Here is a 67,745-nt window from a genome sequence, read left to right on the forward strand (position 1 = left end):
CAAAACTGACAAAATTTTATAAGCTCCCACTCCATATTGCTGCTTCTTGTGACTATTCTTAGAATGAAGGGGTTTTATGGGTGCTAATTAATACCATTAAAATGTCAACTATTTGTGTCTTCTCTATAGAAAAATGCTGTAATCCACACAAACTCACTAACATCTCTTTGGATCCCAGCGATGTGTTGGTGGGTAGGTGAGACCCACAGTGAGTGCACGCGTGCAAATCTATCTAAATTAAGGAGAGCTGACTAAAGAAAAGAGGATGTAAGAAGCATGGCACCCTCTCTCCTCCTTCCCCTGCCTGGCCAGGCTCAGTGTCAGCATAGGGACCAAGGGGACCAGTCGTTTGCTGTGATGGAAAGATTAGAGGTCTCTTATTGTGCTACAGAGCATGGGTACATGCTAGGGTCACAATCTGAATGGAGAGACTGGGTTTTGCTCTTTCCTCTGTCCTGGATTAAATTATACAAGCAAATTTATTGTTCTTTGCACCACCTCTAAAATCAGGTGCAAAATAGCATCCCAGAATCATCAGAAAGGTAGGATGTGATTCCAGTTCTTAGGATTGTCTAAAGCCCATGACATTTGGTGTCTTGAACCTAAATGTTGTTAGGTCCTGAATTAGAGTCAACTTCCGTGTAGTCGCATGCTCTTCAGTCTCTAACTTAAGCTTGATTGTTGAAAATTAAAGATTTTTCTGCAGACCTGCCAAGTCAAATGGGTCATGAAACAATGCTAGACAGATACCTTAGTGTGGGCCTATGAGGTGTTTCAGATATTTTGGCAGGCTTAGGAATGAAGCCGTGATTTATAAACCTGTTTGTGACACAGATATCCTCTTCAGTTCCTGGGTATTCTGTTTCTTATGTAGCTCTCCTATTCTTACTGTATTTGCAGATGGTATCCCTTATTTGTGTAGATGGAAACACACGTGAACAAATGCTACGTATCGCTGTAATGAGGCTATTCGGAAAGAAGTTACCAGCTTCACAAGCCTGGAAGATGATTTGAATTGAGAGGATGGACGCAGATGAATGTGAGTTCCATCTTTTAAAACACAGGGAAGAATGTGCACGGTCTCAGGAGCAAAGAGCCTGAAAGGTAAGCTCGTCATTTAGTGACTACTGAGAGGCTACGGGGCTCAGCGAGGAGGCAGGGAACAGCAAGTTAATGAAGGTATCTGTGTCTCTTGAGAATGTTTGTGCTTTCTTCTGTTGCAATGACACACAAGCTTGATTTCTTGAAAGCATGAAGTATGAAAAAGAACAACTTGTTCTGTTAGATATGTTCACATGTTGCATATTCTTAACGACCTGCCCTCTCTTCCCACCTCAGACCTAGAGCAAACAGCAAGTCACTGAGTGGTTTGGAGAGGCATGGAGGGGGACTTTTGCTGTGCAAAACTGGGAGTCAGGCTGCCCAGCAGCCAGCCTACCCTCCCAGACCTGGCGCTGTTTTACATCTAGCCTTCTTTGTGGTTCCTGCTGCACTTTCTGTTGCTGCAATGGCACACAGCGTCTTGTGTCACAAGCACAGAGCAAAGCATCTGCTATGAGAGAAACATCGAGAAAGAACAGCATTTTGAAACTCTGTGTTGTTAAAAACTGTTCAACTGCTATGTAGAAAGGTGCAAAGGAACCCTGCTCTTAAGGATGAAAAACAGGCACAAGGGCAGCATGGAGAGAAGAAATATTGTCTTTCATTGACGTTTCTGGGTGAGTCATTCCCCCTCGGTCTGACTCAGCACTGAGCGCTGCCGCACTCCCCAGAACATCTCCCAGCTGACACCAGCCGCTACCCGAGACAAAACACGCTCGGTCTGCAGGGCACCCTGATGCCTCGGTACGGTGACTTTAGCCAAGCGGCTGTGCTGGGGAGCTGTGGGCCTGACCCTGACATCCTTCTGCATCTGAGCACCTGGCAAAGTCTCACTGACACCTGGCTGAAGCACGTGTGTAAGTACCCTGGTGTCTCATGGCCTGCTTTCCTAAGAAAGAGTGGAAACACATTTCTGAAACCTCCTAATACAGAATCAAAGCTTAAATCAAACCATTACCTGGGTTTTCTAGAATTTGCTTGAAAAGCTGAACAGCAAAATGCCTAAATGAGACAGGAAAATCTTTTTGTGATGCATAAACACGTTGCTGCTTGTTCCAAGTAGCAATCTAGATCTTTCCCATTTGCCGAGAGAGGCTGTCTGCATCGTGGTGCAAACCGCTGCCCAGGGAGGCTGCACTGGCTGCCCAGCTCCTGTACAGCAGGCGCTGCTCTTGCGCTTCAGCACTGCTGTTGCTATGGCTTTGCCCCGGTGTAAATGAGATCAGAAACTGGCTCCCTGCCATTGTATATGGTGTTTGCGAGAACTGAACCGAATTATGCTTGTCATTGTTTGCTGGGGTTTTTTTTCCCTAGCAAGGTTAACAATAGCACTGCTCACAGATTCCTCACCTTGAGAAAGATGCAATGTTGATGTTTCCTTTAAAAGGGAAAACTAAAGGAGCTAAAATAAATCAGAGAACCAAACAGTCCCTAAATTTGGACAGTGTGTCTCAGGGTGTGTTTTCAGTGCTTTCATCTTCAGTGGCATGTTTAATAACTTCCGTTATTACTTGGTTAAGCAGAGGGCTGGGAGGCAGATCCAAGATCGACACTCCAAGAGCTGCTGCAGAGGTTCTGGGTAGATGGGGGTAAATGGCTTAATCTTTTCATGCTATTGCTCCCTTTCCAAAAAAAAGAAGTAACTGTATGTAACTTCTGTATTTTGGCTCTTTAGATGGCATGGATGAGGCCTTGGTGTCGCTCTGCAGCAGCCCTCTGTGAGGAGTATGTGGGGAAAAATCTGATTGATTTTTAAATTGGTAAGTGTATGAGTGGAGATGGGTGTTGTAGATGTAGCAAGGAGACAGACTTGATGCACAAAGAAGTTTTTCCTATCCCCTTCTCTTATGTGGCTGGGAATATTTTTTGTAACAGGGCTTTTCCTTTCGATTCTGCTGTGTAGAGCACTTGTATACTGAATGCGGCTACATATTATATGTGCACAACACTTAAAAATTGTGTGCTATGATATAAATAATTGGGCTGTCTGAACAAAAGCTTCTCCTTTTAGAATGTTGCAATGTTTTCTGAAAAAGTTAAAATTAAAACACATTCATAAACATTGTGCCTCTAGCATTCTTTATGTGAGGATGTGTCTTCCAGTAAAAGACTTATTTTTTTATTTTCACTATCCTTTTATGGAGGTTTAAATTATATTGAGTTATTCAATAAAACCCACAAAATTGCTCATTATGCAATTATTCAGAGAGAGTGTTCCATTGTGTGACAGTCACACAACCACATAATATCCCTTTCATCTATAACTTTCAGTTACTTTTGCCTACTAAGTGTCTGAGAAGGTAAGGCAAGCTTACAGTATTCCAATAGACTCATGCTGGCCTGGGTGCTGCTGATGCTGAGGGAGAAAGGTGGTTTCCCCATTGTCCAAAGAGACTTGTTAGGGTAAATATGGATGTGCCCCATTACCCTAAATGGGATTCTCCCACTTGACTTGTTTTCATAATTTCAGAGCATCTGATTTCTATCCTGAGTATTGACCTTCTGATAGGTGATTTTTCCAGCACTCTGGTATGCAGAAGGTATGATGATGGCACCAAGCATTTGAGACAAACTTTTGGGTAAGGACTTGGTGGGTTTTCAAGAACACTTAAAGGTGGGTGTCATTTTTGGAACCTAGTCCTTATGGGTCCTATATTCCTTGATGGGACAGACTCTTTAGTCTCTCTATCCCTCAGTTTTCAGCCTATAAAAGGAAGAAACCAGCATTTCTCCATCCCAGTGGGGTACTGTGAGCATAAATATGTTCAAAAATCATGAAGCACTCCAATACTATGGTAATGGAGGCTATATAATAAGGATGGGCAGATAGCCAAGAAAGCTTTTTACGCGTTTCAATTTAGTTTTTAGAATCTAATGAAATTGAGCCAAATCCTTGATGGTATAAATCAAGAGTTTCACTGATTCATTGAGAATCAGGCTAGAGTTGAAAATTTAGCAGAAGTTTCTAGGATTAGAGCTTCCTCGACTTACAGATGTGTGAGAAGAAGACTTTCCCATGTGCCTTGTGCACGGTGCTCCAGCAGTAGATTTTTCAGAGCCAGTTTTCTCGTCCTAGACTCCAGCTAGATGCTCCAATGTATGCACCTACTGTGCTTGGTCAATAGGAGCTCATAGATTTATTAAGTCTTGAAAAGCCCACAGGAAGGAAAAAAGGTTGAATATGTAACAGCCTCTGAAAATATAGTATTTTAAGGTATATCAAAGCTTCCTTTAAGAAAGACAGATTACACTTTTATTTTTTATGTCTGCAGGCTGAACTCTTCTCAGCCTAAGATCCATTAAAGGGCTTATTGTGCAGAGCTGGCTGAATGAATGGTTTCATGATAAACAGTCAAACACAGCACAAAAACATGAAGAGCTGCAGGTGCAGGTCCCCCAGCAGGGCTCTTTGAAGTCAGACTTAACTTTGAAGTGCTCTTTAGGTTTCACTTTTACCTTCCAGCAAGCCTCCTGGCTAGCAAGGAAAATTTTCTATCTCAGAGCTGTCTGTAGCCTGGTTAAGGTGAATGGTGAGGGGATCCACTCTTCCTTAGCGCTGCAGAAGAGCTGTTCTGGCTTCTCAGCCCTTTAGAGATGCTCCAGAACAGTTTGGAGTAGCGTGGCTGTTGAAGTTTTTCCTGTCTTTAATACAGCTTCTAAAAAAAAAAATAATTAAGAGATAAAAATTGGTTCTCCCCAATGTACTTAATCTATTAACTTCATTTTAGGGGAGTTTTGGGGTTTGTTTGAAGTTTCCAAAGCAAACTGCTCTGTTTAATTGCCTGATTAAGCACTGGTTACAATACAGAGGCTCATGGCTACATCTACCACCCCTCTCCCTGCAAATCTGTGGTTTTTTAGCACATTCAGCAAAGTCCATCAGCTTCTGCAGTGTGCTGAACAACAGCGGACTGATTTGAGATGTTATGGAGCAAGTAATTCTTGCTGAGAGGACAGACCTCTTTCCTGGCCCTTCCACTGATGCCATCACCATGGCACGTGGGCCCTGGCTGCATTGCTGCTCTGCTTCATGCAGGTGCAACAACAACTGTAGCTCTCTGAATAAAATGGTACCTGAGAAAGTGAGTGATGGATAGATATGCAGAGGACAGTAAGAAGTCAGGCAGACATCAGTCTAAATTTTTTGTTTAGTACATGCAAATACATAGTGTGATTGTCTAGTTATCAAAATCTCCAAGGAGTGAGATTTCCCATTTAGCATGAAGTTTAATGCATACAGGGGACACTGTGAGCACCATCCAGTATGACATGTGCTCTAGTCATCGTGTCGCCCCATCAGTGCTGCCATGAATCGAGCTGTGATTTCCATCTCTCCTTTCCAAAGGGTCAGAATTGAGAGATAAATAGGGATCTACTACTACTGTTAAGTTGCATCCATGAACCTCATTTTCTTTTTACTTTCTTTCTGCTACTCAGGTTTCCACTGGAATCCTATTTAAATTGTTCATTTGGAACTCAGCCCGTGGAGAAACTGTGAGCCACGTGCATGGAAGCTGTAGGTTGCTGTGAATTTTCCCAACCCTCCTATTGGAAATCAGTGCTTGAACCCAGTTATGACACCTAATTTGGTGGCAGAAAATAATATGTTAAGAGAGCCAAGGTCATCTTACTTTGTGAATAAGAAGTGTGAGATCTGAAGAGGCAGTGGGGGATCTCTCCTGTCTTGCGTGGAGACTTTCAGCCATCTGCTTGCGAGAGCTTGTCCTCTGCAGAACTTCAACAGGGTGCCTGCAAGATTAATGGGAATGGAGGAAAACGCACCTTGTTCCCATTCTCCCGTGAAGATACAGCTCTTTCCAGCTGGCATACCGAAAGAGAAAATGCCATTGCCAATATCTTGGGTGCCTGTAAGCTCAAGGAACTTAATAGTGATGGAGAAGGAAAAAAATAAGAAGATAAAAGGAAAAGCTATAACTCATAGAGGGAGAGATGATTTTGTCCTGCCAATTTATGTACAAACCAGGAGTTATTCCTTTCTTGAGCCAAAAACATAAGGAATAAAGTATTAATGTGGCTTTCTTTTATCAGAATTTAAATGGTAGAAATTACTTCCAAATACACTCATAGTGTGTGACACTTTTTTTTTTTAAATGTTTCTTGGGGAAAAAAAGAAAACAAAACATTGTCAGGAGGCTGTGATCATAATAAAGCACTAAGGACTGGCATTATGTTGGAACACATTTTCAGTTTTTTTCATTCTGTACATAAAACAGGTCTTTGGAGTTTGCCTGCCTGCAGAAAACAAAGCCCTCAGCTGCCTCTGCCTTGTGTTGTCTTTTCCTGGCTCCCTGCAAGAGCAAACGCTGGCTTTGACACACATGGCTCTGCAGAAACAAAGCTCTGCTAGGGTCACCTGCTGTGCACGTGGAGACCCAGGGGATAAACCAGATTGGAAGGTAGTTCCATTTTCTTGAATTACTTGCACCTGAATGGAGCTAATTGGGCATATGCCAGTAACAGATTCCTGGGAATTAGGCACTGCCCAGTCTTGTGCATTGTATCCTTATTGCTTAGGTGGTGGCCTGTTTCTTAGAAACAAATACTCACTTTTGGCTTTATGTCAAGAACATTCTAAGTCTTGAAACTTTCTCTCTCTGGTGAACGATACATTGCAGTTAACCTTTAGCATGTTTGATTTTTCCATTAACTTTTTATGCGTAATTACTCATAGCTCCGTGTGAGAATACTTGTATATGTAATAAAAGCTGTTGGATTCCTTTATTTAATTCAGTAAGCATTCATCTAAAAATTTAGATTTGTGTCTTTACATTAGGAGAAAACTGACTTCATAAATTGCAGCCTTTGATATAATCAAGTTTCCAAATGTCTTTGAGATCAAACATCCAATAAATCATTTAGTCAAGCCTGTTGATATTCAATTGGGTGTTGAATGAATGTGCTTTAATCTAAAACTTCTCAGAGCCAGAGTTTTGGTCAGAGGCATAAACAAATGCTTCCTCATCTTAGAGGAGAATTTTTTGTCACTGGATAAAAGTTAGAAAACATCAAAATGTGAAACCAAACTAGCAAACAAAAAAGATCAGAAAAGTGTTTTCCTGCCTGATTGTGATTTTATAATAAAATTCTACAGATTCTGTGACCCATAACAATAAAAGTATTTGCTCCCCCTGACCAGGGTAAGCAGGATGAGTTGGTCGTTCCCTATTCCCTACAAGCCAGGTTTGTGAATTCAGGTCAGGTGCTGGCAGTTAATTACATCCTGGGGCTGACAGGTAAGCAGAGGAGAGGTGTTTGGAGATGCAGCCACTGCAGCTCTTCCTCCAGATGATTATCCCACAGGCAGCAGAGGAGATAATGAAGAACCTGGCAGGGAGGAATGGAAGTGAGAGCAGTGCAGGTTTACCAGTGAGTCATGGTGTAATGCTGGAAGCAGCACAGTGCTTGCGTGGTGTGTTTGTGACAGGATGAGTCAGAGAATGGAAAGATAAAGTTACAGGTTCCTCAAGCTGGCAGTGGTGGTTAGTGCCCGTATGTGCATGTCCTTGTGCTGGTTCTTCAGAGAGAATGCAGCCGAGGAGGCTTCTTGTCAGGACACTTGGCCTCCAAGGTGTCTGGACATAAGCAGGGTCCACAAGGGAAGTGGGCTATCACTGGCTTTAGCTTGGCTCTGGGCCCGGGCTGACCACCCCTGGTGAGATGTTTCCACTTCAGACCTGCTTTGCAGCACAGGCAGAGCCAACTTGCCCCTGCTGCAGAGCAGCAGTCAGCTATTTCCCTGAAAGAAGTGGGAAATTCAGAGCAACACACATCCTGCTTTATCTCCCTGGCGAAATAAAGCTATTGGGAACAGAAAGGCACAGACCTGGGGGAGGATGATACAGAAGTCATAACGATGCTGTCCCTGATCCTTCGCCACTTCTTTTACAGCCTGGACACTACTTGGTTAGGAATTTGAAGTGCCAGCTTTTCTTGCCTGCATTTCTGCGTACCATCTACCAGTGGTGGTTCAGGGATGAGGGATTGCTCCTTTACTCACGCAGCACATCAGAAATGCTACTGATTTTCTCTTTACAGCCTCCCTCCCATCAGAGAGGCAAATACTGATTTTCTAACCAGTAAAAGAAGTAGCAGTTGAGATATAGCAGAAATCGGTGGTAGGAATAAAGCTGGGGCATCTGAGCATCACTGTGACAGCGGTACTGCTCCTGGGCTTAGATACACCAGAGCCCATTGCCCACTGGCCAGCAAGTATCACCAATGATGCCGCAGGACGGGGCTGTGGTCAGGGTACTCTTTCCCCACGAAGCTCACAGGGCTGTTTTCAGTGTCCTGAGCCGTTCTACTTGTTTCTCTCTCGCCTAGGCAGAGTGGCTTCTGAGCCCATGTTGAGATGCTCCAGATCTCATCCCCTCCCCACTTTCCTCTTGGCTCCTCTTGTCACCCCCTGTGCCCGTGGCCACAAGCATCAGAAGTCATCCTTGGCATGTCAGGGCTATACAGATGCAAGAAATTCCCTCAGGTGAGCTGGGTCGTAAACCGGGCCACGAGCACTTAACCAAAGGGTGATTCTGAAGTGGTTCCAGACGGTTTTCCAACGCAGCTGTTTCCCTCCTGCCCCACACCCTGGTTCTGCTGGAAATGCTCCCCTATGAGATACATCCTGCTGGAAAAGGTAAGCTGGGGAGGCAGGGCACGAGGTGATGTGCCACGCAGAGGGACTTGGGGCTGCCTCATTAATGCCTCTGGCTGGATTCGCTGCTGCTCTGCCTCCCTGTTGCTAAGGAAGGTTTCTATGGCAAAGGCCCACCAAGAAAGTGAGAATTAGAGTTAATGTTCAAAACAGATGAGCTTGACATTGCTGGCAGCTGGCTTCTTCAGGGGAAATAAGCTGCTGGAAAGGAAGACTGGCTATCTCAGAAGCTGTGCAGAGTGGGAGGTGCAGCTGGCGTGTTTGCCGGTTTGTGTCATTTTATTGTTGGCAGTTTGTGGTAAATGTAACCTATTAAATTAAATGTTGGTTGAGAGATATTCTCTTAGGTGTGTTCTTGTAGGTTGATGAGCTGCAAACTTCAGTCACACAGGTAGGGATTCAGCCGCTCCCCAAAAACTCTTGCTGTCCTGTAGGCATCTCCCCATCAGCTGGAGCAGAGAGTGGGGAGGCAAATGTGACTGGAATCCCTTGAGAAAAAATACACTGGTCAAACTGGGACTCTGACTACACACACAAGACATCCAAAAATCCTGGCATCCCTGAAAACTACCAATCCCTATACCTCTGGAGCACCTTCCTTGGCAGCCTGGAATGGTCCCGCAGTGGTGATGGTCTGTTTTCTGTGTGTGCTGCAGAAACCCAGAGGTACTTGCATCTCATCCCCAGTGCGCTGAGGTACCGGTGGTACCATCAGTGATGCCTTTGGGCATGCCAGTCTGGTGTTTGGAGCACTGCACAGGAGACTGACTCCCACACCTGCACAGGGTTGAACACGCAGGACCTCTTCTCAAGAAAGCATTTCACTCTTGTTCCAGATCCAGGTAATCTGGGAGGCACAGAGCTCCTGCACATGGGGCCACGCGCTGTCAGCAGCGGCGGGTCCCTGGGAAAAGGTAACAGAGAACGAAAAGACACTTGGCGCTCTAGATTGTGGGCATGACGTTCACCTGGGGTTTGGTCCCACTTTGGAGGAGTGTTGTGGTCCATCTGAGGATGGACCTGTCTACTGCATTTGCAATTCACTGCAAGGACCTGGTGGTTATTGGTTTGATGAATGTTGGGTCATACAAAGCAGCTGCCTGGGACAGCAGGGGACCAGGCTCGGTGCAGGAAGGATCCTCCAATGCTGCAGCCAGTGTTGCGTGAGACCTCAGGCCCCAGCACACGTGGTGCGCCCAGCCAGTGTCAGCGTGCTGGATCGAGGTTCAGCAGAATGTCTGTTTATCAGAAAAGGAAAATGGGCAGATCTGGGCACAGCTTTACAAACAGGCTTTCATGCAGCCGGGCAGCCCTTGCAGCAGGAGCTAACCCCGTATAAATGGGACTATCGCTTTCAGCTTCTCACTGGAGTCATGTCTCAGATCAAGGAGAGCTCGACAGAGAGTATGCGAAATCTTGTGCTACTGCTACCAGTTTCGCTTCTTCCTTCATTTCTCAGCGCTGTTGGCCTCCCACCTTTAATGAGCTTTACATTTGCCAGGGGGAGAAAAATGCATTAGAAAATGGTATCTGCCAGTTTCTGTGCTCTGCTTGCCTGCAGCTTGTCTGCAGCCTGCCTGCTCTTTCAGAAAGCTTGGGCTAAGCTGCCAGAAGTTCCTGGTCTTCATGTGGTGCAGCTCTGGTGATTTTTCTTTCCTTGCACAAGCCTATGGATGGTGCTGCTAACTCACTTATGGCCTTAAACCAGCCAGAGGTTGTCCCACTCCTCCCTCATGGAGGCAGAGTCAGAAGATGAAACTTTTGAGGTTAAGTAAGTGATCTGGCAGTTCTGTTTGGCATTTCTGTCTTGCTCTGTGGTGCACGGATGGTGGTTGGCCTTTATCAGCCTTTAGCTGATTAGAAGAAAAGTGGTTAGAGAAAAAATCTGCATTAAGGCCAGCTGCTATTTTTGGTCTGTGTGATGAGAGAAATACTGGCCCCGCACGGCCTGCCCTCCAGCCCGCCCCGGCCCCGGGATGGAGGGAGGCAGGGGCAAGCACAGCCACAGTGCTTTTCCACCCACCACCGGAGCCTGCAAGTCCCACGCGCTCTCTGCAAGAAGAAATACCCCTGCGGTCGAGCCCTTGGTCCTGCCCCACTATTGCGTGATTGCACGTTTGGGTTTAGAAGCCTGAATCCCTCCAAATGTCTCACCCCAGTTCACAACCGTGTTGTGGACCCGGCTCAGCCCTTGCCCACTTCGGTGCTTTGCTCGAGAAGCCTCTCCAGCCAGCCCGCCTTCAGCTCGCTCTCTCCTGCGCTGTTTGCACAGGCGGTGGGTGAGCGGCTGGAAGGAGCCTGCCTCTGCCCGGAGCCTCCGTGATTCCTGGCCCCTGGGGAGAGGTGCTGGACCGAGGGCTTCCTCCTGGTTATAGGGACGGAAAAGAGATGGCACAGTCATCTCACTTTGTCTGAAAGTAAGTTACCTTGCTACAAGATAAGCAAATCTTTGCCTAGAGGAAATATTTTTCTCAAAGTGAGAAAGGAGTTCCTTAAAATGCACATCCTACTCATTTCTCATGCTCTCAGATGCTCAGCTATAGCCTTGGAAGGGACTTAACTTCCAAAGTGGAAGGAACGTTGGTGGGAAGCACTTTGCAGCATGTTGGTTTTAAGAGGTGCAATAAACTGTTATAATGGGTGTGCCGATCCCACAAACTGCTCACGGGATGAGGACAGATACTGCGTTCACGATCTGGGCTCTAATCATTCTGACAGCGTCTCACCCAGCCATGCTTACCACGACTACGAGTTATGATTTTTTAATAGACATTATTCATAATTTAAAGATGTAGCTTGAAGACATTACAGACTGCTGCCAGAGTTGCGATGTACTATCTGCAGAGGTTTACTCCCCTTTAGATATTACTGTAGAAATGACTTAAATCTCCTCCCTGAGTTAAACAATACTCTAAATGTCATTACTGTTTACACTATTAGCAGAGCACTCAGTAGCGATGATCTGACAGTCTGTGAGCCTCTACAAGCAGCCGGCAGATTTACACTTTGTTGAAAACTGGCTCATTATCTCTAGCAGCAAATTCCTCTCATAAATAGTCTTGTGTGCTCAAGCTGCAAATGGCGTTTGCATATACTGTAATGAAATCTATTTCCTAAATACTCTCCTAGGTGTTTTAACAGCCCCGATTTGTTCTCTTTCCCAAAGGATGGTTGCACCCCGGCACGGGTGGCAGGCGGAGGCCCTGGGGTGCGGCGCAGGCAGGTGAGCTGCCGAGTGGGACGGGTTCGTGGCCGCTGTTGTGCTGGTCTGGATGCACCGTAGGTGTACTGAGAACATAACGGGGAAAAGGGCAGCGTGTTGCTACAGCGCAGCAAGCCCACCGTGTGTCGAGTCAAATGGGTCTTCAGCAAACAGGGAGCTCCAAGCACCTCGCAGGCAGGCCTGGGAGCCTTGCTTTTAGCTGTTATGGCTAGGCTGCATTTCTGGGAGAGGGTTTCAATCCTGACGGGCTTAAACTGGGGAACGTGCCATGTTACATCATTTCCACACGCACAAGATCATTAACTATTAAAACCCTGTTATTCTTGTTATACAGATAATTATCAAATATCAAATATCTCTGTGTCCTCGCCCTGGATGTCCATCCACAGCACTGCGTTCCTTGGTGTAATTACATGTTCCTTGAAACATGCTTCCTTACGCCAGCTCCATGTCTGCTGCTGTGAATGTCATTGATTGCTCGTGCGCTCTGGGACAGGAAGGGCAGGAGCTCCTGATCTGCCTTCTCTCTGCTCTTCCTGACCCGCAGCGCTTTGGTTTTGTGCTTTCTTTGCTGTTGTTTTGTTTGCCTTTTTTTTTTTTTTCTTTCCCTGGCTGGAAACAGAAGCAGGCAGCAGAAAATGCTAGGGGGGAAGATCACAGCTGTTTCTAAAAAGATCTAAACCCTGTCTAGCATCAACCGCGCAGTAGCGCTTTCCAGTGCAGCCAAGGTAAACACGATTCAGCCGGGAGGATTTTTTTCCTGTGAGATCCATAGCTCCTGGTTAGGTCTTGCCTCTTCCAGTCCCCAAACACCGAAACACCCCCCCCATCCCCTTCTCCTGTCGCTGAGCTTGGGGATCTGCTGCCATTCCTCCTCCTGCCAGGACAAGAAAGCGCTGTGGCAGCGTGGCTGGCCGGGCACGGCAGGAGCAGCCCGTGAGACAGGCTGGAGAGGCGGGGATGTGTGGGGCAGCACGGGTGTGACAAGCCCTTCTCCCCACCCTTGTTCCACAGCACTGCTGGACACCCCCCTCCCTCCACCCAGTCCGCGCTGATGCTCCTCGACTCTGGCGTCAGGGCGAATGCTCGGTTCCCGTTAGGGTACTCAGTGCTCCTGCTAATGGGTTTGTGGGTGGACGAGAAGGCACAGGTCACAGCCATTGTGCATGGTCGAGTGCCACAGGCAGTCCCGAGAGCCCCGGGGTGGGAAACCCATTGCCTGAGCAATTCAGAGGGGGGCTGAGAGTAGCAAGGCACTCCTGGACACCAGCTTTAAAAGTCTCAGGGGAAGGAAGCTAGAAATACCTCTGGCTTTCCATTACCACCATGGAACAGTCTCTGGCGGTTTGCACAGTTTCGGTGCATTAAAAATGAAGTTCCCCTTTGTCTGGTGTGCTGTGCCGCTGAGAGCGGTCACCCCGAGCCCGCCTTCCAGAAACAAAGCAGCGCTGCACTGCACGTGATTGAAATTTCTTGCTTGCCACAAAAGTCCGTTTTTCTCTGTGCATGTGAACGTATGGGAACAGAACCTTGCCGAAGCTGCTGTCCATTTACCAGCAGATAGCTGCTGATAGGGCCAGAACAGACGGAGCAATGTCTGCTTCCAGAGGAGGGTCAGCCCTCGGCTCTGTTGTTTGTAGCGCAATTCTTTGCACTCAGCAGGGAAGGCACAAACCAGTTGTAGTTAAACCAATCTTACTAATCTTCTTTTAAAGAACCTGTTTCATCATTTCATTTCCACTTGCACGATCAGCCCGAGAAAGGCAGATAGTCCCGCAGAGAGAAATCATCCCAGCAGAAAAATCGCTCTTGAGATCAGGCCTGAGAGACGTGAGACAAGCAAGCAAACCAGATGAACGATGATAACAAAATTGGAAACTGAAGAACGGTTTACGCTGCTGTCTGTCCTAAGTTCGCCGAGTCGTTCTTGCGTGTGCCTGCGTGAATGACTGACGGCGCAGAGGCAGCTGCTGCTGCGACAGGAGCCCGTATCTCCTCAGGGCTGGTGCGGCACCGCCTGCCTCCTTCACGTGCAGGCAGGCATCGTGAGGTGGAAATGGTTGCCTGGAGTCTCTGGAGGTGGCCATGTACGCTGGGTGCTTTCAGTTCTGTCGCTTGCTAAGGATCCTGCTCTGGCCGTACCTCCCTGCCCACACGCAGAGAGCTTCCCAGGAGCCAGGCCTGGCACTCTGCCTCCTGGTAGCTGTAAATGTCCCTGTTACGGCTACGGGGTTTTTCACCCAATATCGTGAGCAATTTTTCTATTTTAAATGTAGGGAGATAATGAAATCTTTTCTAGATCTGTGGAAAGGGTTTGGAACTTAATGCCTAGTTAAAGCGGATTTTAACACAAGATTTAAAAGCTTAGAAGCAGGATTAGAAACAGGAGGGAGCTTTAGAGCTTTGCCTTAGGGCAATTCACAGACATGGTCTCTAAAGACCAGGACAAAGACTGGGAGATACTGACGGTGGTGGTGGACTCCCACCGAGCTCAGTGCAATCAGATTTTCACCATAAATTTCTCTGTAGGTATTGATTCGCAGAGCACTGCTAAGCAAGTGGTAATGGACTCTGCTACAGTTCTGCAAATGATGAAACCAGAATGTAATAAAATCAAACTATTTTCCTAATAACAGCAAATACTCTGGATGCCATCCAGAAAAGGACTTGTGAGTTGTCTTATGGACTTGTGAAGTTGCTTTAGATATCACAGAAACATTTGGTAACTAATTGGCCAGAGTACTTGCGGGTACTTTTAGTATTTCCACTCCTAGAAAGTGAACTGGAAAAGCCACCTCTGATGCAGTTACAATCCTGTTTTTGCATTTATTGTGTTATCTGTCTTCAGCCAAGAGGTGACCAGCCTATGTCTGCACATTGCATAGCATCATCTCTTGTTCAGTCTGTGGTCTCTTAGCCATCTTCTGAGGTCAGCGTGGGCTACAAGCTGACCAGCAATGAACCTGTGTCCCCCCTGGACTGCTGTGCATTCTTTGCAGTAGCCTACAGACTCCTAGATGCCATTTGCTAATTGCCAGCGGGGCCAGATGGGGTGGTGGTGTGGCTAGTGCAGGTGGGATGTGCGGGAAGCCCATGCACAAAGTGGGGAGCAGCGCTTGGGGGTGCCACGTTGCAGGTGAGAAGAGCTTGCGTTCCTGGAGGACACAGGGGAGCATGGCTGGGAAAGCTCATGTGGTGGTGCAGGAAGCCGACACCGCGGGTTTGGTTTCAGCTGAGGCATTGCAAAGAAAACAACAGAGCAAAAACCTCCAGATTTTTCTGGAAAACCTCCAGCCATCTGTCTTTAAAGACAACGCAGCCTGTTTCCTCTTCACTGGCTCGTGTTTGCTAAATTACAGACTTGGCTTTCTAAAGGCAGGCGAGGAACGTAGGGACCAGTAACTAGGCCAGTCTGGTAGAGCAGGACCAGGTGGATAAGCCCCCCAGATCAGGGTCCCTCTGGTAGTGTTGGTACACTTGGCATTTGCCCCACCAAACTCCTGTGTTTCCAGCCCCAGTGAGATGGGATTCACCTCGGGGCTTGGAAGAGCTGCTAAAGTGCCCGCGAAGGGGTGAACTCACCGAAAGGCACCTTGGGCACTCGCCAGGAGGGGTGGAGAAGGGGAGGGATGTGGACTGTGAGCAGGGGCTGTGCCTCCTGCCAGCACGCAGGAGATGCTTCACCAAAAAGTCCCTTGGGACTTGCTTTATCTGACAGATACGTGCGCACACACATAGATCTCCTGCAAGTGCTGCAGCATCAGGTTAGACTCAAGAACATAATATTCCTTGCAGACGCAGTAATCTGGCTCTGTGATTCATTTATCTCATGACTCGGTGCTAGCATCAGAGCTACAGCAATTTCAGGTCTCAGGAAGAGCCACCCTATAAATAAAAGAATAATTTGCATCAAAGTAGCTAATTAGCATCTCAAGGCTTTAATATATCCACTTACAGTCACATTTTGTGCTAGAGCGATTGTGTGGGGTCGCTAATGCCGCCGTCTGCCTTCCTCTTCTCTTTGTGCTTTCTGAAATGGGCAGAAAAACATACTGCAATCAGAGGGACGGTCCCTGCAAATTACTTGCTAAATTGAACTATATTCTTGAAATTAACTTTCAAAGTCAGCTGAACTGCTCTCCCAGCATTGCAAAATTGAAAATTATATCAAATTTCAAATCCCAGGTGAAGAAAGCAAACTGGCCTGTTCTGGGGACCAGAACTACGGCTGCTGTACGGTGCAGTCGTTACTGATCCCTGTCAGACTTTTCTGGAATCACAGTACTTTCCTGGAGGTGAGGATACTTTATTTTTGATGTAGAGTATTTTGCACTGGGCTGTAGTGCTGTCTCAACACGTGTGTATGATATTTAATTCTTCAGTAATTCTCTTGCGAGAAGTAACACAGAAAGCTTGTTCCAGATGCTGTCAGCCACAGAAACACGTGGAAAGAGGACCCTATTTTCTGCTTCCTATGTTAAAAGAGGTGGATGATCTTTTCTTTTCTTGAACAAGAAACAAGATACTATTTTTCCTGAAAAATAAAAGTCCCCTTTGAGTAAAGCAGTCTGCAGATTCCCAAAAAGGAAAAAACCCTCAGAACTTAAACAGAAAGGGAATTTTCAGAAGAGAATATAGTTCATTTCATCTTGAGATGGTTCTTATCTTCAGCTTGTACTTCATTTTTATAGAAAAGCTTTAAAAACAGCTTCAAGATCTGTATAAAGATTTGTGTTGTGCAAAATGAAGGGTTCGGGGTTTTTTCAGTTGGAGATACTTTGCCTATGTTTTGATTCGTGTAAGCACTGGAGAAAGTGTAACATAGATGGGCTATACGCAAATCTGTCCTTAAGCGGCCCCAGCCTCTGCTTTCTGTTTTCCCCAGGCTCGGGTAATCACGAAGCCAACGAGGCTGATGAAGGACGAACACGCTCGGAGCCAGCCCAAGGCAGTGCCGGTGGCAGGGAAGGGTGGGGGGAGCTTTGCCCACTGCACCTGGGAGCACCCCCTGCCTGCTCCACACCCAAGGGGGAGAGGTTCCCGAACCAGGAGCCCAGGCTCGTCCTGAGGTAGCCCAGCTCCCGTGGGCTTCAGCGGGGATGGCGCGGGGCCCACGGGAGAGTTGGGCCCTACCTGTTTACACAAGGTGTATAAACACTTAGTGGAGTACGTTAGCGGGTTTCAAGGAGGCACGCGAGGCACAGCAACTTTGGAAGGCGAGCTGTTGTAATGTGGATGCCCAGTTTCAGGCAGCCAAATTATTTTGCAATTCCAAAGGTCGTAATATTTTTAGGGGAACAGCATCCCTGGCTATAGTTTCTTTTACCAGAAACCTGCGTAAGTAGTGGAAGCACCGATGAGCCAGGGCTGGTGCCTTTCTTGTGAGAAAGTCAAGCTGAAGAGCCATCTCCTGCTGCCCAGGTCAGATCTGGTGGCAGAACAGGTTCCCCCACGCCTCATTCCTAACCTATGAATGTCAAGGAGGGCCCTGCTTGCTCACTTCCCATCTTTTTTTTTTTCCTTTCTGTAGCCACAGCTTAACTAAGGCACTTGCTGTTCCATATATCCCAATAGTCTTTGTTCTAAGGGGGGTGAGCGTGTGTGTATATATATATATACGCACACCCCCACACTACAAGTCCTGTGCTCACCCATCAAGAGTTGATAAAGCAATGCACTCCCTGTTCCTTGGCTTTTGAAAGATGTAAAGTAAAAGAGCAAGCTATAAATCCAACTTTGCACTCATAGGATATGTAGGAGGACAAATAATCATATCTTGTCAGGCAAATGACTATTTAAATTACTTTTCCATCGCAAGACATAGGAAGCTACAGCTACTGAAATGTACAGCTTAATAGGTAAAATAAGCATCTAGCCTAGAAATACAGTACATCTATTTTCACGTGCCACAAAACACATGTTCATCAAGAAGACTATTAAAAAATTCATTTCCTAAGGACATCAGCATTAGACTATTGAGGAGATCGAGTCCTGGATAGATAATGAATTGCACTGGCAGAAAAGCGTGCGCTATAAAAGGTGAGCTACAAGGCAAAGTAATTTCCTTAGGAAAAAGGCAAATGTCCCAACAGTCTTGGTGTAGGATAACTAAATTCTACTCTATCTTTGCAGTTTGATATGTAAAGTATGTATTTTTAAAAGGTCACATCCTTTATATATTTGTAAAATAGTCTGCTGCTGCTGCTTTGGAAAGGTGCTGTAGGACAGCAGCTAATTTTAAAAAATACCCCCATTCTGAAGGTGAAGTCCCACTTTTTTTTTTTACCTTCTGGATATTTTATCTGTAGGAGCTGGTCAGCAAGAACTTTATCAGCAATGAAATAGACTCAGAATTTATAATGAAGATGATTAAGCCAGGCTTACTGAGTCATGCACTGAGCTGGGCCAGGAGGATGGTAAATGGAAGACAAGGAAATTACACAACCTGATTAACAAATGAGTTAGCCAAGAAAGTAACCACCGAGGTGTCAGCTCAAAGACAGAAGGCTCCCCAAAGCCTAGGGCTGCCCAGGGGACCCTCGGCACTCCTGATGATCTGCCGGCAGTCCCCGCTCCAGTTCCCCCAGCCAAGTCCACCAGCCCGCGGCACGGCCAGGCTGCCACGTACCGTCTGTCTTCCCTGCGGCAGGTGGTGGAAGCCGAGTGGTCGGGATGGGAGGCCTCCCAGCCTCATTCATCACCTGGCTTTGGAGAGCACTTCGCTGAGCATCCAGTATTAAGTTAAAAATGTAAATGTTGCCTTTAGCAGGTGTTAATGAAATAAAGCTAATCTGATTTTCTGGCAGTCTCCTTGTAGGTCGGATGGATGGGCTGAGGTGTTTGAGCATAGTATTGATTATATTGATTGCACTGTAGAATTTTCCTGGAAAGTTGTTGTCAAAATATTGTTCCTCAGGGACTCGATCGCCCTGCCGCAATTTATCTTAGCATATTTTTAATGTCCAAACTACTTACCGTCTCCTCCGTTCTCATCTCTGTGCTTGACCAGAGTTTGGTATTTGTTGGTACTTCAGCCTGTTTGGAGGGCAGGCAGGGAGGGCCAAGGGGTGTCTATAAATAGCATCTTAGTTTGGAGCCAGGAGATTTGGAGTCTGACGTGGCCATCTACGCGTGAAGCAGCGATCAGCTCCACAGAGGATGTCTTGCGCTAACCTTAAAGGAACCTCATGGCCAAAGCAACGCTGGAGAAAATCAGACTTACTCTGTGGCTCTGCATGCAAAGTGGTTTTTTTAACTACATATTAAACTATATGTTTTAACTACACGTTTGTTGGTGTGTCTCCAAGTATTTACACTGGTGTCCCTGATTTTCCCCACGCTCTGGGGCTGCAAAGGCGGCATTGAACGTTGGTCTGTCCGTGGTGGAGGCTGGGTTTCCGACTCCTGCCCCGCATCTCCTCTGGGCTGGGGATGAATTTCAGCTTAAATATGGCCTCGTTGTGTGGGATATCACAAAAGTTACTGGCATGGAAACAAATAGCGCTCCACAGTACAGAATTACGTGAAGTTGTTAGATGCACCTGCATTGTGTCAGATATAAATAAGACTGATGTAATAGGTGTTGCCAAATTGGGAAGCGGCCAGTAGCTTTCAACTCTTGCGTAGGATCAGCAAAGCGCAATGTGCTGACTCTAAAAGGGACGGAGGAGAAACAGCATAAAACTAAAACCCAGCATTTTTGTAACAAGTGAGAAAGACATTATAAAGTTTGAGGATTCAATAAATTTCCTTTTGATTTTTTTTAATTGTTCATAGCTGTGCCATTTTCAACAGTAATTTTTTTCTAGAATAAAAATATCCATGAGCTCTTCCCAGCAGTTAAGGATCCTCTGGATGAAACAACTCCTGTGTTGCGAGGGGGAGGCTCAGGAGCGCAGAAGACGGAACCTCGTGGCATTACCGCGGCCACTGTGCCCCCGCTGTCCCCGAGGGTTTGTGTGACTGGGGCGGCACCAGCTGCAGACCATGCACTCCGGTGAGGAGAGGGCCGGGGGGCTGGCGGGTTTTAAAGAGAACTTAAAAAGCCAAAAATACGTGCAAACAAAGTTCAACCTGACTATCGCTTCTAGAAAGCAATGTCTAGGGCTGCAGGTGAGACTAACGGACTTGTGAGTTTGTACAGCAGCAACATCGTCTGCTGGAATGTGATGGTCGTTGCAGACTTACACAATAAAATTTTCAGATTTTTTTTTCGTAGTCTCCTTCAGTGTGCTAGTCACTAGCGCAAAGTTTCTACCTTGTTGCACTCGTGTTTGTAAGACGAAAAATCAATTGATCGTATGTTGGATCTGAGTAAATTTAACCTTGCGGAAAACAGTTTTCCTGTCCGATTACATTTGCATCCCAAAACTTGCTTGCAGGGATTTAACACGTCTCCCCTTGTTATGCTGCATGAATGACAAGCAAGGGACGTCGGGTTTATGCCCTTTAATGATTTATCTTTATTTTTATCTTTTCTGTGTCTGTACATAGTGTTCCTGGCCTGGCTCTTACATACTTAATATGGGAGTACAAGTACCGGTGGTGTCCAAGTGGTTTGTTGCTCTGCTGTGACCTTTATTAGCAGGTGGCAAAACACATAGCCATGATAGAAAATGGGTTCCTTGCAGGAATTGTACATTGCATCTCATCCAAACAGTCTGACACCTTCTCCTAGGTCAGAGAGGAGAGAGAAAAGTGGGGATGGGGGGGTTTCTTTTTGCATGTACAACGTGAGTCTAAATGGAATCTAAAATTTAAGCTGGAAAAAAGATCCACTTAAAGGCAGTCAGGTTTTGGAAAGAGTTTTAATAGACAATAAAGAATGACCATGTGTTCACCTGGAGATCTCAACAGACAGACGCAGCGTGCCTCCTCTTCCGTGTGTTGGCATGAGCTTAGGGCAAGAGGAAAATAACCCAGAAAGGGTTTAACAAGGTGACCCTGAGGAAAGTTCTGGCACTATCTCCAGCGGATGAGATGCCCCCGTGGTGGGGACAGCAGTAAGCAGAGTAGTAGGAGAACTGCCCTGATGTGGGGCACCCACTTGAAAAATACAGGCTCAGATTTGCGTAAATGCTTAGTTCTCATTTAAGCACTTAAACGGAGTGGTACAAAATTCACCCCACAGCTACACCGGAAGAGATTTACTCTAACTTAAGGATGAAGCCAAACAAATCCGGTGGGCTCAGATTTAGGGACATAATCAGGGAGCCACAAAGGTGGTATAAAGCTCGTTATTTCTTTTAAAGCCTGTCCTGGACCCTGCTCATCCGACCCGGAGGACTGGGCAGTTTGCGGCACTGCCACCGAGTTGCCCCGCGAGAGCCTGGCCTCTCTGCCGGGATACACCCGGCGGCTCTATTTTTAGGCAGGCGCCAGGGAGGTTTTTGGGAGGCATATCACGGAGCAGCAGTTGTAGGAGCTGGGCAGCTGCCAACCAACCATTTTCTAACTCTCCTCCCCCCAGCGCGTAGGACCTGGGTGGCTCGTTGTCGGGTTTTTGTCTGGGCGGAGGAAGGCAGAGCGCTCTGCGTTGGGCTGCTAGTCAACATGTAGCAGGTCTGCTGAATGGCTGTGGGGAGTTTAAAATAATTGTACTGTAGGTATTCACCAGCGTACGTTGCACTTGGAATCAGAGGTCGCTTTTCTTTCTTTACAAGGGGAAAACATTGTAAGTGAACCTGTAATTCTGAGTACGCTAATTCCAAGACATTTGCAGATATTGAGTGGTTTCCTGGAATAACAGCCTCTCTCAAGAGAAACGCCAAATGCGTTTCATCAGCCACATTTAGAGCTTTGCAACATCTGCAAATGAATTATTAACGATCTCAAATGTTTTCAAATGATCCAAAACTCGGGAATAACGTGGCTCTTCAGCTAATCAGCCCTGATTCGGGGCTTCTCCTTTCCACTTTATGCACTAGAGGCTCTGCACCTGCCCGCTGCCGCTAACTGGAGTTCCTTGCAGCTCAGATAAACCTCTCCGGAGGCGCCTGGGTAGCTGAACAAATGCAAAGTACAGCTGGCACGCAGCTGCGTCTGCATGGATTTAGGCACCATGTAATAAATAGCCACTGATCGGCGCTGTGCATCGTGGGGGGAGGTAAGGGGCGCTCCAGGGAACGCAGTTCCCACGTGGCAGTCATCGCTGCGCGTCAATGTTGTCCACAGAAGTCCTCCGCTGCCACGATGCGACGTTTGACCTGAAGTAATGGAAGATTGGTCTGGGTAAGGTTTGCCTGGAGAAGCAGTCATGAGTCTTTTCATTAGCTAGCCACAGCAAAAATGGCAGGATAAAGCTGCGAAGCAAAGCACGGCTCAGGACGCGCAGGTTCCAGCCTTGGCTTGCCCTTTGCCGCGTTAAGAAAATCGTAGACGGCTTCTGTCGCTTCACCTGCAAAACAGGGGATCTTGTAAAGTGCTTTGAGAACTACTGATGACTGTCGTATTACATGTGACTCGAGCCCCTTCCACTGCAATGTGGAAATACCCTTTTAGAAAAAAATATAATTGCAACAATCTAATTTCTTCAGATGAGGTAATGTGGCTACATTAATTTTTGAATCTACAAATGTCCTCATTTAAGAGCCCCAGCTGACAAAATAATGGAGCCATCAAGATGCAGATGTAAACAAAACACTTGCTGTAGCATGCCAATTAAAGAAAAAAATCAGGAAAAGATATTAACTCTTATGGATACCAATACAATGAATTCTGGTAGATGTACAAAGAAGAACTCCCTCGGGTCTTGAGGAAAGTATTCAGCAGCTTATTATATTCAGACCAAATGCAGAATTTCTGTTTAATCTGCTTGTTGGGGAGGAATTCAAATATGAGGACGTGATGAAGCTTACTGCAGGTTTTAAGAGGAAGATGTGAGCAGAAAGATTTTTCTTTTCTGGACAAAAGCCACTGATAAACAGAGAGTACAAACCAGCTGCGTCTGCGATGCTGTCAAATCATAGCACAAAAGAGGAATTAAAAATCTGCTCCTTACTTTGCTTGAGTAAAAATTGCAGCGTGGTCACCTTTTTTTTTGTATATAATTATAATAATAAGCTTGATAGTGTATCTGTTATGGATTATGCATTCTGTGTGCATTATTAACAATACGACTGTTTGTCCCACTGCACTCCTGAGGAAAACATAAACCACAGACAAATGAAAGCAGAAGCGGCTGTGGCCATTAAGAACAATTAAGCACTACACAGCCTCGCTGCGGGGGGGCCGCTCTGGCGTGGTTTAATGGAGCAGATCTGGTGTTATGATGTAGGGTTTGATAATGCTCTCTCACATATTCAGGTACAACTGTCCGCTCTTCTGCAGGAGCTGAGGTTACATACTGAGAGGCAGATATAGCTACCGAAAGGGTGCTGCCTGTTTAGTATTTGCTCTTTTCATTTCAAGATGGAGTTGGAGATTTGTTTTTTAGAAATAAAGTACTTCACAGGGAGATCAGCTGCCTACTTTCCGTGGCTAGAGGAGCAAAGTGTATTGATGTCAATTTTAGCTTGAAATCAGCTTGAAACTTCCACGTACTCCTGTTATACCATGTGCAATTCTGTTACTTCGAGCTCAACGTCCCTTTTCTTGTTTATGAAGATGAACCACAAACAACAAAGTCCCCAATGGCTTGCACACCCGCTAAGTGAGACGGTCTTCCAAAAAGTGATGTAGTTATTAATGCCGAGGTTTGGATTTTCCAAAGCTTATTTTCTCTTCTACGCAGTCTCTGAAAGAATCTTTCTTACGCATAGGTTTGTACCTATGGTTCCTTAGATCCAAAATCATTCTGTTATCCAAAATTTTCATTGAGCTCTCCTTGAATAAGAGCCTGGAGGCAGCATTTATGCCAAACAGCTCGCCGAGGCTTTGGTCAGCTCGAGAGCCTGCGTAGCCCAGGGGAAGGCAGTGCTATGGGCTGTAGCAGGAGAGGAATGAAACTAAAAGGAGCTTAAAACTACTGCCAGTCATGCTTGACCATGTTTCTTTTGCACAGCATCTCTTGTAGGTCCCCCCCACACTTTGTAAATTAGATATATTATTGCCTGGTAGATGTGCAAGGAATAGTGGCTGAAACAGGGACCTGTGAACCTCTGTCCCATCTCTGGAATCATTCTTTTGAGAAGAATGAGATCAACGAAAGAGGTAGAAATAATAGTAGCACGCTGCGTTAACATACCTGCTGTAAAACATCATTGTTTTGACGCAGTCAACCTTTTACATTGACCTTGAAAAGCCCCAAACCCTTTAACCCATAAAGCCCGCTGCCTGATGGTTTTGTTTTCCACTAGCAGAGAATATTGAATACTCTCAGAGCCGAGTCCCTCAGGAAGGCCCTCAGGGCTGGGGACCTTCGGTGGCATTAGGGGAACTGCCCAAGTATCGGCTCAAGGGACAGAGGCTCATCACCGCGCGGTGCAAAGCCCACGGCAGGGCTGGGTGGGTCGTGGCAGAGGCCATCCGAGCACGATTTTAGGACAAAGCAGAAACAAAGGTCGGCATTTCAAGGCATTTTCATCTTTGTTTCCTTGGCGCTGGGATGCGCTGCTGGGAGGTGGTACGGCTGCCTCCCGGCTGCCATAGCAACGTGTCGCTCAGCCCTGCATCCCAGGGACAAGGGTGATGCTCTTCTGAGCCTGCGGCTCGGCAGCTGCTGGGGGGGGGGGGGGAAGAAAAAAAACCTCCTTTTTAAAGCCCCATTATATGTTGCCATTGAAAGAAAGGAGGGCAGCAAAAGGGAAAAAAAATGCAGGTTTAGTTTTCACTGTGAAAAAAATAGGTAACCACATATCTATTTTAGCGTGAGGATAAAACCAGCAACATGCACTGTGCCATGGCTGCGTGGTAGCACAAGTGGTGCAAGGGGTTAGCTTTGGTGTGAGCCCTTATTATGTGCCCAGAGCTGGGGGGCAGAGGGCACACGTACACACACGTGCTTTAAGGCTACGGATAAATCACAAGGAAGCACAAGAAAACCCCTTCAGCGCCACCTTGATATCCTGCTCATGGTTTGAGCGCTGGAGAAATGTGCAGGTTCAGGGTCTGTGCAAGAGTCAGGGACGTTACTGCTGTCTTCAGTGAGCTTTTGCCCAAGCCCTGCTATTTTTAATTATTTAGTCTGGGTCGCGACGGTGTTTGTTCAGTGTGTTGAAGGGCGTGTGTGCCGCTGCTGTATGCTTCCTCCGAAGCTGGGAGAGCCCAGGGCCCCGCGCGAGCTCCCGCTGCTCTGCAGTGCAGCACGCAGGTTGCAGCCGAGTCCAGGAGAGGAGATCCCCGTGCCTGGGAGGCTGCAGGAGCACGAGTCCTGCTCTGTCGTCATCACGGACACGTCGGTCCTGCCCTGAGCTCAGCCACGGGACAGCAGGCTGCTCCCGAGAGGCCGTTGTCCCTGGACGGCAGCAGAGCCACAAGTTAATTCTTGTCTCCCATAAGAAGAAAAAAAAAAAGCATTTAACTACAGCCCTGGAAAAAACCAAAGAAGTGGCTAGCAAAATCAGCTGTGTGCGCGCGTGTGTGTGTGAGACAGAGAGAGAGAGAGACTAATGGCAGCAAATACAGTGTCCTGTTAAAATATGACCTTGGAAGGCAAAATTGTTAAACTTGCTCACTGAAAACAGCAAACATTCCTTTAATTCTCAATGGTCTTGTCTGCATGATGCTCTTAGTCATATGGGTTAATTTTAGGTAGTCCTGTGCAGGAGCAGGACTTGATGAGCCTTATGGGTCCCTTCCAACTTGAGATATTCTATGAATCCATGTTTTTGTGACTCTTCCTCAGTTTCACATATTACATATTTAAGTATTAAATGTTACTGATTTGACCAAAAGAAAATTTTCTGGACTGTGAGGATTGCAAGAGCAGTATTAGGATCAAGGAGAACAACAGTATTAGGAGTCAAGGTGATGATATTTTTTTTTTTATTTTTTTTAATGTATAATTTTGTTTTGAATAAAATAGTGATTCCAAGTTACCAGTGTCACAAGCAAGTGCATATCAAATGGCAACAGGTTTGTCCTTCTTTACAAAAGTGAATTTAGCTCTTGTATTTTTTTTTTCTCAATATTGTGTTTAATGTTCCAACTCATCCAAGTACAGGAAACAAGGATTTTGCTGTGGGTGAAAGCAAGAGCTCTGACTGAACTCCTCTCATCTGCAATTGCTCAGGGTGATGGTGACACTGAAGATGAAGTCCTATTTCTGCAGCCTTTGTACTTTGCCTCATTAGCCATTGCCTTGCCAAAAATCATCCCCACCCCGCTTAGCAGAGCTGAGTTGCTGAAGCATACCACAGGGAAAACCGCTTTTAAACGCTAATCCTGGAAGTGCTTATGCCTGAGCCGGCCCAGTGAAAACCGCGTCGGACTCACGGAGTTACACAAGCACATCTTGTGCTGTGGAGGAGCCGTAGCTTTTCCAGAACATCCGCTGTGGGTCCTAACGGGCGCTCAAGAGGCATTTCAAGTGTCCAGGTAACGTAGTGAAAAGTAAAGGCGCTGCGTATACTTATGTATAGAGGTAACGGCCATGTCGTGAAATGGGAAATAATATTTTTATTAGACAAAAAAGCGATGTTATCTACAGAGTGAGTTCTCTGCTTGCCTTGCCTTGGAGCCTGTCTCTTTCTCCGTGGTAGCCATCGTGACAGATGGTGAGGAACCCCTCTGCTTCCCATCCACCTCGTCAGAGCTTCCCAGAGCTGCCGCTACTCACATGCAAAGGTTCAATGCTCTATTTTTTTTAGTGCTTCACCACAAAGTCTGCCTTAGCTGGACAGATCATTTATCTTCCTCCCACTGCCAAGAGACACATAATCATTAATTACGGGGGGGGTGCCAAATTGTCAAAAAAGGGAATGCAGTTCCTGCCCTGGTTGACTTCAGCAAGCTCTTCAGGTACGCGCTGCCCTGAAGGATGATGCCAGTCAGTGTTCCTGCAGCCCACTAAAACCAGAAGTGTAAGCTACCAACTTATTCTACAGTAACATAACAGACTTCAGAAGAATTGTCTGTAGAAGTAAAACATATATGCTTCCATTTCAAATTACTATGCCTTTATCAACTGCCACAAAGAAACACAGTCTCTTGTCCAGAAATAATTTATTCATCAACAATAAAACACTGAATAGAAAAAGCCTTGTAAATAAAACTATATATATAATGCTTTATTTTTTTATTCGATACTCCACAAAAAACACTACAGACAGTAACAAAATAATCCAATTAATCTTAAAAATTTCAAATTATAATTGTCACTCTTCCTTTGTCATGTTTTATTAACAATGCAAAGGTCATTAGTTTACATATTATAGTTTTACTTGATCTCATTAAATTGTTTCTTAAAACACTCGAAGCAATTTGTTGTTTGCCCCATAATTTATAACATATATAAGTATATCAATAAACAATATAACAGCTCTGAGAAAGATATGCAGACTGTTCAACGGTAAGTAGTCTACCATAGGCTGTTCAGTGGCAGAGCGGGAAGAAATCACAACTGAATTGGGATAGAAGTCAACACATTGAAGAGAAACAATATTTGGGGAACAATCACATATTTTCCATTGCCCGTTTAGTAAGGTGATCTCTTTCAAGCTCTGACTTCTCCTGTTTTAGATACTCTAGCACCTTTGCTAGCATATCCTCATCCAGATACTGCCTGTTTTGCGTGTCGTCGCTTTCCCCGGGCATGGAAAGCCTTTTGCTGAGCGAGGCCAACTTCGCGGCCTCCTGTGGTCCCAGCTGGCTCAGGTGCTCCCTGATAGCCTGCTCCAGCCGGTCGTCTTCCTGCAAGTCGCTTTCAGAAGCTGGAACTGGGACCCGTTTCATCTGGTTCGTATTGATAACTTCAGGATATTTTGCCAACACCTTTGCCAAGTAATCGGCCAGCTCTTCATCCTTCTCGTTCAGTTTCTCATACTCCATTTGTTGCCTTTCCAAATCGTTCATCCAGGCAGCTTTAGGAAACGGGTGTCCTTTCAATCTTCTGGGAATGTAAGACAGTCTTGGCAGATCATTTTCCTGATTAAGACGATTTAGTAAGTAGGAGGGGTTCTGATTAGCTAAATTGTCAGTTCCCAGAAGACTGACAATATCTTCAATATTGAGGTCTTCAGGTAGATTTTCTGGAATAACATTAAGAGGCTGCTTCAGGTACCCGTTTTTAGAGTTTACATTGTTTTTAAATATATCGCTCTGTCCTAGATTAGTTTCGGTGATCTCGTCGAGGTCTTCTGGGAATTCTGCTTCCTGCTCAGCTTCCAACCTTTCATTCTGGAGCTGCTTTTTTTCTCCAGCTTTCAACATGTCTATTAAATCCTCAGGAGGAATTTGTAAATTCCTTGAGACTTCTATCAGCTGAGCTATAGACTGAGGATCGAGTTGCTTATCAAAAAATGTGGGTGCTCTTTTTTCCTCAAGTTCTCCTCCAGTCCTTAATTTCCTATTTGCAGCACCGCCCATCAGCCTCTTCAGGTAAAAATTCATTAGCTTTGAAATGCCCTCTGACATTTGATCCTTATTGTCTCTTCTTATTTCATCCTCAAGGAAGCCGAGTTTCCCTGATCTTTTCATTTCGTCATCAATCTCCTCTTCATGTTTATCAATTTCCTCTTTGCTATCTTTTATCTCTTCCTGGGTTTGACTTTCCACTTTTTCCTCTATGGGATTCCAATCTTCTCCTCCAACCACATCTTCATAGGCAATGTTATTCACTTTATATACATCATCTTCATCATCTGTATACAATTTCTGGTCCTCATCCAGCCTTTCTTTCTTGTGGTTACTAGGTCCTGCCATCTTCCCCAGCTCCTGAAACACAGACTCCAAGGTAGCAAGGCTTTGGGGTGTGTATTGCTCTTCCACTATTTCATTAGTACGCTTGAAAGGACTGTCTCTTGAACTGTCTTCATAGTGCCCGAGAGGCATTTTGAGATATTTTTGCCACCTCTCGGGCCACTTGTAAGCCTCATAATCATCAGTTACTCCAGCTGGAAAGCTGTTATCTGAACTCAGACCATAAGGTTTAGTCTCCTTCAGGCCAACTTTTGACTCTTTCTCAGCTTGCCGCAAGGCTTCCAACATTACCTTAACCCACTGGGACTCGTCTTCAGTCAAAGAATCTCTTATGTTATCTGGTAGGTGAACCTGATTTTTGCTTTCTTTCTGTTGCAGGAGATACGGGACGCTTTGATAAGAGTTGTAATCGGGGCTGCTTTCTCCCTTGTTAGCTTGCTTGCGAAGATCTTCTATGTATTCCAAAGCTTTGATCATATCGGGATTTGGGAACCTTTGTAAGTTTTTCATTACATAGTCTGGATCTTTCTGAAGCAGCTGATGCTGCTGGAAGGAAGCTGCATCAACCCAACAGATTACGACAAAGAGAAAGGTGAGAGCACAGGCTGCTTCAAGCTGGAAGGTTTTAGTCTCTGCCATATTTAAAATATTTCCTTGAAATAAAGAAGAAGAAGAAAAAAGAAGCAGTTAACATATGGAGACAGACCTAGCAAACTGAGAAGCAAAACAGAGATTGTTATTTTAAACTGGAACTTATGAAGAATACCACCAATACTACACAAGTGTTTATTAATTATGGAAACCTAATATAACTTATATATGGAAGCCATATATTTTGGTGGAAATTTGAGATTTTTCTGAATCTTTCCTCTGATTCCTCAGTTTACTGGAAACTACTGATTTCCTATGCTAGAAATTTCTTATCTCTATGTTCAATGTACTTCAGGTACATCAGTTTTCCAATGGCAACTCTCAACTATAAAATACAAATCCTATATAGCTCATAAAATGCCCATAGAGGAATCTAGATGTCATTTTGATTATGAAAATGAAGGCTTCTATTGGTAAAATCAGTATATTCATATATTTAAATGCCACTCAAAATACTAATATTAAAATTGCATACAGAATTAATTTGTGAGATTGCTCCGTAGGGCCTCTAATTTCATGTCAGGGTACTACCACTGAATGGTGCTAGACTGCAATAAAATTAATGTAATAAACTGGAGAACATGGCCTATAAAATGACTTGCAAGTTTATTTATGTCATTATTGTTAGTGTTTTACTTCCTTTTTTGTTATTTCATTTTAAAAATGTATGTTATTTGTATTAGAGGTGAATTTTATTTTAGTGGTTGCATGAGTGAACCATTTTCCTATAAGCACTGATCCCCACTATATGAAGGACAAACTATAATTTATCCTAAAGGTACAATATAATTTTACTGACTCCTTTAAAAGCCATCTCGGAAATGAGCTTGAGCAGGTAGGGTCTGAGTGGTGATTTCATTCATCCATTCATTCGCTTCAGCAGAAATTGAATCCGGTCCCAGGACAGGGAGGAACATGACCATTGGCAAAAGCGAGCTAAATTCAGTTAGAATAGATTGGTAGAAGCCCACGTCCAGTCAGTCTGCCCAGCTTACGCCAGCCAGCAATAAACTCTGGAACAGAAGAGGGAAAAACATGCCTCCAACTGAATTAAGAAGATTACAGCACCGCTGCGTATGAGGTGCAGCTGCACAAGCCCCGTCCTGCGGGGAGCTGAGCACCCTCGGCCCAGCGAAGGGGAAAATTGCCATCAATTGTTTCCTAGGAGATGCTCAGGCACTGCTACGCTGGGGCCGTGAGACAGATTAGATTCTTTTCTGATCCAGTTACATTAATGAATAAAGTACAATAATGAGAAAGAAATGATAAAGATAGAAACCTCTTTGATTAAGTAAGTGACCTATTTTGGCTCCTTTAGTTTTTTTGGCTTGGTATAAGCATCCTGTCGAGATGTTGGTGATTCATGACAGACTGAAAGAGCTACGTATACCACTGTTTACCCACTGCTGTAAGTAGAGAGCTGAGCATGAATATGCTCATTTCAGCTCACTTGTAGCTTTTTCCACTCAGTTTTTGTTCCTAACATAATGTGACTTAACTAAATAATTAAAGCGGTATCGGTTCAGAGAGCCGCTTTCCCCCCTCGGTATGCCTGGGCAAGCTAACAGCCCTAATAGCAAACGGTGTCCCCAAACACTTCTGCCTGCTCCAGCCTGGGTACGTTTGAGCATTGATTTCACAAAGGATTAGTTCAGAACAGCTGATTAGAAGGTCCCACCCTCCAGATCTGAGTTTGCCCTGAAACAAAGCCAAGCCATCGCTTCATTTTCTGTCACAGGAAAGACACTACTCCTATACATAAATGTATATCTCCATGAAAAAAAAAAAAAAGGCACTTTTTGTTACTTATTGTAATAAATAAATGAAATTAAGACTTTCTTTTCCAGCAGAGAGACTGGCTATGAATAGAGTTAGTTTGATCAGTGCATGAGAAACTCTGTCCTTTCCGGGGGGTGGGGGAAGGGAGAGTTGTTCCATCATTATCTGCCAGGCACCTCCCACTCGCAGAGACCAGGAACTCAGCCTCCTTCACTGCACACAATTCTGTACTGTTACCGTCTTTGTGAGAGTCGTCAGCATCCCATTAAAATCAAAATACGCGTAGCCAGGCAAAGTTTTGTTTAGCGTTCCACAACAATGATGCTCAACCGAGTATTTCCTTTGCAGGAATAACAGGTCGTTGGCTGCTGTCTAGATATTTTGGCTGTATTTGTCTCTAGGTCAATTTTCACTTCTAATTTATTGGTACATGATACTTGAAAGCCTTGTCAAATGGATTTGGGAATGATTTCTTTTAAAAGCTTTGAGTTCAGGTTATAAAATCTTGCCATTAAATATACTGCATTATCTAGGGTAAGAGGACTCCTCCCCACTCTTTCAGACTTTAATTCCATATTTTTTGAGAAAAAACATTTTAGACTGTCTTTAGGTTCTACATTAACATATTCTCTACTGTGCCTCTCAAAGGACAATATGCTAAAATGGCTGTTTTGTCTACAGATGGATAATTGTGAAGCTGTCCTCGATGGGGAGCGTATTTTCTCCTCTCTTAGCACCTAACAAACAGGAAAAAAAAAAAAATCATCTTTTGGCCAACAAATGTAGAAGTTCCTATTTACAAAATGAGGTGATCGAGTTCACAATTTAACACCTACAAAGGCAACGCAGACTGACCGAAGTTCCCCAGAAAACAGACAAAACAATAAATCTCCTTTCTGGGATGTTTCCATGGTAGCAGTAATTTTCTCTCTCCATCTCTCTCAGCAGTTGTCTCTGATGTGAATGTAATGTTTCCAGTGAAAATTTGCAATGAAAACTCATAAGCTTTCCTATAGATGAGTCCCTGCCCTGGGAGTCTGAGGGAGAATCCAACGGCAGTTTTCCATAAGGAAAATAAAGAAATATATCGTGCACTCTTCCTGCCATTTACTTTTGCAATAAATAACACGACTGCAGTAAACTTGCTTTTTCTTTCTTTTTTTTTTTTTAAAGCTATATATCTAACCCTTTATCCTGTGCAAGGGACCCAAAACATGAGGAAAATAACAATGGGGTGAGGAGAAGGGAAAAACCCCAAACCCCGAGCAGTTCTGAAGGAATATAGCGACTGTTTGTGCAGGTATACATCTGGGGAGTTAGTCAGAGTGTGTTTGCACCCAAGGTAACCTCTCATCCTGTATCTTGACGCGGCTGAAGTGCCATGTCAGCGAGCCGGCACGACTGAACGCAATCGCAAACGGAAACGCTACACTTCCCGGCCTCAGCCACGAACGACGCTGATAATTCATAGATACAAAAATGCGTCTATAGTTATAGGTCTACACTGTATAGCCTGTGTTTCATTGCAAACATCAGCTACGGCCACCATCAACTTTCTGCCGTCACTCCCCGCCTAGCCTAAGCTCTGGTTTTGGCGTGGGTTCCTACCCGGGCGCAGCCGAGCCCCGCCAGGCAGCCGAGGGAAGAGGGCACCAGGCTCCCCGGCCCCCCGCCCGCCCCGCCGCAGCCCCTACCTGCCAGCGCCGCTCCCGCTCCCGCTCCCGCTCCCGCCGCCGCCGCCGCCGCCGTCAGCACCCGGACAGCGCCCGCTTATACCGCCCTCGCCGCGCATGACGTCAGCCGCGCTGCCCCGCCCCGCCCGGGCGGCGGAGCCTCCGGCCGGCAGCGCCGGCGGAAAACGGGTCCGGTGGCAGCCGGGACCCTGCCCGGGTGCAGGCTGGGGGGGGGCACACGATCCCCCTCACCCCCCCCCCCCCGCGAAGGGGTGGGTATGCAAAAGGGCAAGTAAAAAAGGGGGGGCGAGGGGGGTACGTGATAAAAAGCGGGGGGGGGGGCGGGAGGAAAAGGGAGAAAAGGAAAAAAGAAAACAGACAAAAAGAAAAGGGGGGGGGAATAGAAGAAGGAGGTAAAGAAATAAAGGGGGGGGAGGAAAAAAAAGGGATAAAAAGACAGCAGGCAGACAGGGAACAGCCTCGGCTCCCACAGCCCGGGGGCGAGGAGCAGAGGGGGGGACTTTGTCAGGCTGACCGACCTCTCCGGTTTGTGGGTGACGGCCAAGCCAGCAGCGGGGGCACACACCCACCCCCACACCCACACCCCCCCGGCGTGCGGGACAGGAGCGCAGCTGGGGGCACGCAGGGACCGGAGGTGAGCGTGAGCCAAACTGCGAGGAAGACCATGTGCCGAGGCAGCGCGGCACAAAGATCGGTGTGTGCGTGTACGTGTGCGCACGTGTGTGTACCCAACTGTGCCCGTGCCTTTCGCAGGAGCTGGCCTTTCAACAGCTGCAGTCTGCGTGGATTTTTTTTTTTCTTTTTCCTGTATAATCCATTGAATGAGCCACTGTGGCACCGTTGTGGCTTTGTGACAGGGTAGGGACAATTCACAGCATCCCTGGCCTCTTCGTCAGGCATGGGAGGCCCAGGAGCTCCAGACCAACTAGAGCAAGCCCCCCCCCCGGCCCCGCAGGGCTCCGCCTCAGCCGGTGGCTGCGGCGTGGGACCAGGGCCAGGCTGCCGCATTCCCGGCTTCAACCCCGCATCCCCTGGATGCAGCCACAGAGGGACTACCCACCTACGGCACCACTGTCAGGCGCTGCTGGCGATGCCTCTGCACTTTTAACTCCATTCTCGGCACTCTGCGTGCAGAAAGGCCAGCGCTTGCACACCTAGATCACTAGGGTGAGTAAATACCACTGTGCCGTAAATCAGAAAGCATGAAATGTAACACGTTGCTTCAGCCGCTGCTCTGGGGTTTAGCTCGCTCCTTCTGCTTCCTTTCTATTCCAGAAAGGTTATTTTACTTTGGCTTTTAAATAAGGCCTCCCTTTCCCCAAAAATAAATCTTTTCTGACAATTTTGACCTTTTACAGCACAAAATGCAAAAAACTAGGATGAATGTACCTTCCAAACCAATGAATGTTACAAAATTAAATTGTCATAGGAACAGCAAGGTAGAAATAATTGCAGGCATGAACACAGACAAAAGGACTATCCTTGCTGTGTTTGCTGTAGTTGAAATGGCGAGCTGGAAGCCTCTAGTTTCACCTCACGTAAAGTCATGAGTAAAATATAGGCCCAGTTTTTGTGCTGAAACTCTTCAGCAGCAGCTTTATTCAAGCCCCAGATACCATCCAAAATGCTCGCTGTCATCACTGGACCCAGGAAGAAAAGAGCCAAAAGAGGACATTACATTAGGACCCATGACAGCATCCCTGAAGAAGGGAAACAGAAAGGCATCTGCTGCAGTAAGCAGAAAGCAAGGTCCAGGTTCCCCCGAGCAGCTGGGAACTGTGCTGCTCAACATCACATCCCCTTCAGCAAGGCTCTGAACGCCCCCAAAACAGAGAGTTGCAGGCATTGTTATCACTAATACACCTTAGTCCATGGAGAAAATAGACGTCGTGATGAAAAGCAAAGCGAAGCGAAGCAAAGTGAAGCGAAGCAAAGCAAAGCAAAGCGTGCTCAATTCACATTTTCAGGAATTTTCTTGTGTCTCTGCGGGTATTTCCAACAGACTCTTGTTTTGTGCATTCTGCCACCAAATGCCTAACATTTATCTAGCAAATTCTTTCCCATGAAATCATCCTGCTTCGCCCCATCCATTTATCCCTGATCTCCAGCATCAGTGCGTGTTGCAGCCAGCCCGGATTAATTGGCACAGCAGCACGATTCCTTCCTCTGCTCCTTAACCGCTCACTCGAGATTTACAGCGGGTGAAGTCAGGCAGACACTTGGCTTAGGTCTCTGCCGTGGCTATTTTGGGTTCAGTGGATAAAATTTACCAAAGGGTATCCACAATTCAGCTGTCAATTTTAGTCCACATCAAAAAGTGTTGGCTGGACTTTGTGCTTATGATTGATTGCGTCTGCACAGTGCTATAAGGAGGGCCTTAGCGAATGTACTTTTTTTTTTTTTTTTTTGTCATATTGAGTGTGTGGCATTCTTTTCCTCAGAATGAGTCACGCAATAGAAAATTTGATCTGTTCTGTCATTAGAAGTTCCATGGCATTTTATACAAGAGTAAGATCACATCACAGCATCTCTGAATTTTAGGAAATTGCATTAGAACTAGCTCAATATCAACTGTTTAACCAGAGGAGCTTGGTAATCTTGTTTTTCTGAGCGCATTTTGACCGTGCTGCATCCTTTTGTGGCTTCTGGGAACAGAGCAGCACTAAACACAATGGTTTCTCTGAACGGCTTGCCCTGTCACATACTCTACCTTACATAGTTATGCATCATGAGAAGCTAAAAGTTAACCAATCAATGCTGCATCTTGCATGCTAACTTAAAAGTAAATCTTCAAAGAGATTTTATTTCATTTTGTATAAGAAAGAGGGCATGGGGCGGGTGGGGGAACATCACGGCAGCAAACAGAGGCAAGAGGACTCCAGCCCACCGTGTGGTGTCACGCCCAGCTAGAAGATCATCATCCCTAAAGTCAATGGAGAAAGAAAAGTCAGACAACTGGACTTCAGGCGGTAGCAAGGTCCAACATGGGGCTCGGTGTCGTTGCCTTGTGCCCCGTCCCCAGCGCCAGCACTGGCGGGGTGACGGTGGCAAGCACCACCACCGTTCCTGGCGAGACCCGCCTCCCGCCACACGTGCCCAGCTCGCATCGGAGGATGACCCGATGAACGCTGTGGCATGACCATCGCAGCAGTAATGCGCAGCAGCAGGCAGCACATCGGTCTGGCTGCTGTGGCTCTTTTCTAAACAGCAAAACAGTTTGCAGTTTGTGCAGTTTGCTTCGGTTCTAGCTCTCTCCTCCTCTGTCTGGTGTCACCAGAGATCAGTACTGCTTAAAAATAAAGTGGGGTTGTGTCAATATTGATTAGTTTTCCCCCCCTTCCCCTGTTTCCAGTGGCAACTAAAAATAACTTACAATTCATTACAGACATGACATTTCTTGCAGAATAAGTGCTATTGTCACATTTAAAATTCAGTCCATATCTGACTTGAATATCTGCATTCATTCCGTATGTAACGAGAAGGGGGAGGTTTTCTTTCCTCAGAAAAAGTTCATCTGCCATCATGGATATAGATTCTTTTAAATTATTTTAATTTTAAAATCCTTGAACTCTGCTTGGGTCCAACATCAGACTTGTTATTTTCTGCTCATTTTGCATGCTTGGAAGATCAAACATATTTGTATGCAAATATTCTTGGCCTCCCTAAATTTAGTACATAATAAATGGCTCAAATTTCATTACCAAACTTGTAAGGGGAGAGAAAAATACAACATTGTGAGGAAAAACAAGGGCTTTGCAGTTTGTAACCACGGTCCTTTCAAAGCAGGGTGTCAGGGCAAGCGCCTGGTGGCTGGGGATCACCGGGCTTTACCCCACACCGCAAGGGCAGTAAGTGGGTTCAGCGCCGGCCTGGCCGGCACGCCTCCCTCACGGTGTGCTGCTCGCTCCGTAGGGATGCTTCAGGAACGGAGTTTGCTAAAGGAAAAGAAAAAAAAAAACCAAAACAAACAAAAACCCAAACCAATCCTGACTTTCACCCAACATTGACACGTTCAGGATTTCATGCTGCCTGCACTTAAAAAAAAAAAATAGAAAGAGGAGCCTTAGGGCAAGATTTGAGCGCTCCCTCTGAGACATGGGTGCCTCCATCTTTGCAACGCGGACACACCAACAACCTTGCGAGTGTCGCTACTTCAGCACGAGCCTCTCGTGCCGCGGGGGTTCCCTTACCCCCCTCACACCGCCTGAGCGCCGGGCACTCCCCACGCGTGAAGCTTCCTTGGCGCCGGGGGGGCGAGCGGCCCCCACGCAGGAGCCTCCACGGGCACCCGGCCCGAGGGGGCGGCCGAGCCGGCGCGGCAGCGTCGCTGAGGGCACCGGGCAGGCTGTCCCGCCATGCACGCCCGCCTGCGGGAGCCCCCCTGGCCCGGCCACGCTGCACAACCACAAACTGAAACTGGTTTGTAATGGCAAACGCTGCTCTGGGCTCGGCCTTCCTGTGCCATGCTGGGGTCACCTGAGGCTTGGTTCTGAGCCCTGCCCCAGGGCTCTGTCCCCTCTAGGAGTGCCTTTTGTTTTCGGCAGTGAGTGCTGGAGGAGCCCGGCCCTGCTGCCCCTGCTCCTCCCTGCCCAATGACCGACCCTCGAGCCTGGCGCAGCTGGGGTCCACCGCGGCACAGACCCTCTGCTCCCGGCAGGTGGATGGGACCCGCCGGCTCAGCCAGCGCTGGAGGAGGACAGAAGCCTCTGCGGGAAGGAGCGTGTAAAAGCAGCAGGAGCATGGACGGGGACAGAGTTTCCCGTTTTACTTGTTCCAGCGCAGCCTCCGGTTTGAGTACGATCAACAGGAATAGCAAAACACCACCAGATTACGGAATATATGTCTTCTCATATAACCACCACATTATTTTTGTCTCTGGGCCTCCCCCACATACATACTCACATATTTTCTCCCGTGGAGTTTCAAGGCTCTTCACAAGTGTGTGACATCTGCTTACCAACATTTGGTGTAAAAATATCAATATCTGCTCCGCATAGCTATTCTGAGCGCTACATTTACCAGCCAGTAAAGATCAAGAGCCTCCTGGGAACTGGCTGGATCAAACTGTCATGATTTCAGCACTGCTTTGCGTCAGACGGCAGGATTTAAAGTCAAAACACAGATAGTTTCGGGAGGAAGACAATGCGAAGCCCTGAGTCATACCCTGCTGAGGGTGAGGAGAACAGATTAATAGACAGCAAACATGAATGAAATCGAACGGCTCATTTTAGTCATGCGGCTGCTTCTGAAATCCAAAATAGGATTTATTTTTAGTCGTTGAACATGAAAAAAGGATTTCTTTGCACCTTGCCAAGGAGAAGTTGAGAAAAGAGTTTTAATTAGCATGGGGCAGGCTCCCCTTTCCTTGACACCTGGAGGAGCTCAGCAGCGGGGCTCGCTGCGCTCGGGGAAGTTTTGCTGCTCACAAGCTGCTTTAATGATGCGTCACCCACGAGACTTTGCACGACCTGGCAGCTTTTAGCATCTTTCAGATACAGAAGATGCAGCCCGTACTCCAGCCCCAGCCAACTTGCCTTTGCCAAAGTTGAGTCAAATAAAAAAAATTAAAAAAAAAAAGAGATGATTGCTTATAGCCAGGTTGTATCTTTTTGAGGAGCTGCACCGTTCCCCACCGCTGGCTCACGGGGGAAGGAGACAAAGCAACCATGGCTTGGCAGTAGGAGAAACTGCACAAGCTCACCCAAAAGCATTGGAGAGTACTTAACCGAAACCTCCGAGTCCTTCAGAGCAGCTGTGGCAACAACGGTTTGCCCCCGCTTTTAAGGCTGACCACATCAAGCTCCTTGGTTGGGATGAGGGTCAGACTGATGTATTCAGGGAGCAAAGGAGAAGCTGGTCAGACCTCTTAAATTGTACCTAACTTGTGGGTTTAATTCATAGATTTCTAGATAGGACACAACCCTCTTAGGCAAAGCCAGCCTGGAAAGAGGGGGTGGGAGTAGAAAGCGGGCAGGGGCCAGCACATTTAAGGTGGGAGATGGAAAGAAAGGCTGACGGGGGGTCATGGCCACGGCAGGCGAGTGCCTGAGCTGGCAGCCTGGAGAGCGGAGCGGGTCCCAGAACCAGGGGATCCCCCAGTCCAGGGGGTAAAACAGCTTCAGTTCATGACACGGTGCTTTCATGATGGGAACATGATGTTTCTACAGTGTGGGTCTGCCAAAATTGACCTGCAGTGATGTTTTCATGAGAGAAAAGGTCTTACATGGGAGTGATAAAATTTGGCACAGCACAGATATGTACACACATTTATGTGATTTGTCATTTTAAATAAACAGATAGAAGTGATTTCACAGCTGTGCATAAGGTTAGTTACATTATTTAGTCCTCTGCTAAATCATTTCAGCAATTCTGCTCCACAGAAATTTCATGATCTTGGGGCTAAGCCATTTCTATCCCTTCCTTACATTAAAGCCTCATGAATTGTCACATTAATCACTCACAAACATGGAAAAGCTCAGTGATTTTGGATCTCCCTGTCTCTGGCAGAAAACCTCTGCTTTGTTTGCTGCTGCTTGGTCTGACAACACAGGATAGGACTCAGAGTAGCAAAATTGCCACTCCAAAATTAACACTCCTGCTCTTATTCATTGTTTTTGAGAATGCAGCGATCCTCAAAGCATGAACTAGCACGCTTGTGTTACTTCATGTGGGCAAACGTTCTTCCATCCCCAAGCCATTAGGGCAACGGGTGCTTTAGCAATGCAGCGTGCGAGAATCCATCTGCTAAATCTAGGAGGGCAAGAAACCATGCTCTGTTTCCTTCTTATAAAACATTATCATGATTTTCTCTTGCACTGTCTTTGCTAGTGTCACTAATTTCACAAGTGCCGTTACAGCATTTTTTGCAGCCATAGGTTTGTCCTTCTTTGCTTCGTAAGTATGTACCTACATAGATTCCAACCCTATTGCTACAGTAATTTGTATAGATCTGGGTCAAAACCAGATTTAGCATTTTGCCATGAATGTGATAAAAACAGAAAAAAGAGACTCTGTACAACGCACAGCACAGAGACAACATTATAGAATTTCTTCCTGGAGACAACTTCTACCTAGAAGAGGGCAAACAATTTGATTTGGTAGCTTGTGTGGACAAGGCAGAACCGCTTCATATCATGTCCTTTTTAAAAAAATGTATACTAAATTAAAAGTTCAACATAAACATGAGTGATTGCACCAAAATGAGAGCACAAATTCATATTATCCCAAATTATTCATATTATGAGGTGGTTACAGCTATTAACATTTGCTACATAGGCATTAAAGCAGAGAGCTTGTATTTTTAGGGTTGAACCGTATTGACTCTGAATTTCAGGATATACAGCCAGGGAGAGCTGGCTGGCTTCAACAGCAGCTTCGCTAGTGTAGCGATCGCAGGAACAAGGCAAGTCCGGAACCTCGGTGCAAAGAGCAGAAGAGAGACAGGGTTAATCATTTGCCCCCCAGCCCTGCACCAGCCAGGCTGCGGTCCGGCGTGCCCCGCGGCTCGTACCGCTGCGCAGAACTTCAGTACAGACCGTCTGTCAACAGGCAGGGACGCTCCCTGGATGGGGAGGATTTAAATGCCATCGCCCAGATGTGCAGGAGGCGCATTCTGAACAGCAAGAGACAGAGAAATCAAGCAACGTGGTCTGGGAGCAGGGAGCTGACGTCCTGCGTAGGTGCACATGGACAAGCCACCGCGCTCCATCCAACGTGGGATGGGGTGGGAGCCAGAGGGTGCGTACAGCTGGGGACACGGCACAACACGTCCATCCACTGAAAAGATTAAGAGCTCTGTTAACATGTATAATCTGCTCTTTCCTATCACTCAATCCTGAAAAGCTGTCTTGGGCTAGGGAAAAAGGTCTAGGCAGGCTGCTCCCTTCTCTAGCAAAAGTCAAAATGTAAGCCGGGACACCGTTTCCCCAAACAGGCTGCAATGTATGTGACAACTAGGAACACCTCTGCAAGCTGGGATGAACATTTGCTTGGACCTCCAAACTGTTTTAGATAGCAGTCTTGCATCTCAGCTATCAGAGCCTTGACTGGCAAGTAAAAGCCATATAACCAGGAGAAAATGCAGCGATTTTCCCCTAAGGCAAATACTTTCTGTCTGATACACCTTGCTGGTAAGTGCCTGAGAAGAGCTGAGTGCCCTTCCCAGCCCCAAGGCTCCCGTTTGGCTCTTCTCCCAAACCCTGGGCCAATCCGCCCAGCCACCCACCAGCTGGGTTGTACGGAAACCCGCTCCAGGATGAGACACCACCGCTCAGTAAAGGCAGACGTGCCAATCCACTGACCTGATTTTCCAAACAGGAGCAAAGCCGAAGAGGAGGAGATGTCTCGTGGTCTTCCACTAGCAGTGTCCAGGTCTCTCGCTCCGTCTCTCCTGCAGCCTGTGTCGGGACGTCCCCTTTGGGGCTGGAAAGTTATAATTCAGGCAGGAAAATGGTACCACAACAAGCAAGTTGGAGAAGGGACAAATACCCAATGAGAAAGTAGCCCATCAACTATCTTGTCTGAATCTTCGTCCAAACAGCTTATGGCTACAGGCATCTTGCTGAGCACTCCTAGCTTAAGCACAAGATAGGGCTGTGTGATGCAGGATCATTTTTTTCTGCCTCAGAATGAAAGAATTGAGCGAAAAATTGGATACATGTTGAAGGGTAGATGGAGAGCATAGATTCTGTACCAGCAAAGATAAAATACACAGCCTCTTTTATAAAATATTAAACATAAGCTATTTTTCCAATCAAATGAAATGTACTCAAAACAAACCATTTGTATCCAGGGATCCCTGCAGGCGACAGAAGGCTTGTCATGAAAATAGCTGCTTGAGTGCTGGGCTAATAATTCAGATTCAATAGGATTCGAATCTGAAAGTAAACAGACACATTATTGCATCTCACCCCAAAGCTGCAGCATCCTTACTCTGGCAATTCTCTCCCGGATACGTTTAAAACCCAAGCGTGAGCTCTACAGACACTGCTTGCTCCTGTCTCGTCAGCCAGAATCTGGAACAGGGCTGTGGCTGGGGGAATGCACCTCTCCAGCAGGATGAGACCCAGTTGTTGGCTTCCCTCTGCAAGCGCTCGCCCTGAAAAAGCCCTTTTACTTTCACGCAGGGCTTTTCAGCTCAGGGGGGAAAACCGACTTCTGTTGCCACGCACATCATGTGAGCATCGTGGCACCTGAGATGATAGCATTATTTTGTGTCTTTGCCTGGTGGCAGCAACATGGATTTATATGATGTTGGCAGTAGCTTCCCCAGTGCTATCCTCATTCCACATCTCACGGCTTCAAGACTGAGCAGACTTCCCAGGCGCAGGGACACCACGTAGGGCCAGACCCAGGGCTGCTCATGAGGCTCAGGTCTGTCCATTTTTACCATTAATGCTGTAATTTTTCTGCCTCTTCTCCTTCACCACCTTAGGGTACGGCCTAATTCCCTTGTCCCTAAACCCAACCCAATTTTCAATTATGATCTCCTATGTACAAGTCAATGTGGTGGGAAAAGGTCTGGATCAGCATGATATATTTTCCACCAGACTTGTAGCTCTTTATTTTGAAGTGCTCCTGCTGCTGCACTGCCGCTGTGCTGCAAACCACCACCCCGGGCCCATGCCGCCAGCAGCAGGTCTGCACGCACAGAAAAGCACAGCCCGGGAGCGGCTCACGAACGCAAGCTGCATCCCCCAAGGACTCAGTGGCCATCTTCCAAAAAATGATGGGTATCCTGTCATCTGTATCTACTGCATTCAGCAGGATGCTGGATCCCGTAGAAGTGTTCTGGTTCACCCAAAATAAATAGTTTGAAATTCAAGGCAAAAGCAATTCATTGCAGCTGTTCAAAATCAGGTTGCAAAGCACTGCAGTGAATTACTGTCAGCCTTACCTAGAGCATGGCTTGTGTATGCTCCTGCGTAGACGTGGGGTCAACAGGGAGTTGTTTGGCTGGCTGTGGTTTTCAACTGGTGTATCTCAACGCTGAATCAAAAGGCCAGATACTACATCTGGCACTGGAGATCTTGTCTGAAGAACTAAATGGATTATTTGTCCATGCAGGGAGGTTTTCGCCATCTGTTGCAGATGTAATATTGATGAGGTTCTCAATTTTACACAACTGTTTCATAGTATTATTATATGGAAAAAAAACCCCAAACACAACCCTTCTGCTTGCTTTTAATCAGGCAGTCGTGACCATATATGTTTGCTGAAGTGATATCTTCTCAGCGTCTCCCGACATGCAGTTGCCTGTTGCAGTGGACGTACGTCGTGCTCTGCACAGCATCACGCTGCTGCTTGGCTTCCCTCTCAGACTGCGGCTGCAGACACCGTCCCAGCTCACCGGCTGTTTGCACAAGCCTCCGCCGGCTGGGTGTCACCTTTTCTCGTTCCTCAACCTCTCTTCTGCGAGGAGCCGGCAGCGGCGGGTGGGTACAGACTTGGTGCTGTGTAGAAGCAGTCCTCCCTGAGCTCCTGTGGAAGGATTTCCTTTCTCACTCCTAGGCACTGTGATAACTATCAGTTCTTGTATTGCTGTATTTTTGTAGAATGGAGGTGTTCTCTACAGAGCAGGAAGAAACGGGAAGGAAGAGCTGTAACATGTGAGGAGACAAAGCAGCAATCGGGAAGAGAAAGAAACAGCGCCGTTGTCCGTGATGCAGCTGCGGTACGTGAGCCAGCGCAGCCGAGAAGACGTACGCTCCTCTGGAGACCTCAGCCAGAGGCTCTCAACGGGAAAGACCAGATGGTGCAGGAGCTGAGGCAGGAATATGGAGTCTCTCTTTCAGGGTCTGTGCCAAAGAGGTGGGACCAAAGGGTAATTAGGCTGATGAACAGTGATATTAAATGCATGAAATGAGGCTTACAATATAAGAGAAAACCTAGGAAAAATATGTTGAAGTGAGAGGCATAACAGAGCAAATCCCAGCACAATTAACCTGCCGGGAAGCAGGAAGACAGAACCTGCTCCCAGAAGTAAATCCATACATACAACTGCAGTTACGTTCCCTGATTTTTACCCACCAAGTACATATATGAATTACAGCCATTTATTTGCTTTAAAAAAGCAGTAAAACGATAGAATTGAAAGTACACGCTTCAGTCGTAATAAGACCAAATATTCAGAATATGCAGAAAATTAAAAACACGCCTAAGGGCTTTAAGCAGCAGTCAGTGTTTGCTGAATGAGAGCCCTTAACCATGATTTTTAATTACTATTGACAATTCTTAATTCTAAGTTTATGCTGTTACTTCTCACAGCTGCTTAGACAGCCAGGGCTCGGAGACCAGCTATCAACAGTCAGCAGCACCGAGACAGTGTTAACGTGGAAACCAAAAAGAACTGCAGAGGCTTTTCTGTGCCAGTGGCATCAGACAAGACAAAACCAAACCTCCCTTTTATAACCATTACAACCACATCCAACCGCTCCTTTTACCAAACACTTTAAGAGAAAAGTTCCTAACAAACAAACAGATCATAAAACAAGCCTGCAAATTTGATTGCTACATTGATCACCGAAAGCAACATCACTCACACATGAAGTATCTTCCCATGGCTGTAGTGCCTATTATCTGAAGACTACTCTGGCCCACGAAGTAGCTGTTGAATTCATACTTTGCCTTGTGCTGATGTAAGTCCTAAATTCATAAAGCAACATGAATTTTAATAATGCTGAGCAAGTCTTGCCTGACGTATCAGCTGCATTAGCTTAAAAAAGATGGATCATCAAATAGCATAGTATATACCCACACATGCAGAAAATTATACACACCTCAAAGGGGTTGTTTTATCAATGAGGTCTCAAAGTACTTGTAGTGTTGTAAATCATTCCTCTCCAAAACTTATTTTCAAGTGTCTTGTGAATGTAGAGCTGTCCTGTAAAGTAGTTGCCATTCCTACGCATTCCTTTCTGCTTTACTTAGAGGCTGCTAACAGTCCTTAAAAATCTAGAACAGCTGTGATATAAAAACAAATCCAACTCTAAAATAGCATCCTAGAAAGTACGAAGGGTCCTTGTTTTGCTTGGTTATAGTAAGTATATCCATTCCCTTGTATAGATAGAGTGGGTAGACGTGACTGTAATCAAGAACAAGTGCAACCCTTGTGGGGCGCAGGGTGTGTTAAATTAACATTTCACAGACCACCTTAATGCTGAGACTTCCTAACATCTGTTTTCTCGGCTATCTTGACTCTCCTTCATCACATTTTTGTAGTATTCTCTACTGTGTCTAACAGAATGAAACCCTGGTTGGGACCAGCAGAATCTGCTGTGAATTATTTATAGTCCAGTATTGCTGTTTGCACAAGGATTAAGCCATTATACTAGTCTGTAGGAACATACATCATTGTTTGGTCTCATTTTCTTCTAGTCTGACTTATTTCAGATTGAAGAATAGAACCTATGTGCCTGTCCCACTGTTTCTTTCATTCTGATTTGCAGCACTTAAAAGCATCCTACTACCATATGGCATAAGTCTTCCTACAGAACAACTTGCAGAGAAGAAAGGAGAAGAGTGGCTTCCATTGCACCTTCCTTACCAACCCTTCCACGACCTTCCTGTAGACCTTCTTGTGAGGAGTCCAGGACAAAGTCTTGGTGGCCTAGCTGCCCATTAACAGCGTTAGGTAACTCTGGGACCATCCTATTAATATTATAAGAACAAAAGTTCTGTAAGACATTTGCCAACATATTTTACCTTGAGGGTCGATTTAGATGAGATGTTAGAAAGAAATCCTTTACTGTGAGAGTGGTGAGGCACTGGAACGGGTTGCCCAGAGAGGTTGTGGACGCCCCATCCCTGGAAGTGTTTAAGACCAGGTTGGATGAGGCTTTGGGCAACGTGGTCTAGTGGAGGGTGTCCCTGCCCACAGCAGGGGGGTTGGAACTAGATGATCTTTGAGGTCCCTTCCAACCCAAACCATTCTGTGATTCTATGAATAGCTACCTTCACAGAAAAGTCATATTACAGATAGAAGAACAAATCCTTGACCGATTGTTTGCTATTCTCTAGTGCAATCCTGAACTATTTTAAGGAGGTTTGCTTACGATGCAAGAAAGGGAAAAATAAATAAATAAAAGGAACAAATCAAAGATTTTGCAATTGATGCAGTCGGCTGATGTTCATGACCTCTTGTACTATTTTAAAACCTAGATTAAAGGTGCACAAGACAAAGGCAGAAAGACAGCTCACTTGCAAGACTGATGAATTAAACAAGTTTCTAAAACTTAAGTGTTCCCTTTTGTACTGATGTACCGGCAGCAGAGCATTAGTCAGACAGCCAGAGAGTTTTCATCTAATATAGGTATATTAGCATGCAGTGCCTGACTACGTTTTGATTTGAAGCTAAGCAAGGCAGGCTCATTCTCTCCAGCAAGCCAGACTGATGTATTCTCCCAAGAATCATGCCTTACAGAAAAATAATCATGAAATATTAATCATTTCCTATTTAGGGCTACAACTGTCACAAACGATGCAGCGCTCTCATGTACAATCTCTCGCTGAAAAACTGCGTAAGGAACGCAGGAAATGTTGGACGCTTCCTGGGCAGAGACAAAGCCTGGGCTGTGGGAGTGTGGCAGCCCGGCCGTGCCGGTGGCTGCCCGCAGGAGCAGGGGCAGTGCCCGAGCCCCACCAGCACCGGTCAGCTCAACCCGCCTGTCGTGGCACCGGCAAACCCATACCGAGTCATCCATTAACCACTACCACACTGCTGGTACGTTCAACCCTGTCTTCCCGCGCTAATGAGTCCCCTACTTGCAATCGAGAAAATGCTGCCAAAAAGCACTCGCAAAGCTGTGTCTGAAGACAAGCAGTTGATTGCCCTGCAGACTGGGCAACCCTCCCATTCCTTAATGGCAACAAACAAATGTCGACAAGAGCACAGTACAGGGGAGGAAAGCACGGCAAGCGTGTTCTCAGGAGGGTTTATGCTCAGAGCATGCATGCGGCCCCGTTGAAAGGCCGTCCTGAAAGCTCCATGTGAGTCTGGAAGCTATTCATTCAGGGATCAGACTCAACGCCCCGTGACTTGCAAAGCCTGTCATTCAGCTGAAATACCAAATAATGAGAAATAATTTCTCTGAATAGCTGATAGGCAATCCGGAGCATGAAACCTATTTGCATAAAACAGTCATTGTCATTTCACACACGCAGATCTCCGGCAGTCAAAACCTCACAGTAGATCATTCGGGGACTGAGGGAAAGAAATTAAATCAGTTGTTTGCTACAGATAACCCCTCCGGTCGTATCTGACATGGCACCGCCTTGTCACTGGATACTATCAATGCTCCGAGCTGTGACCTATAGCCAGCATCCCGGGACACAAAATCCTGTGCAACATCTTGAGATACACCCTTTGCTATCACATGCTGCTGCAAACGGGCCAGGAAAAATCAAATTGTCCACATGGGACAGAGGGGAAAAAGCATTCCCAAACGAAAGGTAACGTTCGTCAGACTGAATTAGGTGATCCCGATCCCAAGTACAGTGACTGTCTGTAACTGGGAGACTTAACGGTTTTGTTGACCATTTTTGCCTACTATCAAATAGGAAATACTGTTCTCAGTAAGAATTATATCTTTTACCCGCAAACAGAGCTCCCTGCTTACAATTTAGCATTTGTTACATAGGTACTTTCCTGGAACTATGTGATTCCATAGTATTTTCTCCCTCTCGATACTACAGAAATTAGTTTTTAGACAGAATCAAAACATTCAACTATTACATCTGTTACCATCGCCAGAAATTTCTTGGAGCCAGAGGAGGAAACCTTTTTAACGGGGCTACCTTCAGCATCCGTAAAAAGGTAGCTACCTTTCAGTTTGAGTAACGGTTCCAAAACACTATCTTCAGCCATTGCATTGCAGTACCGTCCGAGTTTATTGGGCTGGAAAACCTTGGAATGCTTGCTAGGACAACTAGCAGTTGCTCTCTGGCGTTTTAAGGCAAAGCATAGAGTTGTTCTCCATCAACACTCCCCCCCATCCTGGCCAGGGGATTCAGATTGGATGGAGACTGTGAAGAACCTAGGCGTGATTATAACCGCCCTGCCTGTATGCAGCGTCTGTGAGCGTAAGGTCCAACAGACAGTCCTGAACACCTACAGCCATCCTTCCACAGCTATCTACATCCCAGTGGAAAGAAACACTGCTAAGAGCTGCTTTTACTAGGTCTCTGCTAACACTTGGCAGCCTACAAGAGGCAGAGCCTAGACAGAAAGCAGGTTCTCCTTTGTCACACAAAACACAGCAATACGTTTACCCCGACGCTGAGAATAAATCAGACGGTGAAGATTTCCAGACACAATGCCCGCTTCCTATTTCCAAAGTGAGATTATGACGGGGCTCCAAGTTCTGCTCCATTTTTTGGTGGCTGGGAGCGCGCAGCAGCGACCTGTCACGTTACCACGCTGGCTGCAGAGGCTGACGGGCACCCACAGGCAGCTCCGGGTGGAGAGGAGGGCACCCTGTCCCTGTTGCACTGTATCTGATGGCACATCCACCCACAGTTGTGGGGCTTCTCTTTCCAGAATTCGCTGCATTTTGCTTAGGCACGGGGCTTGTTCCTTCTAACCCAGAGCCTTCCTTTCAGCGTAAGGGATGCTTAACACACAAGTCCAAGTAGCAAGGCTGAGAGCAAGGCTGGCCACGTGGGTTAGCAGGGCAACCAAGAGATCTTCCCCGATCTGCCGTGGATTTCCTGCAGGGACTTCAGCAGATCACTTTTACGGTGTCTTTCTCTGCAGGACAGACAGGTTTCCCTGCCCGTCACAGCATGAAGTGTTCAAGACTGGGAGGCCCCTTTAGTATAGAAAAATGGCATAAAATTTTCATTAGGTTTTGAGGGGGGTAGGAGGGGAAATAACTCACAGGATAGATAACTGCTCAAAATAAATCACAAAAAAGATAAATGTGACAGAATAGCCCCCCGTACTGTGCCTGAAAACAGTTTTCTCTGATTTCGTACAGAAGTTACCTGCAAAAATTTCTGTGTTCTATAGCATTGTGGCATTAATTAAGGTTCATCCTGGCTCTGAAGCACGATGAATTTAAAGCCATTTAAAATATGGCAGTTTACAGTCTAACTGAAAAACTTCTGATCGTCTCGTACCACGGGCTTTACGTTTTAAGCTATACCGTCGAACTCAAACGGTGAGAGCAAAAAGGCCAGGTTCAGAGCAGTGACTCTTTTTCCTCCTGATGTGCCGTACAGTTACAGGCATCCACACTAACGAATATGAAGAAATCCGTCACGAGCTGTCAGCCGGTTTGAAAGAACAAACTCCCCAGGGCTCGCTGCTGACAGCACTGAAAGAAACAGCCTCACCTGGCATCACCCACTAACTCGTCCCAGCGACCGCTTCAGTGTGCAGCCCTTCCACTTCAGATACGGTCGGCAGGCGACTTTCTGCACTAATTAAAGGACGTTAAAATGAGATCAGCCACTCCTTATTGCCTCTCCCACATTTTGTGTTTGCAACTGTGTGCAAGCACAGCTAAGGATGGCTTAAATATTATCCAAGAAAAAGTAAAAAACCATATAAATAAATTAATGAATAATTTCCAGGTTAGTTGCCTTTTATTTCCCCATTCTAGTGACTAGAATTTCATGTCCCATTTTTTTATTCATAATTCACATGGCTGAAGCAACTCTGGACCTAATGAATATCTGCATGTCCACATTTTTTTCACCATAAATTGAAGAATTTACAGGAATTTGAGAATTTGATCCCTGTGGGCAGGTACGCTGTGTATTTGCCAAGCAGCAGATCCAGCACAGCGCTAACACAGCTCTGCGGATGCTGGACCAGAGCTGACTCAGGTCCACCTGACCCGGGGCACACAGAGACGGGTAGGGGCAGGTCCCAGCATCCTCCCCCTCACTCACCACCAGGGTATCTGAGCCTTCTCTCCTCCACAGCACTCCCTCCCTGGTGCAGGAGAGGAGAGGACGTTACTTTACAAATAGCCGTGGCTTCACAGAGCATCTAAGCCCAAGGTACCTGATGTGCTCGCCCAGGATGGCTGCAGGGGACCCAGAACTGATCCCAGGCTGTCCGAGCCCACAGAAGAATCTTAGCTGCTGGACCGCCCTTCACCCCGAAGCCCACATACCCCCCAGGATGCACAAAAACCCTGGCTTTAGTTTGTTTCTCTTGAAAGCATGTTATTAAGTTCCAGCATCTCAGCTCTGTGAAAACTCTCCCTAGAACCAGACGTGAGAGAACGCAGCAATTCAGACTCCAGCCGAGGAAGAGCACACGGTGTGAACACTTGCTGCCCGCTGGCGTGCCTGTCAGCACCGAGCGATGCCGGTGATCCGGTTTCCAACCCCAGCGAGCGGGCACGGGGAAAGCAGCGGAGGGGCAGACATTGCCCTCTCACCGCAGCTCTGCAGAGAGCACGGGGCTCTGGTGCTGCAGCCCCGTCCTCCCAGCCCCGGAGCAGCACTGTGCTTCTCGTTTCTCCGCGGGAGCACACAGTGGGCTGCTGGGCTGGTGTGTAGGTGGGCACTCAGGTTACGGTTTCCTGGGGCTGCCTCTGCCCAGAAACCGAACTGGAAGCACCAGCACAGGGTTACTTGCTCAGAACCAAACCACCACAAGCTCCAGATCACTTGCTCAGAACCAAACCACCACGACTCGCGTGATTAACGCGTGCCAGGAGCGGTACAAAGCTGGGCCAATAATACACACTGTCCCCACGGCGTGCCACGCTGGCTAGCACAACGGAAGATAAATGGGTATTTCCTCTGACAGGCACCAACAGAAATCGCGTCTCAGACAAGTGGAATCCATCCATTCTAGTGAAACGCCAAAACATGCCAGTCTGCAAGCTCCGTCTCCTTGCTAACAGCAGCGAAAGAAAACAGCTCAGATATCGGTGGCACGAGTTTCTTTTGCTGCTGGTGAGTTAAGAAAGCAGTAAATAACCTGCCTAACAATTCAGAACTATCTGCATTGGTTTGTGCCTCTGTTACAGTATTACTCTCCCTTGAGATCTGCCGGTGGCATGGAGACTCATGGAAAGCAGTAGTGCAAAACACCACGTGGCACGCAGTCAGCTTGTTTATCACACGGGCTGCTCTCTGGAGCCGAGTCTTAAACGCATCAGGAGAAGACATCTGGGAAACAAGATCTGCAGCAGTTTCTGTATTTGCCTGGTAGGAGCACACATACTATTACTGAGTAAGGACAAATTAAGACACACGGGGACTGCATTCGGGTATGTCACAGGAAAGGTTGTATTCATGGCAAGTTGTCATCTGGGGTGATTCTAACGCCTTACGAGTCTCTGTTAAGGTCGCAGAGTTAACCCACCTGCGAACGAGAGGAGAACACAATCTCAACACTACCAAATACAAAATATTTCTAGCTCAGGTAGTTTTCTCTATGGATGACAGCAGAGACACACAGATGCCTGGGATGCTGCTGCACACAGATTCAGGCGTGTGCAGCAGCTGGGCTCGGCAGCTCGGCAGCCCCAACCTACTCTCCAGCTACCAGAGCTGAGGGCCAATAGCTACAGAAACTAATTGCTGCTGCTGGAGCACGGCGAGGGGGCGAGGTAAAACCCAGCGTTTCTTGCTCCAGGGGACTTCTTGCCTTTATTACCAGGTAATTTCACAAAGAGAGGCCATCGCAGTTTAAAATCCTCTATCTATGCCTTAACCTCTGTTCCCACGTGAGGTTTTTTCCACTGCTGCAACTGAAACCCGTGTTGCTCTGTCACTGTTATTAAGCAGCGTACCGAGCGCTGGAAAGCCATCCTTGTGGCCGTAACGCTACACAAGACACCACTGAAAGCAGAGGGCTGAGCTCACCTTGCCTAACACCCGCCGCAGGCTGGACCGCAGTGGGCTTTCCGGGCTGCTCTCAAAGGACGGCGAACCCAGGCAGTTCAGGCCACCCAAAGCAGTGTTTAAAAGGGATGTAATGAACGACCCATCAGAATTGCTCCTCTCGCTCTGAACGCAGATGGCTAGACTGACTCCACATCCAATTTTAGGACAGCTCAAGCTGGATGAGGCGAACACCATCCAAAGTAATTACATTTGAAAAATGTGTCAATCCAAGTGCTGGAACACGTTAGTAATGCCGTATGGAAAGTTTCTGCACCGTAGTATCTGCACAAGGGTGCCACCAGGTAAACCCAAGCATGCCCACCATGTTCCTGCTTGTCAACTCTTCCTGAATTTCAGGTACCTCTCAAGGAAGAAAATTGAAATTTTGCAGCCCGCCAACTTCAGAGATTAATTCCATTTTTAATTAAAAGGATTTTTAATTGCAGCCTGAAATGGCCTTTATAATTTCCCTGTTGCACTGGAAGGAGATGAGGGGTGAGGAACTTCCCTAACTACTGTTGCTACCAAACTCCACTTTAAGGCACCCTGTGCAAGAGCAACATCAATACAGGGACTCAGTCTTTAAACCTAGCAGAAGTTGTAGAAATACTTGAGTTCATACGAAGAAATATTGGCAGTAGTGTTAACCACCATCACCCCCAAATTATTTTTACTCATTTCTTACTCCATCTTTACTGTAATTGCATGATCCTTCCTTTGCAATAATTGCATGTCATGCTATGGAAGAATGACTTTTTATTAAGCGATCTCCTTCAGTAACTAATGATAAGATTAAGATGGTCCTTCATTTGACATCAATGAGGAATAAATCAATACATCTACTAGCTAGAGATATTAGAGTAGTTTCTTCATCTTCAATTACTGTCCACAAAGATGCCTCAGGAGGGCTTCTGCACAAATATTGGGCAGCGCTGGGAAAGGGTTAATCATCTTTCACGAGTCGCTAAGCAACAGGACTCTGCTCTTATGGCATGTTTTGCCAGCCAGAGCTGTGGCAATGATGCAACCTTTCTGCATCTTACCCAGAGGGTTTTCCAAAAACTTGTCTGCGAGAACAACAAACCCCTCGGCTGCTTGCAGCCTTAAATTTAGCTCCTGGTAGCTATTAGTTTCCAAATTGCTTTGGTACACTTAATTTTCTGTTCCAAAACATACATTGTATTTTAACATGATTTAAATGATGGAAAAGAGGGCTAACTAAAATCCAGCTATAGAACTAAAACGAAATGAAGAAGCCCCGATATTCAGCGATATTCAACGCCCTCCTAGTAAGTCGCTTCATGGGGTGTTTCAAAGACAACCAGTAAAAGCAAACGTAAAAGAGTGCAGAAATTCAGAAGCCAGGTTCAGACTCCAGGGGTGGTCCCTCTCCTTCCCAGAGCTGCAAGGAGGGTACAGCCAGCTCCAAGCAGCTGCACTGGAGATGCAACCCAAACCTCACCAATGCTGCGTCAGTCATCAGTGGTTACTGAGGTCCGGTAACTCATAAATCAATCTCTGTTATTTGTGCTTATCTGACTATACATATCCTATAAACATCTTCATCGGGAGAGGAGGATGCAGCCTATAATGAGCGAAGCCAAACAGCAGGGATCTGAATATCCACGAGCTCTGAGGAAATATATTTCCAGTCTTTGAAAGTCAGTTTTCAGGGACTTGCTTCTGCAAAGACTTTGGGAACATTTAAACTCGCACATGAACATCAAGATCATTTTGGACAGAGCAGATGTAAATCAAGCACAATCAATCACATCAATCCTTGCTCAGCTTCAGTCAGTCTCAGCCAGCCTCTATGAAACAACACAAATAAAATCCTTGTGTTGCCAGAATTTTCTAGCAAAAGCTACTAATCAGATTTTATGGAGCCAGGTTTTGCTTTGTTTTTCCCTAATTTCTTAGCTGTCTCACATAACATGCCTACTTCTGGTAATATTCTGGTTTGCGTGTTTATTACTGGGGGGGGGGCATGTATCACCTTACCGGGGTGAACGAAGGTCTCAGCCCAAGCGCCTGGTCGCTGCCCCTACCAGCCGCAGCTGGGCAGTGGGTTAGACACGAGCACCAGGAGGACAGGACTAGGAAGGCAGCGGCTCTACAGCCGGTCTGACTCTTTTGGCCGCTGTGAGTGTTCGCTAGATCTTAACAAAGTCAAAAGAAATTATTCTGGACTAACCGTTAGGCTGATGAATGCTGCCAAGTATACGGAGGGGGTCAACAACTCTGATGACGAGGGTCGCTCTTACTTGGGAGCAGAAAGAGCATCTACGTAAAAAGCAGGTCTCTCTCCAATGCGTTTGCCTTCCGGCAGGTTGCTCTAAGCAGGCTGGGAGGTCTCCTCCAGAACTACTGGAACTAAATACAAGGTCTGAGTGAAGGAATGCTACATCATATCACATCACTACGTGATGATTACATTAGATAACCAAATCACAAGATAAAGGATGAAAACATATGAATTTGGGGGGGTTGGCTACCCTGAATTTATTGAAAAATACCTGACGCACCTAGTTTCCCTTCAGTCTGTTAATGCTTATGCTGGTATTTGTTCCCTGGGATTTATGAAGAGGTTTAAACAAGTGAGCTGTTTCTATCAGCATACTGGGACTGATTGTGTTAAATTAGTTTCCATCTCAAAAAAGAAAAAAAATCTAAATTTCTTAAAACAGGATAACTTTAATGCTGATAAAGACCCAAAACTTTGAGTGAAGAAAGAAAGAAAATTCCTTAAAATAAACAGAAGTGTTCGTTTCAGAAAATTCTCTACTTTGTAATAAATTTGGTTTGCTTTTAAAGCACCTTGGATCCCTTGCCTGGAGTGGATGGGTTTATGTGGGCCAGGAGGAGAGGCTGAGCAGGCTCAGTCCTAAGGCCACGTCAGCTTCTGGGCTTGCAGCTGGCCCAGGGAGACTTGCGAGGTGCGGTCAATGCGACTGCTACGAAACCCCACCGAAGAGGCACGCTTGTGGGGCACGGGCAGCGTTTCTGGAAGCAGAACCAGCCATTGCAAAGACGAACACAAAGGTATAGTCAGAAGGAAACCTGGGCAGAGGAAAGCTGACGTGCTGCCAAACTGGCGGGGTGGAGGTGTTCCCGGTGGATGCTCCTCCTGCCCGGATGCACGAGCACAAAGGCATGCGAACTACAGCTAGGCACAGCTGGGAGATCTAGGACAAGTTCCTTGCTTGTCTGTACACTTGAACTTGGTACTTGACTTACAAGACTGACGGTATTTAAAATCCAGATCCGAGTTCTGGTCTGCTCTGGAAACAAGCCCACCCTACGGAAAGGAATTTCAGCTCTATGAGGTCCTTGTATTTGTGGTTCAGTCCTTTTCTAGCGACGACCTATCGGCCAAAGCAAACCTGTACATTTTTAAGCCAGGCTTTCGAACACACTTGCTAAATCTCTATTTCAACACAGTTTGTGGTGTTTTGGAGGAGGCAGCAAACCCCTGTGTCTTTAAGCACTTCCTTCTACATCTGAAGTTAGTTAAAACACCAAGTGCCCAGGAATCCAGTCAAACTTTTTCAGGTAGTTTTTAGCAATAAGAAAGGACAGTGATTCAGTGGCTGAGAAGAGGAAATGAGTCACGAAGCAGCATCTCTTGTTACTGAGCTGGAGTGTCCTACGCTGAGCCAGGGCCTCTGAATGCCAGAGTGATTGGATTATATTTCTGGTGGATTCTCTGAAAAGAGCTAATGAGATAAAGCTGGAGGGGAGAGCTCGGGATGCCACCCTCGGCACTCCGCACGCTGCCGGGGCTGCCCTTTCGCGCGGGGTAAAGAGCCCACATCAGCGACGGTCGCTGCCGGTGCCACCAGCTTTCTTAAAACTATAGAAAGCAGCTGGAATGGGCCTCTGAAGGGCACTTCCGCACAATATTATTTGAAATAATTAATTAATTAATTAATATAATCTACGCTATTTCTTTGGGGGCAGGGAAAGCACGCAGATATCCTGAAAAATTCAGGAAGTCTCCAATAGCGCTGTCTTGCATGCGGCATGTAGGTCACTCCCCCCCGCCCCCGCCAAGCGCGCTGCAACACAGACAAGAATTTGGGGCACAATCATCTATATTCTGAAAAAACCAAGCAAAACTGACAACGGCATACATTTACAGGAACAGTAAGTTAGCCTTTCTGTGTCCAGTTAATCCACCCGTACTCCTTCTAGCCTCATTACCCATGCTTCGCAGGCAACCTCGTGTTTTAGCATCCAGATCAGATCTGGTTTAGCTCACATTCCCACAGAACCCAACAAAACCTCTCTCTGCTGAGGACGATGCCTCAGAATACATCAAGCTCTGCTTGAGCAGTTGTTTCCAGCCATCTTTCACTGAAAACCTTCCCCACGAGGGACTGGGATAACCTGTCACCTGCCAGCTTAGCTTAGTTTAAAGGATGAATATTGAAGATAAAGAAAATAAGTAACTTAAAATGCTGATTTTTTTTTTTTTTTGGGGGGGGGGGGGAAGGTAATTTTTTCAGCAGCTCTAAATTCTCCTAACCCTGTACTTTGTTACTATACTTATAAATCCACGTATAGGCACATGTGATATTTATGTATAGTCAGGCTCCATTTAGCCAGGGAAATGCCACTACATGGAAGGAAGCCATCTGTTCCAAAACAATCAGGTTGACCTTGTTTTCCAGTAGGCTGGGATCTAAAAGAAAGGCACGTCCTTTGTCTCTCTGAGGACACAAAGTGCCATGCTCTGGAAATGCAGAACAGCTTCACAGGGACATTCGGAATCCCTGCCGCAACCCACGGAGGGACGGTGCTCGTGAGAGGCAAAACCGGGCTGCCAGAGCGGGGGGTGCAACGGGTATTCCCACCCCTATGGGCATCGACTCGAGCTGTGACCGATTCCGAGGATGGCTGCTAGCCACTTCTGAGAATCGGGGAGTCGTTAATAACTGCACCAAAAATCAGAACTACTCTTCTGCCTTTGGTACCGTACCTGTGAAAACAGCTTGTAGCTGATGTGCTGGAGTCATCTGGCTTACACGGGACGTAGAGCCCTTTGTAAATCACACGCTGTCAGATCCAGGATGGAAGCTGGAAGAGAAACTTATTCGTGAGTTTAGATGAAAGCAAACCTATCCTTCAGGCATGGCAGAACAAGCCCTTTTTTTTTAAGTTTTAAACTTGTTAATTTAACTTTAGAAACTATTCTTTTTCTTATAAAAGAAACAAAACAGAAACATCACACTCCAGCCGTTGAGCGCTCTGTCAGTAATTAATAATGACGCATCTAACGTCGCAGGGTGCGGCATTACAAGAACTCCCTAACGCTTTGCCCTGGGAGACGCTGACCTCAGCCTCAGGCAGCCGGTGGAGGACTCTGAACGAGCTCTCCCAAGCACAGAGAGAGAGGCCACAAGGAGGGAAGAAATCCGATTATTTGACCAGCAGCCGGCTGTGCTCTCTCCCACCGCACAAGGCCGACTGCTAACGAGCACCGGGGCAGGCAAGCAGGCAGGCGAGCGCGCCCGAGGGAGGGACGGAGGGAGGGAATGCCCACCCCGTAGTGGCAGAGGGCTGGCGCTCACCCCCGCACGCTGGCCTCAGACCACAGCTTATGTCCAAATCCACCGGACAATTCCTGGTTACTGTTGCTCTAGGCTGGTGAAAGGTTCCAGAGCCCATCATTGAACTGCAGATGGCTTTGGTCCCTTGTGTTAATCTTTCTCCAATTATTATTTTTCCAGACAAACTCACACTTTTTTGCTGGGTACAGAGAGGAAGAGATTAAATGGCTGGCTGAATCAGTTATTTTTTTTAAAAAACCCTATACTTGCTTTGCAATTAGGAGAAAAAACGCAACTGAAGAATAGGGAAAATTTTCAAACTTGTTTTTAAACGTGCCAGCCCTTCCCGCAGAGAATGCCTCCAGGCACAGAAATGCCAGAGCAAAGGCCGTCAGCCACCTTCATCCACAGGCGAGACCTCCAGGAGAGGGAGGTGGGAGGCTCCCAGGAGCTTTGGTGTCCCAGAAGATTTCTTGTTGCTGATCGCTCCTCTGTTTTGTAATACACCTCACATGGCCAATTGCTCTGGGTGGCTTTTAATAACCTCTGCAGGTTTTATTGCTTTCTTGCATTCACATCTTTCCGGAAATCCTTCTCTCTTTTAATATGATATTTGACTACACAATGCATCTGATTTCTCAGGGAACAATAACTCTTCAGCAGGACCCTTTTTAATGAGCAACTGAAAAAAAGCATCTTTTGTAGAATCAACATTTGACATGAGGCCTCAGAAACAGTATTCTTTTAAGATGTTAACTGCTTTCCTCCTTTTGATTTTGTGTTATTCTCATACTTTGTAAGTTCCTGTTTGATTTCCTCTATTGTCAATATTCCTCAACTTTCCAATAGCAACTTTGCTCTGAAAGATGACCTTCATTGTTATTGTATGCCATACAAAACATGCTCCATCTGCAAGCAACACGCTTTGCTGATACCTTTTCCCCTGCTAGTACAAATAACCACCCCAAGCTGTGATATTCAAACTGGGCTCTACCCCACGTCCCAGGCTCAGTGACTCATGACACCAAAGAATTCAAATCTCACAATACCTGGAGTTATTAGTAAAGCTTGGTATGCTTATAATGCCACTAATTTATTAGAATCACAGCTTTCACTATTTAAGATTCTCTAGTCCTTATAATTAAAAGGAACTCATACATGGGAATCTCAAAGGCTCAGAAGGCAGAAGTCAAACAAGAAGAGCTCCAGGAAGGGTGTGCCACAGGACCAAAGTTACAAATCAGCCATCCTTGGGCATCCTTTTTCTCAGGCTGTGATTCTATGGGGAAGAAAGACACTTGGTTCACGATCTCTGATCACTTGGGACAGGGTATATACAGAACCTCTCACTGTCAACGTCTGCAAATTGAGCTCTGCCACTGCCAAAATCAGTGCAAACCCCATTTCTCTCTGATCACACCTTCCATGGGTTTGCATGGACAGCACTACCCAGTACCGCATGGCAACGGTCTGAAAAGCTAGATACAACCCGTTCACTTACAATTTCTTCAGTGCTTCTGTTCCACTATGTGAAGTCCAAAATTCTCCCTCCCATGTCCCCTGGTAGATACCAGGTGAGGCCTGTGAAAAGAGCACAACACTACTGGTTTTCCCATCCTGCTCTCCCGCTTCAGTTTGTTCCCAGTCTCGCGGTGGCTAGTCTCCTGTGCTGTGCGATGATCCGGGTACACCCGCCATCTCTCCTGTACTTACAGACAGCACACAAACCTTAACAACCCCAAACTCACCGCACTGACACATCAGCTGTCCTGGTCCCAGCACCTACTGCTTCTCAGGCTCATCTCTGGTCCTCTCAGAAAGAGCCAGTCCAGCCACCCTCTGAACTCCTCGGCAGGGACCTCTGGCTTTCTCCACCAACACCAATTCCTACAGGTCTGCAGAGAAGCCTTTCCAATGTTCCTCTGGCCTTCATTTATCCCTACTTCTGCTGCTCTTCAGAAGAGCTACCGCTCAGCTGCTTATTTAGCCCACCACTCTCCCCATTCTTCTGGCTCTGGTTTTCCAGCTCAGGACAGTCAGCCTGTTGCTGGCATACCAGATTTCAACCCATTCCAGTGAAACCCCCTGTTTCTCCCTGTAAGATTTCACATATCATCTCTTCTGGTCCTTCACTGTCCCCCCTAAATATCTAAATAGCCACCCCACTCTCCTACCCCACCAGGAGACATGTACCTGCTCAGGGAGTGAGGCTAACTCTTCTGAAAGGGTCCAGACTGGCCACCGTATCTGCAGACTGAGAAGTAGGCTCTGGAAATCATCTAGTTACAGAAATGGCAAATCATCAGCTATTGCATTTCCAGGACAACTGTCTCTTCCACAGTGATACTATCTGGCTTTTCCCATCCATTTTCCACAAATTATTTAAAAGTTTGCTCGTTCAATGGCTGTAGCTAATTAGGCTCTGCCTACGCATCGGTGGGATATCATAAATACATGAAAACAATGCCCAAAGACAGAAAGGTTCTTCAGACTCAAATGGCTTCATAGTGTGTGTGGGTTCTTCTCATTACACCTTTGTCAGCCAGAACAACAACCTTCTACTCACATCGTATAGGTAACTCAGGTAAATGTTTGTAAGCAATCCCACTCCCTTAACGGTCCCCACTCTCCAACTGTGCAGGTGAAGCTGAATCTAACACGTTGTCAAAGCCAAGTGGCATGCTTCTGTCCTAAGGCAGCTTCAACTGACCACTTCGGGGATGGGCTTGCTTTGGGAGCGTAACCTCTGGGTAAAAGGCAGCAGCTCTTGTCTTAAGACACTTGAACAACCTAGAAGAGGAAGAGTTGAGCAGTGAGTAATTCACCATGCAGGAATTTATCCAGGTTGGACCTTCACTGAAATAACAGTCCTACTCATCCAAAGCAGAACCTAATGAACTCTTTGATCATTGCATGTTGGCAACTGAAGTTTAAAGCTCATCACAACAAGGATGAGTGCAACATATCTTGCCAAGATCTGATTCAGCGTTAGCTCAAAATGATGGAGTCATCCTCAGAAGAAAGGTGTTTATGAGCAGGAGAACCATCAGTGAACAGACCTGGACAACTGTGCTTCCTTTGAGAATACATGACTTTAGGCTATGATGTATGCCAGATCTTCAGCCTTTCAGTAAAATACGTGTCTTGCCCTATCAAGGGCATTTGCTTTGCCAAGAACTCTCTTCTAGAAAACATGGGTATGGTTGAAGTGGCTGCAGCAAGTGAGATGTGGCTCACAGTCAGAGCTCTATTACATAAACTGTGCAAGAAATTGTTAAATCACGTATATGCCTGACTGACACTGATGACTATCCAAAAGCTATTTACAGTGCTATCAGTAAATCGGTGAGATCATTGTCCTCCTCCCTCACTTCCCAATACCTGGATTCTAGCAGATCCAGGTAAATCAACTGAGTCTTCATAATGAAAACAGAAATTTAATTATTCACAAGCATTCCCCTTGAGCTTTCTCTGGGCTTTTTGTGAATGATTAACAGAGCAGCTGCTCCAGACAGCACTCTCAATCCCTGCTTGCTGGCCTGTTAAAAGCAGTGACTCATCAGCACATGACGTCAAACCCTCCTCTCCTCTGAAATGGCAGGAAGGAGGTTTCATTAAAAAGATAAAAAAAGGTATCAACATAACAGCATGAACTTCCTCCCAAACACAGGGGTTTGGTCAGGGGTCATCTCTGCGGCTGCTGCCTGAAGAGTTACGCTGTGTGTACGCACCGACGGCTCCTTCAAAGGGTAAACTTTTCTGTTGAATACTAAAAAACCTAAAACATACCTCCTTGGGCAAGCTGATTTAATAGATAGCGACTCAAACCCCAACCCAAAACCCCAGCGCCAGGCCTTTTGCTAAACCCTGCTTGTGCATCTCGCAGGAACGCTTCCCCGCTCAGCGGAGCTCGCAGGGCGGTGAGCGCAGCATCCTCGCGCTCCCCACCTTCCCCGTGAGGTGGGAGTGCTTTCACAAGATGTTTACACAACCCGGAGTAGCTGTTAAGCAGTCCTTGAAATTGTCCAAATAACACTTCCCGGTAACACCTGATAAGGCTGCCCAAACAGACACGCAGAGAAGCATCAACAAGTCCAGTGCTGCCAAATTTAAGACACCCCCCGCCCCTTGCCTCCTTGCCTCGCTAAGGGTGCGCTGAAACGTGCAGACATGAAAAAAACTATACGTGACTGCAGCCATGATTCCCAATCTTTGTGAAGAAACCCGGGCCCGGTGCCATGCAAGTTAGAAGCAAAAGAAGTGATCTAGAAAGGGGCTGTTTCTCTACAGTGAAAATTCAGATCCTCACTCCAGACAGCAAGTCCTTCTGTCACACACACAACAGCACTTTACCCAGAAAATCTGTGACGGAGAGGGGAACAAGCTGGGCCATTTGAGATGGAGCCCTTACATGGGATTAATTACTAACATCTCTGATGTTTTATTTTCCCCGCTAGCTCCAGGCTGCAAAGCCAAGCCTCAGCCCAGCTCCTGCAGCAGCGCATCCCAGACAGCAGCCGCTCGCTCCTCGGCTGCGGACGGCCGTGTCAGGGGACCGGAGATATATTGAGCTCCGTTCCCGGCTGCCTGGAGGGCAGCATCGCTTGCAGCCCGTGACTCCCGACTTCCCCCAGCGCGGTGTCGGAAGCAGAAATACTGCTGTTAGCTCAGTCTCTTCACCAAAGGCCGTCAATTAGGGAGTGAAGGGGAGGTTTGGAAAGAGAGCGTGGCAACGTGGGGGGCGTCCGCACGCACGGGGCTGGTGCCAGAGATGGAAAATGCTGCTTGAGTACGGCTGCGCGCCCACCTGTGCTCCTTTCCCGGTTACTTGGTCAGGCCACAGACGTGATAGGAAAGCCCAAGGATGACTGAAATGACTGACCAAACATATATAACGTAAAAGGTGCGGAAAAGAGAGTGCTACACACAGGCTGAGAGTTGACATGGCATGAGCCTCTGCCCAACACACTTTTCTATTAAAAAAAAAAATAAAAAAATCAACATTATGTCACTTTGCAGAAATGGGTTTACTGTCTGACCTTTTGGGTTTGTTAGTATTCTTAGCCTTGACTCGGTTTGACTGCTTATTTTTCTATGGGGTCTCTGTTTATCTGCAGTCCAAGTCAGAATTTGTTTTCTCACGTAGATGTGTAGCGGAGAGATGGAAAGTTCACAGCAAAAATGGCCTCTGGGTGTCCAAGTTAACTCCAGAGAGCACAGCACTCTAACATGGGAGTGAAAATACTCCTACTGCTTATCTTTCTAGAATCAATTAGCAATGAAGTGCTAACAGACTGGAATTTTGCACATGCCTCATCATCTCAAGTTTAGACCGTAAATAACATTTAAACTTGAAAAAGCACCTGGCTGCCATCTTCTCTAGGGGCAGCAGGGACGACACCGAGCCTCGCTGCACTGCACAATGCGTCCGAGCTGGACCGAGCGCTGGAGTTACTTCAGGAGGAGAAACGGGGAATACAATACCAGAAACGCAGGCAGTCCTCACGCAAAACTTTCTAAAAGGATTTCCATTCTTGGCAGAAACAAACAGAGAAAGGAGAAGAGAGGAAAAGGTGGAAGAAGTAGGAGCAGATGGCTGAGACACCTTTTCATTGCCTCTGCAGAAAGTCAGTTAAAAGTGAGAAGGGAAGAGATGGGATATGGACGGGAGCTTATGCTAGAGCAGGCAGCAGGAAAAGGAAAGGAAGGAAAATGAGACTGGAGAAAACAGGGAAAGTGGTAATGAGAGTATGGGGGGGAAGCCCATGCAGAAATGGAAAGCAGGAATTGAAAGCTGTGGTTAACACTACTGAAACTATTCCTCTCCAAATGGTGTGGAGACTGCATCTGGAAGGACCTCTTTCTTATTCTTCTCTCTTGCAAAAAATCTCTCCTGCCCGTAGGGTGGCTCACCCTCTCTTTGCCCTGCTCCCGCGGGGATGCTGGAAGCAGGAGAAGCTGCCGTCGCCCCCGCCGCCAGCTGGCACCGAGGACTTCTCTAATACTCCGGGCAGCCATCCCTGACTGAGCTCCCCTGCTTCCCCAAGCTGTGCGAAGGGGAAGCTGCGTGCCAGGGGAGGAGACTGGTCCTGGAGGACCTCCCTCCTTCTCCTGGCCACCATCACCTTGGAGCAGAAAGGGAGCGGGAAGAAGCGCTTTCACTCCTGCTTGCTTCTGCCGCACTCTTGCTGCTTGGCCTCACATACACAGCCTTCTGCAGCTGTAAAAAGTCATTATTGAAAAGAATGACAAAACCCCCCAACAACCACATATTTGTCATCAATACCTTCTTTTAAGCAAACACAGTCCTTGTATTTTCATTAAGAAACACCACCACTACTTTTTGCAAGCGATGGAGTTCACTCACAAAGCTGAGGGTAGATAGTGTTGTCTGGAAACACCGTTCCACACCTGGCCCTCAAGCCCCTATTCAAAGATGTCCTCATCTGTTCCTTGTTTCCTGGGATTTATAACAATTCAGAAAGGATGATCTCTATTTATTAAATCTGAATGTCTTCTCATACCTTCCTGTTCTAGACTAGCCTTCATTTTAAAAACATAAACAAAAGGAAAACCAAGGCTCTCCTCCCTAAGTACCCCTTCGCTTTTCTGTTAGCTTTTCCTTTTACCTGAGTAACCTGCAAATATCTGGGGTCTCAGAGTTTTCTCATTCTTTAGGGGAGAACTGGATGCTCCAACTTGGCTATAACATTTGGGCCAACCTTACCAGCACAGGATGCAAAGGCTGCTCTGCTTGTTAGCCCGCGGCAGGACAAGTCAAGCAAGAGCAAACCCTTGTGTCTCCCAGCCTGCTCCTCCCCTCCTCCCGGTGTCCTAAAGGACTCGGTCTCCCATTTCTTCTGGAAGCCATCGCGGCGGCTTGGGGCACTGCCCGGGTGCTTATATGCCAAACGGGACTAACTGACCCCCACGCTCTCCGAGATCAGCTGTCTACGTGTGCTCTCAGCCCTTCCCACACAGTGAAACACTAACAATTCAGAGTGAAAGCGGTTTAAGTTGATGTATTTTTTTCAAAGCTGAGTCCTCCATGGAGCATGGCCGTGCCTCATTAAACCACAGCTCTGAGCCCCGGCCCGCAGGGACAGCTGTGCCCAGCTGTGCCCGCTCCAGCACGACTGAAGCACATCACCATCTGCCCCAGCACCCCGGCTGAGAAGGCACGCAAAGCAGAAACTGTCCCTTCTGCAACGCCTCGCTTCCCTGTTTGCCCTGGCTTCAAAACGTACCCAGCTTCGTACTTTGACTCCCCCCTTCCTCCAGAGGAGCCCTGCCTGCGGGAGGTGAGCTCTGCTGCTGCTTTCCAGCTGGAAAACGATGTGCAGGAACCTCCCGCCCGCAGCCATCACCTGTTAGAATTTAAACAAACTTTATTTCTCATTGATTTTATTTTAAAGCATGACTCCAGAGCTGTAATAGTGAAGAAGACTCCCCTTCTACTTCTGAAAAGAAATAGCTGTTTCCACAGTGCCGAGCCAGCAAGGCAGGGGGTTCTTTAAACTTCAGAAATGCCCCATTCGAGCGGTCCGAGCTTTCTTACATGCCTGTACCAGAGGACACCCCAAAGCACTGTGCTGAATCCAGGCCTCGTGCACAGTTGCTATGAGCAGTTAGAGTGTAAGGAAACAGGAGGAAGAGAAAGGGATTGTGCTTCTGGTTTTCATCAATATAGTTGTTATTTAAATTTTCCGACCAGCTACCAACGATCAATTTTCCGATCAGCTATACAACTGAATATGGTGCACGCAACAGAATCAAGGTTCAAACCACCCAATATCCCTAGACAGGGCAGGCGCAGCCACCCGTGTACTCCATTGCTCCCTCAGCACTGCCTGGGGGTGAGGCAGCAAAACGGAGAACCCCTACAAGGCTCCTGCAAAGAGAAAGGCAGTAAAAGGGATTTCTGTATCTATGCTGGGTATCCCAAGCAGTGCTGGGCTTACGCCGCAGCGAAGGAGCCGGCACTAGGAAGAGCATTTCAACTGAGAGGGGGAGTTTAGTTTCAGGGCAACTGTGCAAGAACGCTTTGGGATCTCCACCGCAGACTGACGAGGAGGAGTAAAACATCACTCGGATACGATGTAAGTGCAGCTGACCCTGCCTGGGACTGAAGGATGAACAATATGATTTCCTGAGGTCCTAGTCTTTCCGCTTTTATGCCAAGTTTAAACACAAATGTTAGAATATACATTACCACATAACATTTTTGACGTACTAATTATTTTCATCATCATTCAGACAGAACTGTCATGCTAAATGTTGCGCTTTTCCCCATGTTAACCCAACCAAAATGAATCAGCGTTTTATTGCTGTATTTAAAAATAATTTATAATATTTCATTGCTCTCTGCAGTACCTTTTTTGCCAGAACATTCTTGTCATTGCCAACATAATACTGTGTCAGTCCTTGCCAAACAAGAACTGATTGCCCAAGCCAGTTTCTCCTCTGAGAACAAGGACCACCTTGTCACTGACAACAGACACCAGAAAAAAATCCTCCTTCGCCCCAAATGCAGCTGTCAGCTTACAAACCCAGCCAGTTCTTTGTTCTTTTTTCCCAGAATATTCCTTTCTTGCCACATTGTCAGATTGTTCATTCAGAGCTGTTACCCAGCATAATATCCACCTAGGACCACATCCCAAGCCCTCTCGAAGAAACGCAAAAGAATGTATTTTTTCACCTGAATCTTCTGTGAAGAAGTTCCTCTGTGGTTTGCCATCACCGGCTCCGCTCAGCTAAGGCTGACTCCTCACCGTTTGCTTCCAGAAGGACCCTGAATCATGATCTCCACCAGGCAGCGAGACTTACACAGCCGCTGACAATTTATTCATGCAAGATCCCGGTCCAGAGAGCAGCTGAGATCCACGGCACGCTGTAATGAATTTGTCACCCTGTGTAACTAGGGGTTCCATATTCGGCGTTGTTTTTTACAAGCAACACAAAATTCACCTTTGCAGGGAAAAAACCATCAGCATTCAGAAGACCTTAGCAAGTTCCTATTCTCCATTGCAGAATCTGGCGTGTGATGATACGTATTGGGTTTGGAGCGAGAAGCTCCAGAAGAGAGGAGAATTCTCAGTGGGAATTTTAAAAGATGATGACAGAAGGACAAAGTGTTCCCCCCCGCAAGTTTCCTTTCAGCATTAGAGAGCAGCAGTCTTACCCCACTGATACACAGGAGTAACACAGGAGTAACCAGGTTTTTCAACATGGATATGTACACCAAAATGTTCCCTACCTCACACACCTGGACTGTCTTTAAATTGAACTACAACGAAGGGCAAACCAAACTGCTACCCATCCCCTGGGTTACTGGGGCATTCCAGACCAGCCGTAAGTTTGTTTTCAGTGTGTCCTTTCCACAAAAGTTGGGCAAATATTGTAGTGTACTGGGAAAGAGGAATGCAAATAAGATGCTATTTATTTCTAGATGGCCAAGAGATTAGCCTTGAACTATTTTATAGCATTCTTTGCATTAAAACATCTGGTTACAAGAGCTGTTAAATAAGTAAATAAAAACATAAGTTTAAGTGACCTAGGCAATGGAACTTGAAAATGTGTGGTCTTCCTTAGGGTTCGCTGAACAGTAATTTCAAGAATAGCTTCTTCCTTTCCCTTAGCCTGGGTCTCATTAGTCATGTTCCAAGGCAACAGGTTTCCATGACAGCAAACATTAAGTCTCTTGCAGCACAGCCCGTTATTTCTGCTATAAATGCTAAGCTTTCACTACTATACTTCAACCTGGACCAGCTATCTTCACGAAAAAAAATCCCTGAAAAATCCTGATAGACATTTAAATCAACAGCTGTATTTTATTTGTACTATGATCTTGCTAAGGAACATGCACGCTACTGAATGCAGTAAGAATGTCGTCAGATTCCCCAGAAGGATGCTTTTACCTGGTCTGAGCTTACAAGTTCTTGGCAGCTGTCTAAAACAGAAATATAATGATGTAAGTGATGATGCAGACTCCATGCTCATAAAGGCATCAGATAAAGTCAATGAAAATCCCGCCATAGGGATTAACTGCAGAACTGAGACCTTTGGGTTTAGTCATTTGATGCAGGGTGAGAGCAACATCCCCCTCACACAGGCGCTGTGCTAACGCTGTTTTCTAACGCATTTTGAGTGGAGTAGAACGTCATGAACAGACACGGATAGAAGTTTTCTCTCTTTATGAACTGTATTGAGCCTTGTTATTTTGAGGGGACTGTTGATTGAACGTCTCTGGGTATCTTTGAAAGCCTCACTCACACTGTCAAACTCTTCTAATCTTTCCTTATAAACCAGTCCCTCCTGACCCCTAACGTACCCTTTGCTGTAGCACTCCAATGCAGCACAGTGCTAAGCAGAGGATAAAAAAAATGTGTTTTCTGTTGGCAGGACTGTAAAGTAAATGAAAAAATAGT

At 46.5% G+C, this 67,745-nt stretch overlaps 1 protein-coding gene and 1 long non-coding RNA gene across 3 annotated transcripts; both read right to left on the reverse strand.

Annotated features, from left to right (window-relative positions):
• Nucleotides 1-27,081: 27,081 nt before the first annotated feature.
• SCG2 (secretogranin II) lies at nucleotides 27,082-33,051 on the reverse strand. Its single transcript, XM_054835225.1, has 2 exons — nucleotides 32,918-33,051; nucleotides 27,082-29,446 (listed from the first exon to the last, which is right to left on the reverse strand). The coding sequence occupies exon 2, from the start codon at nucleotides 29,430-29,432 to the stop codon at nucleotides 27,549-27,551; it is 1,884 nt and encodes a 627-aa protein (XP_054691200.1). The 5' UTR covers nucleotides 29,433-29,446; nucleotides 32,918-33,051; the 3' UTR covers nucleotides 27,082-27,548.
• A 2,712-nt stretch (nucleotides 33,052-35,763) lies between these two features.
• Nucleotides 35,764-57,225, reverse strand: LOC129209790 (uncharacterized). 2 transcript variants are annotated; one of them, XR_008578211.1, is made up of 6 exons: nucleotides 57,104-57,225; nucleotides 56,748-56,845; nucleotides 42,813-43,713; nucleotides 41,696-41,793; nucleotides 41,218-41,330; nucleotides 35,764-40,693 (listed from the first exon to the last, which is right to left on the reverse strand). It is a non-coding gene; the product is annotated as an uncharacterized LOC129209790 (long non-coding RNA). The 2 variants fall into 2 exon arrangements; XR_008578210.1 differs by having other exon boundaries at nucleotides 41,218-41,338.
• Nucleotides 57,226-67,745: the final 10,520 nt, after the last annotated feature.

This window comes from Grus americana, chromosome 9 (assembly GCF_028858705.1).
Source record: "Grus americana isolate bGruAme1 chromosome 9, bGruAme1.mat, whole genome shotgun sequence".
NCBI lineage: Eukaryota > Metazoa > Chordata > Aves > Gruiformes > Gruidae > Grus > Grus americana.

Coding starts and splice junctions, on each gene's coding strand:
- SCG2 (XM_054835225.1), bottom strand. CDS start 29,432: ATGGCAGAGACTAAAACCTTCCAGCTTGAAGCAGCCTGTGCTCTCACC.